The 72,089-nt window shown below is 33.4% G+C and overlaps 5 protein-coding genes across 5 annotated transcripts; 4 read left to right on the forward strand and 1 right to left on the reverse strand.

Moving 5' to 3' along the window:
* Window positions 1-1,116: 1,116 nt before the first annotated feature.
* LOC142605669 (uncharacterized) lies at window positions 1,117-2,536 on the reverse strand. The gene has a single exon (XM_075777100.1). The coding sequence runs from the start codon at window positions 2,398-2,400 to the stop codon at window positions 1,459-1,461; it is 942 nt and encodes a 313-aa protein (XP_075633215.1). The 5' UTR covers window positions 2,401-2,536; the 3' UTR covers window positions 1,117-1,458.
* A 22,375-nt stretch (window positions 2,537-24,911) lies between these two features.
* Window positions 24,912-25,679, forward strand: LOC142608162 (dirigent protein 22-like). The gene has a single exon (XM_075779876.1). The coding sequence runs from the start codon at window positions 24,953-24,955 to the stop codon at window positions 25,535-25,537; it is 585 nt and encodes a 194-aa protein (XP_075635991.1). The 5' UTR covers window positions 24,912-24,952; the 3' UTR covers window positions 25,538-25,679.
* Window positions 25,680-29,570: 3,891 nt separating this feature from the next.
* Window positions 29,571-30,478, forward strand: LOC142607282 (dirigent protein 22-like). Its single transcript, XM_075778726.1, has one exon. It carries the CDS (start codon window positions 29,626-29,628, stop codon window positions 30,202-30,204), a length of 579 nt encoding a protein of 192 aa, XP_075634841.1. The 5' UTR covers window positions 29,571-29,625; the 3' UTR covers window positions 30,205-30,478.
* A 17,944-nt stretch (window positions 30,479-48,422) lies between these two features.
* Window positions 48,423-49,130, forward strand: LOC142606787 (dirigent protein 22-like). The gene has a single exon (XM_075778128.1). It carries the CDS (start codon window positions 48,449-48,451, stop codon window positions 49,004-49,006), a length of 558 nt encoding a protein of 185 aa, XP_075634243.1. The 5' UTR covers window positions 48,423-48,448; the 3' UTR covers window positions 49,007-49,130.
* A 12,844-nt stretch (window positions 49,131-61,974) lies between these two features.
* LOC142607283 (dirigent protein 22-like) lies at window positions 61,975-62,913 on the forward strand. Its single transcript, XM_075778728.1, has 2 exons — window positions 61,975-62,134; window positions 62,398-62,913. Exons 1-2 carry the CDS (start codon window positions 61,975-61,977, stop codon window positions 62,799-62,801), a joined length of 564 nt encoding a protein of 187 aa, XP_075634843.1. The 3' UTR covers window positions 62,802-62,913.
* The last annotated feature ends 9,176 nt before the right edge of the window (window positions 62,914-72,089 follow it).

A 72,089-nucleotide genomic window follows, 5' to 3' on the forward strand; every position in this document is an offset into this window, starting at 1 on the left:
TATTCAAGCTTTTGATAGATTTTATTCAGGAACTTTTATGCCATATATCGTTGAAAATCTAAGGGGAGCTAATAACTAGGATTTGAAGGCAAAACTGTGATGTGACATGCTTTGGAGTGAAACTATGGTCTATAAAAGCTTGATTTCTATGGTCTATGAATTAGTTGTGGCCAAGGTGCTTTTCTTAAATTAAAAAATTAAGGTCATTTTCTTGTTCCTCTAATTTACTTTGAATATGATATATATTAAAAATTAACCTTTTAACGTTATAAATTGTTTTATCTCATCAGTTTCTCTCATCTTTGAAAGCTATCTATGATGAAACAAGTATTCAAACACTTACCATCAAAAGAAGTATTTTAAAATAAATTTCTCACCTCCACAAACAAGAGGAATAGAAAATGTATGACACTATCTCAAACCTAAAAAGGGCACGAAGAAGGGCTCGAGGATTTAACAAAACTAAAGGAATAAATAGTGACATAGGCAAATAATTTTAGAACCTTAGGACAGCACAAAATCCTTTTCTAATTCATCACATCGTGCATATTGCTCTTGGAAATTTCTTATTTTGAAAAGTACTGAGACAGATTTTGGTCATATATAGGGCCTACATCAAATTTATCTTATCCTAATTACGTGGATCAGTGGATGTGGGATCTAGGACTTGCTTGTCAACTGCACATGATAAAGTTCAATGTTCATGGTGCCACTCAAGCATCCATATCATCAAAATCTATATTATTATTATTATTATTACTGGACCTTGGTATATATTTTATAGCCAAAAGTCATTTTCTATGTACATATTGCGTAGTTTTTTCACCTTGGAGTGCAAGCCAAAGGTGGTGTAAAGAAACTTCCACCATTCTTGAGGAAACAGATAAGTGTAGTTTCTGATTGTACAAGAATGTTACCTCAGATATGGAAGAAGCTCTTGCTCCAAAGAAATATATGACTTTTTAAATCCATTTTTTTTTTTCTGGATAACTTTGTTAGCTAGTTAATGTACAAAATTTGGAACTATTTTGTAAAGAAATTAGTTTAGTTAATTTTTTTCTTGTATATAATCAATGAAATCTAAACAACATAATCAATGAAATTATAAAGAGTCCATTAAAGAACAAGCAAGTACATTATAATTTATATCAAACCAAAAATCATCAAGATTTATACAAGTTGGTGGTTTCAAGATATTATAATCAAATAACTTTTTTTTTCTTCCTCTATATACACACAAATACAATGGACTTCCCTTAAGCTTAAGTCCATTAATGTAAACCAAACAAATTTCACACCAATCTTCTCTACCCCCACATGCACTTTGTCTCCCATGTCATTGTTATCTTTAGTACCAACGACATTATTACTGGCCAAATTAATAAAAATAGAAGTGTGATCCCACCAACCTAATATTTTTTGTACACATACCTAATCACATCTACCTCATGCTTTTTACTACCTTTCCATGTCAATGGGTGAAAAGACTTTTCCCATTTGAATAAAGCTCGTTGAATTGCCAATTTTCCTCTTCTTTTGGGACTCAATATCTTCAAAATCTTCTCCTTCTTGTTCCTCTTCTTTTATCAATGAAGCATACTCCACCTTCTCTCCATAAGCTTTAACCAAAAATAAATAGAAGAGCACTGCTAAACTGGTGATTCCAACAACGTACCAGCTAAATTGAAGTACTATCAATGATTTAGCACGATAAAGTGCTTCATCCCCTGAACACCTAGCCACTTTGTGACCCTCTTCTAGGTGCAAAAAGCAACCTTTAGGTAACAATTCTGGTGTCCACAACATGAAGCCCATGACCATAAGCCACACACCTTGAAAAATTATGCTGACTGACCTTACAAAACTGATTATGAAACTCTTTGGGTTACCAATTCCCATAAGAGTGGTGGCTAGAGAAATAACAATAACAATTTGTAGAAGTAAGTGGTATTGGCCTTCAGGGCCCATGTGGTCAGTTGAGTGAAAGTGAAAAAGAAGAAACATTTGTGCAAAGGCTATGGCACCAATCAATTGTGTTAGCCCATGTTGAGCTTTGGTGCCAACTTTGTCAAGAGCTAAAGCAAAAGCAGCATAGACAAAGAAAGTTAGTGAGATGTTGGAGTGTTCAAAGTTGTGGAGATGGTTGGAAGGGATGGTTCCATCAGAGTCAAAGGGTTGGTGTCTATCAGGGCTTATGAAGAGTTCCATGGCTATGGAAGCAACACAGCCTCCCATGATCAAGAAGAGTTCAAAGTACCTGATTTTTGAGGTGGGAAACCATGGTAAAGAGGTATAAGAATTTGGGTACTGAGCATGGAGCTTGATGTGGTTATAGAGGTGCCATAGGCCCACGATGAAAAACCCAAAGCCTGGTGCCACATGTCCCACCAAAGTGCCCATGTTTTTGTGAGACAAAGTTTTCACTTCTTGCTTGGTTGTCTCAGAAAGGAGGTGTGGTTTTGTTGTTGGGAGAAGAGGGGGGAAATCACAAAAGCAAGTGAGAGGGAAAAGAAGGAGAGAGTGTGGTGAAGAAGAATTGGGGGGGAGAGGTGGGGGTTTAAAGGGAATGGATGTGGGGTCGAAATTCCAAGGGGTCTAGAGGCTTCTAAGGGGGGGTTTCAAGTTTGAACTTGTTTTCTGTGACTTGGCGAATAAGGCTTAGGACCATGACCAAAAGAAAAATGTGACCGAGAATAACATTTTTTACAATTGACCGATTGATTCCTTCAGCAATGAGGTGAGCTTAGCCAGCCTGGTTTCTAGAATTATAAAACAACAAATTTATTTTCACTAATATTAGAGTAAGATTTTAGGGTAATTTTGGTAATGAAGATTATTAAGGAGTGATAATTTTTATTACCGAGAATAAAAATTGTTGTAATGGAATAACTAAACCTATTGACTATTCACGCTAATGTTTATCAGATTAATTTCCAAGTCCCAAACTTAAAATAGGCCTAAAATAGATGAGTAATCTAGAGACACTCCAATTTCACACCCAAATGGACACTCTATTTGTTTGTCAATTTCTGATTGAATTTCAGCACTTTCACATTAATTCACCGCATATACTCGAAGAATGCTAAAATCTAACCTAAAGTTTAATTTCTTTTTCTTCTTAAAAAAAAAGTTAAATTTCTTTTTAGCAACAAGGATAGACTATGTAAATATAGCCTGCCCCCATCAAAAGACCTCCAACTATATTATGCAAGGAGATCATAACATTTTGATATTAACTTTTTATCATTATATTATTAGTTGTTAGAACTATCTATAAATTAAATGATTTTTTTTTCCTTTTTTACCATTGGAGTATGGGGATTCAGACTTCACGTTCTCCATCTTAAGAGTTTGTCAATATCATTGAATTATAAAAGACTTTTTAACATCTTTAAATTAAATGTTACTTTTACTTTAATTGAGCTTCTTTAGCTTGACTTGAAACGTATCAATCGGCTAGCTTTTCAGATTATTAGAACCTCTCTTTTATTTTTATTTTTTATTTTTTAATGTAGGAGTTTTTGGGGTTAAATCTATAAGATTAAGATTCTTCTCATTTTTGTTAAAAAATACATCTATCTTAAGTTCGCTAAAACTGGAAACTTGTAGGTTGGTGTAAAGATGCGGAGAGGAAATTTCTATTGTCAATTTGTATTAACTGTTGAAATTGAGTGTTGAGCCCACAAAATAAGAAGTTTCCCTTTGTTATTTTTATAAACACCAAATGTTGGTTTACGTTTTGTGTATTAACAAACACAATGGTACATTAAGTCTTTTACTTCACTCAATCAAACTAAGCTAGTTAGTACTGATATATACTTCCCATACCTTTTGTTTATTTGGAAAGATTAGAGGGAAAGCATGAGTTTATGTAAAATAATTGATATCCGAGTATATTAATTTTAGTCTTGTAAAATAAGAAAGACTAGTTAATTGAACATGCGCATTATGGTCAAAAGAATATTTCTTTCATAATTTTATCATTTTAGTTATGAGGAATTACGGTCAAAACCAAAGTCGTCTACATTTAATGGGCCGTCATTGACAGCAGCCGGAGCTTGACATAAAAACTGAGGCACGAGGGCCCTCCCTATGTATCTCTTTCTTTGTCTCTTTACGACATAATTAGTTAGTAATTACTATTATAATCTTAAAATTACTTTTTTATTCAGCTAAAAAAATAATTTTTAAAGGTTTGTGTTTTATTCCAAATGGTCATGATTTGATTTTTTTAATTTTTTTTTTTTATGAACATTTGATTTCTTATAGTTAGGCTTCAGTGGTTTTCTTAGTCATCATATTAAAATTAGACTTTTATATTGTTGATTGACACGTTTACTTTCTAAATATTTGATACTTGCACGACATCTCCTCCACATCACATGTGGTCCGCTTATACGACTTCTTGTGGTTAAACGACGTTTTACACTGCCAATACTCACGTGCAAGGGAGATAAAACGGTTTTTTTTTTATCAAATTTTATTTCAATCCTCTAACTTTGTGTTTGTTCATTTTAATCCTCTAACTTTTAAGTTTATTCAATTAAGGTTTTTTCATAAATTTTTGTTATATATTGTGGTTAATTTTTCAATTTTATAAATTTTTCTTCAAATTTTTTAAATTATAAAAATTTAATTAATGATTGAAAAATATTTTCCAGATTTTTTTTTTTCAAAAAATTTTAACAAAAGTTAACGGAAATACATTAATTGAATAAATCTGAAACTTAAAGTACTGAAATGAATAAACACAAAGTTAAAGGACTGAAATGAAATCTAAGAAAAATTATAAAGTCAGTTTTGCATTTTAGCCTTAAAATTATAAAAAAAACATATGATTTGAAAATTTTGACCATTGATGGAATATGAAAATTTTTGTTTTGTAATTGTAATTTATTTATATCTTATCCCAATAATATGTAGAAAATTTAATTTTCAAAGTAAAATATTATTTTGGGTCCTGGTACACTTAGGGCAATTTTTAATAGGAAAGTTATTAATGAATGTCCTAAAAACATTGGTTTAAAAATTATTTTTTGAAACATTTTACAAGAAAATGATAAAGTAATTAATTTTTTATTACATCTTTTTATATTTCCAATAAACGTTCCATTTGTTTTGATGGAAAACCTAGTGTAAAAAGATAAATTTTTGTGTTTTCTAGTTGTAGGGACATTGGGCCCAGTAATTTACAAAGGATGGCCCAACAAAATCTCTTGGGCTAAAAACTCAATCCGAAGACATCAAATGATCTAGGAGTACATGAATGTACCTCATAAAGGAAATGTCAGGTAAAGATGTGATAACGTGTGAACAATTATGTCCGAGGAAGAGTTTTATCCTCGGATATTAAAGCCGAGGTCATAGGAAGGGAGGTTTAATATCCCCAGGCTATGTTATAGAAAATCCTATGGCTACGGGAAAACACGGTACACGTGGAGGACAATAGAAAGAGTGGTGAAATATCTAAGGTAAAGCTGCTACCACCGCCCACACATTAAAGACTCTGCAATTGATATACTGACTGCATTAATGGAGAAATGAGACCTGAGCATGGAGTTTGGAACTTGGTCCCTAACCCTAGAGGACTTCGGAGAAATTTGATGGGACAAGTATCTAAAGCCAGCGTTATAACCATGAGGTGGAAGATGATAAAGAGAAGAAGAGGAAGTATAAATAAGAGGAAAGACCTTCGAAAGAAAAGAGGTTTTTTCTTGAAAAAGAAGAAATAATAGCATGTGATAATGTAACGATCTATAATTGTAATCAATTTTGAGAAGCAATACTATAAACTATCTTCGGATTATGTCCGAGGAAGAGCTTTCATTCATATTCTTACAGTTAACTCATTGTTTGTACCATTGGGCCCGAAGCCCGTTCTTTCTTTGTTGTTTGAACCACCCTCAAAATCTAGATTTCAAGCCCACTCTCTACAAATTCATTGTAAAAGGCCTTTCAAGCCCATTCCCTTTTAATTGTGGATTGGAGGTTCGACTTGTGTCCTTACACTAGTATTTGGTAACATCTAAAAAAATGAGTTAAAAGAAAATTATATTTAGTCAACTAAAAAAGTATGACTTATTCTTAAAGATTGTTTTCTACTAAATTTTTTTGAAAAACAACCATATTTCACAACAAGTTAAATAAGGAAAGTTTGAAGATTATTTTTTAATTCATTCAAGGATACTATCAATGCCCTTACAACTCCCGTTAACTTTTCCCTTTTTGATTTTATGCCTTTAGCATGATTGCATATTTTGCATGTCAATTTGTATGAAAAGAATTATACACTGTTAACAGTATATATTCTCAAATCTAGTTTTTTTTTTTTTTAATTACAATTAAAATTATTTTCTTTTAAGTAGATTAGGTATTCGAATCAAACCTTTGTTTAAAAAGTACCTCTCTTTAGCAACGTGCTTAACGGGGTCAATTACTCAATTATTGTTAAACACGTAATTACTAAAAGTGAAAATAAATATTGATTTGGATGCTCCCTGTTGTTGATTGATTCGGATGGTTATGTTACGTGACGTGCTACATGTAATAGAGTTTTTTTTTATAATCATAATAGGGTTATTGTTAAAGGGTCCATCCAACTTGATTAAATGATTGATTGGATTGCTCTTCTACTAATAAATTTTTGTAATAATCCTTTTTTTAGAGATAAATATCGATTTTGATGTCTTCTTTCTTTTTCCTGTTTTTCTTGGTTTAAATCATAGTCCAACAATCATTATTACTAGTTTAAAGTTCATTAAGACAATATAATCATTGAATGCTTAAACAATAGAATTAAGCAACTAATTATACATTTTTGTTGTATGCTTTGAAGGGGACGCGGAAGGGGTGGTGCACAGTATCAGAGAGGAAGATGGCTCCAATGTTTTTTGTGGGGCACCTAGTAAAAAACTTTGAGCCTATAGTTGGTTTGTTTTAAACCTATTCTATCTCTCATGTAAGGTGGCAGGGTAATAGCGTAGCCCATGCTTTAGCTAGAGAGGCTAGAATGTCTTTTCCTTTACGTATTTGGATGGAGGATGTTCCACAAAGTGTTATGATTTTTGTATTCAAAGATTTGCTTGTTGAATAAATTATCCTCGGATTGGGGGAAATCTCAAAAAAAAATTTATACATTTTTGTCAAATTGATAAATAACTTATTATATTTATAAGTTATATCAATTAAATAAAAATATATATAGAATAAATAAGAACAATAACAAACTAAGGAGTAACACTAAGAGTAAACGTGAATTAAGAAAAAATTAGTAATAAGTTTTTGAATGTGATAAGTTTTTTCACATTCTCAAGAAATCATTATGTTTGCTTCAATTTCAAAAGAGTGACCACATGTATGGTTAAATCTTAGGATAAAATACTATTTTGGTCCCTAAACTTTATCAAAATTTTGTTTTTCATCCCTAAACTTTAAGAAGTTTATTTTTCATTCCTAAACTATTGAAAGGTTCATATTTCGTCCCTAAACTATTGAAAATGTTTTATTTATATCCTTAAATTTTATTAAAAGTTTGTTTTTCATCTTTAAACTATTGAAAAAGTTATTTTTTCAACCTTATTTTTTGTGTCTCTACTATTTAAAAAACTCTTTACAAAGTTTAAAGATGAAAAAAGAACTTTTTAAAGTTCAAAGACAAAAAATAATATTTTAGTAAAGTTTAAGAACCAAAATAATATTTTACCCTAAAACTTGTTACTAGAGAATGTGAAAAAGACTTTTTGAAGAGTTGCTACTTGTACATCTAGAGTTCTTGTGCCTCTTGTAGTGCCGTGGATACTCTACAAGTATAAATGCTTGTAAGATGCGGGGAGTAAGAGTCAAGGTTCAAGTCTCTAGGAGGGAGTTTCACACACATATACACCTAGATTAGACTAGAGTAAAAATTTTATCTTGTATTAAAAAAAAAAAATTATGTTGCTGCCTTATCTAGAAGATTAAATTATTGGGACAAAATCTTGAAAGTGGGTAATTGAAGTCATCAACCGGAGGTTAAAGTACAAACTAGAATAAAGTAAACATTATTAATTACTAGCACTAGGTTGTAGCAAACTAGAATAAGCGTATTAAGTTCGTAAAAATTTCAACTTCATTAGTGGTTTTTTCATTTGCATAATTTTTCATTGGTTTTTACCCATTTCACTATATTGTGTGTTAAGTTATTTTCTCCATTGTTTTTTTTAGTAGTATGTAACCCATACAAACGCATGAATACATCTAAAATTAAACACAATTTTTATTATAAAAATATAAATAATTAGTCAATTTTTTTTAAGTCACATGTTAAAATTCTTATCTAAATTTAATACTAATTATAATCATTTTTTTTTCTAATTTTTAATAAGATAGAACATGTGGTGATATTTGTTATGTGATAATTTTTATTGAGTATATGTGATTAGTTTTTTTTAGTTCATTAATATTATATTCTTAGGACATGTTTGACAACTTTTCTTTTCTCTTTATTTTCTGTTTTCACAAACAATTTTCTATTTTTGAGACTAAAAAACTTGTTTGATAATCCAAAATAGACAGAAAACAAAAACTATTCTTAAAATGAGTTAGCATTCAAGTTCAAATCTTAGTAACAACATATTTTAGTATTTCTAATTTTTTCTTCAAAAAACTATCTTTTTAATTTCAACTAACCAAACATGTTTTTTATTTCAAAAATACAAGGACATTGATTTTTCTTTATATTCTCAAAAACAAGTTTTTGAAAAAAAAAAAAAACTGTTACCAAACATAACCTTAGTATTTTGGATACATGACACGAATTTAAGTGGATAATTATGTGGTCCACACATAAATTTTGACATGTGGTGCAAAATTGAATTCTAATTTCAAATTCTGATTGAACTTTCTCAAAACTTTATACATACATACATACATACATACATACATACATACATACATACATACATATATATATATATATATATATATATATAATTTAGAATCTAACTGGATCTAGACTTTTCAGTTTTTGCACTCAATCATTCACTTGCCACAAAAATTAAAAAAATAGATGAGACACATGACACAAAATTGAACTTCAATTAAAATTCAATTTAGAATCTGATTGAACTTAGACTCTTTGATTTTTGCACATAATTTTAATTCACTTGACACACAAATTAAAAAATTAGATGAGACACATAGCACAAAATTAGACATGATTTAGAATCTAATTAGATCTAGACTCTTCGATTTTTTCACCCAATAATTCACTTGTATTGAGTATATGTGATTAGTTATTTTATTTTATTTTATATTTTATAGTTCATTACTATTAGATTCTTAATATTTTGTACTCATTAACTCACTTAGCACAAAAATTAAAAAACTTAAGTCGATAATTATGGTGTGATCCCTACATATTTTTAGACACATAGCACAAAATTGGATTCTAATTTGACTTTCTTTAAGGTTTACACACACACACACACACACATACTAGCTACTAACCCCATGCATATGCATGGATATATTTAAAAGATATACATTAAGATGCATAATATAATTCTTATATATATATATAATTTAAATATTATTGATAGCCAGTCTTATATTTTTTTTACCTCTTTAAAAAGTCTTTAGAATATTGTTAAGTAGAAAATGTAAATTGTCCATTTTTTATTTTTTTTTTATGTTCATTAATTTTAGACTTGTTGGTTTTTGTACTCAATAACTCTCTTGGATGGATATTTATAATTTGGTCCCACATTAGACTCCAAAATTAAGAAATAAAACTCTCTCTCTAAAAATAAATAATTTAAGACACATGACACAAAATTATACTTTAATTGTAGAAATTATTGACTTTTTCCTAAACTTTTCTTATTAATTTATATATATATATATATATATATATATATATATATATATATATATATATATATATATATAGACTACTGTATAATCTTGTGACGCATGATTTAGAATTTAATTGAATCTAGACTTTTTGGTTTTTTCATCCAATAATTCACTTGTCACAAAATTGAAAAAATTAAACGCACACATATCGCATAATTGGACTCCAATTGATATCCAATTTAGAATCTAATTGAATTCAGACTCTTCGGTTTTACACAATAATTCACTTAACACAAAAATTAACAATTAGATAGGACACATGACGCAAAATTGATAATCCAATTGAAATTTAATTAGATTTTCTTTAAGTTTTGGTTATATACACACACACACACACACACACACAAAACATTGGTACTGTTCGCATTAACCAAATCCTATGCATAATTTGATTAATTAATTACTCAACTTAAAATGGGTTAATTTGCTTAAGTCTAAACGAACTAACATATGCCATAAGGTATAGGGGCATTGAACACTAAATTTTGCTTATAATTTTTTTTAATGTATTCAAATTGCAATTATATAACTCTTTTCTTTAGTGTATTATCAATTTCATATATAATATGCCTAATGAAACATAAATGATTGTTCATTACTCACAATTTACCATCTTATAACAAGTTATTAAAAAAAAAATTGCTTGGAACCAAAAACCTACATGTTGTATAACAAATCAGCTATCGCCTTAGTAATAGTCTTACAAGGTGATGATGATACTTGAGACCAAAAACCTAACCCTTATTTAATTTTTTTGTGGATAAGATTATAGACCGTGCAAGAAAGTATGTACATCATGAATACACATTATCTATCCCATTTTTTGTGTTTTACCAATCATAGCATTCTATGTGTTTGAATTTTTTTTTTTTTTTTTTTTTTTCATTTTTAACTTTAGTTACAGTAAATTTAGAGGCTATTAATCAACAATGAACAACACACGGAGCTGACCATTTTATTAGTCATTTTCCATTCTATTCAGTGCTTGTTATTATCATTTACTATCATTTGCTCATCAGTTATCATCCACCAATGTCGCTTTGGATGCCCTATTTTCCATGTAGGGTTCATAATCATCCAATCTATTTGATTATTTGTGCCTTTTTTTTTTTATATGATTTGTGCCTTTGAAAACTAATCATAGCGTACTTCTTAAGCAATATAGATGTAAGTATGTTATTGGATTAACAATAAATATTGGTCTAAATTAATTGATACAAGTTTGTGCCATTTTGTGCTTTCCTTTTAGCTTGGTTAGGTAGATTTTTGAAGGCATATTCGTAATGATTTCAAAGCTTCTCTACGGCTACCAATCGAGTTGTCGTTATCTTCTAGATTGATGCTTCTTAATTCTTATAACCAGTAATCTCAAGGGGACAAGGGCCAATTCATGAAGCAACAGAAAACGAAGTATAAAAATGAAATAAAAAATGCATACAGGTACAGTTTATTAGATTTTATACGTTTAGATTTCTCAATTAAATTCAATGAGGTTGTTTGATAGACCAAACTATAATTTATAGTTTTTGAAAAACAATAATGTGTAAGTTCCAGTTAGCTCAACTGGTAAAATCATAGGTTAAAACTCTCTAAAAAAACAACAATATTGTTTGTCCTACATTATTATATGATTGAATTTAATTGAGAAACTAAAGTAAATAACATGAGAAGATTCTAAAATGAAAAATATTAAAAAAAAAATAAGCCAGAAATTTCCATCCAATGGTGCTTGTTCTCTAGTTTTAGAAAAGTATTTCTATTCATTTTCATGCATATATATCTCTTGTTTAAATAAGATGCAAGTGCAATTGTTAACGAGACAGAATGGCACAACATCAAAAATATTTGTCAACGCGACGGCCATCATTTTAGAATTCTGAAGTTCAAAATTTTCCATTGTCAAAGGAAAGTTTCCGTTGACTGAATTCAGAAAACTGTGAACTAAGCACCTTATATTGGTAGATAACAATTAAATAAGTAATATAGAGACTGGTATAATAATAAAAAAATAAAAAATAACATTGTACTAGCTAGCAATGTAAGATTTACATTGATAGTACAATGTAAACATTAAACCTATAATTACTCATTAAAAAAAATTGAATTAGGGTGGTCCCTTCACAAGTATAAATGCTTGTGGAGTGTGGGGGGCAAAGATCGGGGTTCAAGTCTCCAGGAGGGAGCTTCACACATATATACACTTAGATTAGGCTAGAGTAGAAATTCTATCTTGTATATATATATAAAATAAATAAAAAAATCCTAGGTTGTGTAGCAGTATTTCACCTCAATTAATCTAGCAAGCTAACCAAATTTTTGGAAATGATCACTTCTTATGGATGCTGTTGGACAATACTCTTAAAAACCTTCAATAACTTTGATGTCCTATTTTTAATTTATTTTATTATTACTATTAATATTATTAAGAATTTGAATAATATTGATAAAAACAACAGAAACAATAGAAAATTATCATAGCTGAATTTAAGAATAGGATAATGATATATGAAACATGTAAACAGTTAAAGAGATAGAGAGAAATGGCTAAAGTTTAAGAATTCAAATTTAATTTTGTTTTGACTATTTTTACAGGATAAAGCTCAAGAATTCAACTTTAATTTTGTTTTGAAGAGTTGTCATTGATTTTTTTTCAGTGCTTATATTAAGTGGGAAAGAGGCATTCGAATCCAAATTCTTCTCATTAATAAAAGTGGATAATACCATTGAGATACAAGGCCCTTGGTGTTGGCAACGTTAAGATATTCCATTTGAGTAATTTATACTACTACTATTTAAGGGGCTTTCGTGTTTGGATTGAACTTCTATATGATTCAGAAATATCTCTAAACCTTGCATTTAATAAGAAAAAAACTAGAGGACAACTTGATAAAAATATATTTCCGACTGTACTTAAAATGTTTACGAAATAAGACACTCACCTACTAATCTATGTTTTCAAAACAAACTTATACTACAATTTTTTTTAAAAAGGAAAATTATGATACTAAACCAACAAAAAAAAAACTCATCGCATGCGTAAAACATGAATGATGAGTCTAGTATATTTAGAAAATTATTATTGTTATTATTATAATTAATATTTTTTTTATAGAATTATTATTATTAATGGTTGCCATCAAGGTTGACAAATCAAATGATCCATTTTTTTTAATGGCTAAGCAAACAATCTGACATTCAAAGCTAGAAGAGAGAGAGAGAGAGAGAGAGAGAGAGGATCATGGATCATCTAATTCATCATCATATTATTAGTGTCATACTAAAAAACTATATGTCGGTTAATAATTCATGATGAAAGGATTTAAGTCAGCGGTGACGTCTGCCAACCTTGACAGACACGCATTCAGATAAAAAAGAAAGAAAAAAAAAAAAAACCTATTTTCTTGAATATATTGTCTAATATAGTATGAGTAGTATATATTAAACTCTTGCTTTTGAGCTGAACTTTCACTTTGATTCGCTGTGATTCTAAGCGTCATTGTGTACGTAATATATGACATTAATCAATCGATTAATTCAGAGCTTTGGCCTTTAGCTTTAGGAGAGACCACTGATAAGATTTGTCTGGGAATTTTTTTTTTTTTTAAATAGTGAAAATTTTTAAAGTGTGTAATTACATTATTGTCAATTTTCATATCCTTTTGTCAAATATTCTATCTCAACGTGGACCATTCAAAAGGTCAAAAACGCATATGTTTTATATGCCTTGGAAAGCCCAGGGGTCCAGCGAATGTTCTAAATGAATGGAATCTAATATAAATTTAGGTCACATCGAAGAAGTTTGCAAATTGCACATGACAAGAAAGGAAAATTGAGGAATCAAAAGCAGGAGCTTAACTTGGATTGGCTATTGTTGATTGTAGTTGATTTATGAAAAGAGAATGTTGTAGAAAAAGGTTATGAGTTATGACCCAAAAAGCCCGAAGGCAGTGTTTGATTGAAAGTTACACTGAACAATCCCCTCCTGTGTCCTCTTTTTTTTTTTTTTAGAATGAATGAAAGTTACACCAACTTTTCCAAATAAAGAATTTTCTTTTTGTGGGATGTGGATTGTGTCTCAATAATGACAAAAAATAATATGAGCCTTGGCTTAATTTTGTTATAAAAAGTAGTAAACCCAATATGGTAATAAATAAGGTTGTAAACTCATAAAAACAAGTTTTTTACATTTTTTTTTTAAAATATTCATTAACATGAGCTAAGCTTAAGTCTAAATTTAGATTTGATTATTAGACAAACAGAGATCAAACATAATAATATGCTCATAAACAATTCATTAAAAAAAAAACTTATAAACAAGCTTGCAAATATGAGACTCGATGAAAGAATATTTATTAGTAATATAAATAGTCGATTTCATAGTAATCATGTTGTGGTGGGTCTTTTTTGTGTTTTTGGCTAGATTTCTCCTATTGTACCACGACCCGTGATTTTGAGGTAGGAGAGTTAGGAACGGCCTAACTGAAACACACCTTAGGCCAACTTGCGTGCAAGTTGGGCCATCTCCACATAGACACGCCATGACAGGAGCCATAAATGTATCGCGTGCTTACGGTAGGAACGAGTGCTACAAATATTACAATAGGAAGCACAATATGGCAAGATAACTAAAACATTTCTACTAATCAACAATAATACATAAATAACACGACAAGGTAAAATAGAGCAATGCGATCATGAATAACAAGATTACAGCAAAAAGTTTAGTAGTAGGATAATGAGTTAGTCATTTATCAACCAAAAAAATAGGATTCGTCTGCCAAACGAATTAGCTTAGCTGTTTAGCGAACACAAGCCCAAAAAAGGAGCCGATCTTCGAGGTGGGTAACCTCAGAGGGAATTCTTGCCGTAGAGATTACACACTTTGGAAAAATGACCTAGATGGCTGAAACTTGAATTCTTAACTTATCAGAGAGTGGGTCTATTGAGAGGGAGAGAAATGAGTAGCCTATTGATGCATGTCTCTATTCTTATCACTCACGTTTCTTCCTTTCTTTTGGATTTATGTATCTTTCCTTTTCTTTTTATTCTTTGTTTACTTTGCTTTCTCTGCTTTCTTTTCTTTCTCTCTACCTCTCTTTTCTTTGCCGTTGTTCCTCCCCCCTTTTACTGTTCATGCCTATGGCCCTTTTATACTACTTGCTGTGACAAGATTTACCATTTTTACCCCTTAACTGCTTTTGGCTCATGTTTTCAATACTCTCATCCTGATAAGGATTAAACCTCTCACTCACCTACTTTTATGGCATGCATCTAACGATTCTAGCTCATGCTTACTTCTCTTGGGTGAGATGTCATCCCAACAGTACATTTCTTCCCAAAGGAATTTGAGCGGGAATCCCAAAATAGGCTTCCCCTTCTCTCCACCACCAGACCATACCCTTTTATACCCTTAACTCGTGGCCCACCTTCCATGTATTGGCTGGGTACAGGTAGGTGGTGCTTGGGCTTGCGTGCATGCTCCACTTCTGCTCTGATTCCATTACTTTTCTAGCCTTCACACATTTGCCATTGCCTCCATGTTTGTTTGATTTTGCTATACGTTCTTGCATTTGTTTAGCTTTTGCGGCGTGAAAGATGCATGTGTCTTTGGGCTCTCATTCTCTACATTCAATCTACTCTTTAGATTGGGCATTGCTTGGGTGTGGACCTTCTCCCACCTACCTAGCCCATGTCCCCTTCTTTCCCGTGTCCGTGGGCTGACTAATGATCCTGCCATGCCACTGCACCGCTCCTACTATGATATTACTTTTCTTTTACTTTGTTGTTACCTTTGGGCTTACGGGCTAAGGCTCCTGTCAGTCCACTTTTTACGTTCTTTCTTCTTTTAAGTTTTACTGGCCAACATTCCTGTTAGGCCAACCCATTCCATCCCTTAGGCTTCCTCGACCCATTTCATTCCTTATGCATCATCGGCCCATTTCATTCCTCAGCCTATTTTCTTCTTCCTTACCTCTTTCACTCCCATGGGCTTTCGCTAAATCTTTGGACTTCCTCGGCCTAATTACCACATCTGTACCTCTTATTACCTTTCGTGCTTATTGGCTTTTATGCTAACTCTATGAATTTACTAATTCATTTCTTGGACTTCCCCAGCCCATTTACTTCTTCTTTACCTCTTATTATTTTTATGGGTTTGCTTCCTTCATTCTTTCATGCCACTGCACCGCTCCTACTATGATATTACTTTTCTTTTACTTCATTGTTACCTCTGGGCTTACTAGCTGAGGCTCCTGTCAGTCCACTTTTTACATTCCATCCCTTGGGCTTCCTCGACCCATTTCATTCCTTATGCATCATCAGCCCATTTCATTCATCAGGCTTCCTCGACCAATTTTCTTCTTCCTTACCTCTTTCACTCCCATATGCTTTCACTAAATCATTTGGACTTCCTCGGCCCAATTACCACATCCTTACCTCTTATTACCTTTTGTGCTTATTGACTTTTATGCCAACCCTACGAATTTACTAATTCATTTCTTGGGCTTCCCCAACCCATTTACTTCTTCTTTACCTCTTACTATTTTCATGGGTTTGCTACCTTCATTCCTTGAGCTTTCTCGACCCATTTACTCCTTCTTTGCCACTTATTACTTTTGTGTGGGCCTATTGACCATTATTTCTACATTTCTATCCTGGTGGTCTTTACTTTACTATTTTCTCTCCATCTTCTTCATATTGTTGGGATTCTTCTGCCATTGGGCCATTTTGTCAAAAGTGGGCATCAACACACGTATATAATTTTTAGACTAAATTGTAATTTGCATCCTTAAAGTTTGCGATAATTTTGATTTTAACTTCTAAAGTTTCAAAATTTGAATCCATACCCTTGACGTTACCAACATTTGGGTTTAAATCTTTTTGTCAACGCACTATGACAAGGTGTTTGTCAAATACCAACTAAGCTCTAAACAAAACCGTTCCTTCTACGTCATATTGAACCCTATTAAAGCCATGCCATTTATTTATTTTGGAATAATTCAATAGCTTTAATGGGGGATTTGAACCTTAGATATCTTTGTTGAAAGCACCAAGAGGTATCAGTTGAACTATAATGCTCTTGGCAACTATGTCATATACTATTTTTCTTTTTTACTAATGTGCAATATACACCCTTAAAGTTTCGATAATTTCGATTTTGCCAGTTAAAGTTTCAAGTTTTGGATTCATAAAAACCTATATCATTTTGAGTTGAGGTGGCATTTCACAAATGCCTATGGAAAAACTTCTTTTTTGTTGAGAAAATGATATGGATGGAAGAACTTAAATCTAAATGATATGTAATATTAGGTGGGTGGATCTAATTTTAAACTTTAAGGAGTAAAATCAAAATTACCCAAAATTTTAAAGGTGTAAGTTGTAATTTAATCTAATTTTTTACAATACAAGATTGGTGAATTTAATTTTTTACAAGATGATACCAAAAAAATCATTATATTTATTTAACTTAGAAAATATAACTTTATAATTTAGTAATTGATTATTATAGTATAATAGCTTGTAACCCCATGCATATGCATGGATATATTTAAAAGATACACATTAAGATGCATAGTATAATTCTTACATATATAATTTAAATATTATTGATAGTCATTCTGATATATATATTTTTAACTCTTTAAAAAGTTTTGTAAGAATGTTATTAGGTAGAAAATGTAAAGTGTCCATTTTTTAAAATATTTCTATGTTCATTAATTCTAGACTTTTTGGTTTTTGTACATAATAACTCACTTGAATGGATATTTATGATATGGTCCCACATTTGATTCCAAAATTAAAAAATAAAGCTTTCTAAAAATAAATAATTTAGGACACATGGCATAAAATTGGACTTCAGTAGAATTTAATATATATATATATATATATATTTATATATATATATATATGACTTATAAATTTGAATTGTCTTTAGTTATACAAAAAAGGACTCACAAATATAAAATCATTCAAACTCTCTCTTCTTCTAATTTTATATATAGTGTTAGATACATGATTATGTTTTTTTATGATTTATTTATATTAGACTCTTTGTTTTCTATACTAAATTAATTTATTTGGCACAAAAATTAAAAAATTTCAATTAAATAGGACACATGCTGTAAAATCAAACATTAATTTAAATTCAATTTTTACACTGAATTAACTAACTTGGCACAAAATTTTAAAATTTTAAACTAGATGGGACATGTGGCGCAAAATTAGACTTTAATTAAATTTTAATTGAATTTTTTCTCAGCTTTACCTATTAATATATATATATATATATATATATATATATATATATATATATATGACTTATAAACTTGAATTGTTTTTAGTTTTACAAAAAAAAGGCTCATAAATATAAAATCATTGAAAAATTATGTTTTTATTTTTATTTTTTATGGTTTACTTATATTGAACTTCTCATTTTTTACACTAAATTAACTCATTTGGCACAAAAATTAAATGGCTTAGATTAGATGGAACACATGTAGCAAAATTACACTCTAATTGAAATTTAATTTTTATATTGAATTAACTCAATTGGTACAAAAACTTAAAAACTTATATTAGATGAGACATGTGGCACAAAATTAGACTTGTAAGGTCGTAATTTGCACCTAAGCCCAAAACAGGAAGGGAATAGGCCCAAAGAGCACACTGCAATGAATTTGTAGAGAGTGGGTTGAAATCTAGGTTCTAATGAATTTTTCTATCAACTGTAATGGGCTAAGATGACCAAAAAGTAAAGATGAAATTTTTTTATATAATGAAAATTGTCCTTGGACTCAATCCGAGAAGGCTAATTCTTCTATATATCTCACTTAAAGATAGATTACAAATATTGTTCTTTAGTCTACAGTATTTTTTCTATTTCCTCTCTGATCCCCCCATTCTGGGAGTTTCCTTTGCCTTTTATACCATTCTTCCTCCCCTCTCTAACCTCCACGTACGGATTAACTTGTTCGTTTGAATATTTGTCCCATTAACACCTTCCTGAAGCCTTTGGAAACAGCTGTAAGGCTGAGTCATGCTACTTAGCATCACTTCTTCATTAATGCGGCTAGAGATTTAGCTATAGGGCATTTTATGCAGTAGTAGCAGTTTTCCCTTTAGATATTTCATGGTTTTCTTTTGTCCTATATTCTTGTGGTGCATATTCTTATCAATAGAGTCCCATGGGACGTTACCTCTAGACGGCAGACAATACATTCGGACCTCCGCTTAGCTGAACCGAGGAAATATTCCTCATCGGATGATCATGATTAGACTTTACCTCTCTATATACCAACACAGACCCTTAGTAAGATATTTACCCATCTTCAAACTGTTTAACGTCCTCAGATTGGGCATCCGGCCCACTATGTACATAAATACATAATCCTGGACCTATTTCCCCCACAAGACTCTAATTAAGTTCCAATTTGAAATTTAATTGGATTTTCTCTCAGCTTTACTTATTATTACATATATAGACTAGCATGTAACTCCACGCAAATGCATGGATGTATTTAAAATAAAAAAATTATAAAAATATAAATAATTAGTCAAATTAATTTTTTTAAAGCATGTAACACACACATACATATAGATACATTTAAAATCAAACACAATTTTTATCATAACTATAGATAATTAGTCAAATTTTTTTAAAAGTAAACGTAATTAGTCACATATTAAAATTCTTATATAAATTTAATACTACTTATGATCATTTATTTTTCTAATTTTTAATAAGATAGAACGTGTAGTGATTTTTGTTATGTGGTGATTTTTATTTTATTTATTTTTTGAGAAACATGTGATTTTTATTGAGTAAATGTGATTTTTTTTATAAAAAAAATTTGATAGTTTATCAATATTAGATTTTTAGTATTTTGCACTCATTAACTCACTTGACACAAAAATTAAAAAACTTAAGTAGACACATAGTACATGCTTAAGTGGATAATTATAGTGTAGTTCTCACATAAATTTAGACACATGGCGCAAAACTGAATTATAATCTTAAATTCTAATTCTAATTCAATTTTCTCTAAGCTTTACTTATATATATATATATATATTGTGGGTGCCTGAGGACTGAGGATGAAGTTGAAGAGTTGTAGTATAAGTGTGGGGATGCCACGGCCCACGGGCCTTAGGAGGGAAGTCACCCAAGGATAGGAAGGGATGAATCAAAAGACTCTGAGGCATTCCAGGTGGAAAGAAGGATATGAAGAGAGAGAATCAGTGATCGTAGGAGAAGTTTCTAGTTTTTAGTAGCCTGTTGCCTCCGCATTAAATGGTGCGCAACAGTTTTATCAGCTGCATTGATGAGAAAGTAACATGAATAGTGTAAGTCACAACTAAACAGACTTTTTCCACCACCTTCTTCAGATGTAGAATGAGACAAGTATCATGAGAGGAGGCTTGCTAGGTAAGGATGGATGGTTGAGATATGAGAGAAGGAGAAGTATATAAGAAAATGAGGGTTTACCAAAAAAAAAAAAAAAGATTGAGACATAAGTATCATGATTTAGAGAAGAAACGAGAAGAGCACCGGAAAAAAAGGGAGCGAACAGTAACATTTCTTATGTAAAAGTGGCCTCCTCGGGCTAGCTTGTATTGGGAAAGTGGTTCATCCTTTCAATAATATCTGCCTTTTCTTCCTTATTTTCCTCCAAGGGCATAGCCCCCCTTTAGTTGTTTGTTTCTCTCTCTTATAAATTTATTGTTTTAGGCCACTATTGGACTAATCCAGCCACTATTCTAAGTGGCCATAGGCACGCCAGTTTTTCTGGTCCGTACACAAACACACACACACACACACACACACACACATATATAGATGACTTATAAATTTGAATTTATTTTAGTTATATGATTATGTTTTTTTATGGTTTATTATATTGGACTCATCATTTTCTACATTAAATTAATTAATTTGACACAAAAATTTAAAAATTTAGATTAGATCGGATATGTGACGCAAAATTAAACTCTAATTGAAATTTATTTTTTACACTAAATTAATTCACTTGGCACAAAATTCTAAAACTTAGATTAGATGAGATATGTGATGCAAAATTAGACTCTAATTAAATTCCAATTTGAAACTTAATTGGATTTTTTCTCTACTTTACTTATATATTACCTATATATATATAGATATAGATATGTGAGGGGATAAAAAAAAATTAGTTATAGTGTTTACTACATATGAGGAAAGCATTCATTCAAACAATATAAATTTTTATAGTTTAGCCATTAATTATTATAGCATATATATATATTGAAAAAATATAACATATATTTGTGAAAGTGTAAAATTTGTCAAGGGACTGCCCGCTTGGACATGAAATGCAATCCATAATAATGGATGTTGATAGTTGTGGTTTTGAATGTTACATATTTGTCACAAATTTATAGCCAATTGTTTCATTTATAGGTCCGTGATAATTGTGAAAGAAAAGACTGAGAGACTTTATTAATCAAGTGAATAGTCAATCATACCGTACGAATAAAGGCATTCCTGAGATGGGCTAAACCAAGACAGGCCGAAATTGGAATCAGGCCTTATATGGGCTAAAGTAATAAAGTATGGACACTTCCAACCCAAAAAAAAAAGAAAAAAGCATGGACACCCAAATTAAATACTACTATGGCTCCTCAAAAAAGAAAAAAAAAAAGTACTATGAATACTGCATCAAAATAACTTTTTTTTTTTTTTGAGAAAGAAAATAACTTCCATTTGGTAATGGAAGTTTAAGAGGAGAAAAAAGAGTACCTTCAACTAATGAGCCTCTAATATATATATATATATATATATATATATATATATATATATATATATATATATATATATATATTTTACTAAGGCAACAAATGGTTTTACTATAAGTAGAGATTAAACTTTAAATCTCTTATTTGATGACAAAAATTTTTACTAATTAAATTAACTGGAACTCATACAAAGGATACCTGATTCTATAAGTTGAGGTATGAAAACTTGGCTAGAAAAAAAAGATCATAAAGGGTTAAAAAAATCAATGGTGAATTGCAATAAGACAACCACAGCCCATAGGCCACAAAATGGGCTTTTCTTTTTTCCACATACAAGTATTGTGAATAACCATATGTGAGACGAGAAACTGTAAATGGGCCAAAAATGTGGTACTAGTGCCACTTGTTTTGAGCCAGAAAAATAACAAAAATAGTATTCGGCCATTTAACTCATATTATTGGACCAATGAGGATTTCAGGATTTGAGACTTTTTTCCCCTTTGAGTCTTTTGCAAATGGATGAAGATCGTAGGTTACACAATATGGATGCCCTACCCTAATCTGAATCCTCTCCTTCCATGTGTTGAAGTTAACATCTTCTATTTTTTCAAAAGAGAAGAGAGATGCCATTTGAAAATATATACACATCTATTTCAAAATTTTGTCAAATAAAGTGTAAACGCATGTGATTAAAGCATAGTTATTAAATCTGTACAGAACTGGTGATTGAATAAGAAATACTTTGATTTATAAGCATTTGCTACCATTTGAGCAAAAGTACTACTTTAACCCATGTAGTACCACGGAAAAGAGAGTAAAAAACAGTTGACCTGTAGATGATTAAGTAATTATTTGTCGATTGCTGTAGTCCTTAGAGAATCTGTATCAATTTGTGCAAAAACTTCTGTTTATTTTAGTATAAGGATCTACATTTTTTATTTTACATACTTATTTTTCAAAATTTCATACATCATATTATTTATTTTACATTATATTACACTAAAATATCTCTTTTTTTTTCTTCTTAATTTCTTAAATTATTTCTCTTTCCTCACGCACAACAACTATTATTTACTCTGTTCCTTCATCCTTGGCATACCTAAAATAAGAATAAAAGCCTAAATGTAAAATGAATAGTGTCAATATAAGTTTACATGGTTATTATAGCAACAACCATATATTTTTACATGACTTTAGAGCACTTGCAACGGTGCTTGTATAATAGAAAAATAAACACATTTTAGCCAACTAGGCCCAAAATTCACCCACATTAAAGCATGCAAAGTTGTATATGAAGAAAGAGAAACAATTTTAAAAAATCAAGAAAACCCACTTCCTAGTTTATGCATCATTCAATCTAAATATTTTAATTAAATATAGTATAAAATAAATAATTTAATATGAGAAAATTTGAAAAATAAGTATGTAAAGTAGAAAAAGTAAATTGTTATATTAAAAAATATATAAATTTGCACAATTACCTTATACAGTAAATAATGATTAAAAAGTAAAAAGGCAACTTAAGCTTCCAGTTCTACTATACAATTACGGTCTACCTGCGGCCTGCCTCACTCCATAGTCCATTCTCAATTAAATTATTTTGTCTTCTTTTACTTTTTTTGGCACCATTCATCTACCTGAACCTTCTCCAAAAAAGGGGAAAAAAAAATCTATATGAACTTTCATATACTTTAGGCTTTAAACCATTCATCATCAAAGTCAAGGTAATATTCTTCATTTATTATAAGCTTTTTAAATTTTTTTTTATATTATTTATAAATTATAATCTGATTTTATTTAATTTTGGAATTTATTTCTTTGTGCAATTAGAATTTATTACTTTTTGGGTTACTTCTAAATTGTAATGTAAACTTCAACTTATAATTTATAATAATAGATGACTCAATAGCATTTACTTATATATAATTATTTCATTTTCACATATTATTGAAACAAATTTAACCATATAAATATTTACTAGAAATGCTTTAATTTATTTTGAACTCCTATGAGATATGTTATTTGGATTGTATGATTTTGATTTTGGATAATTTACACATATAATCTGTTTAGTTGTTGATATTTTCTAAATTTATGTCATGTCATATATTTGTATTGTTATAATTTAGTTGAATGACCTATTTTTATTTTATTTTTTCTATTTATAAATATATTAATTAGTTAATTAATAAACTTACGGTTTAACCAATGAATCACTGGTTGAACGAGTGAATCAATAAGCCAGTTTATTAATCGGGTCAATTTCTAGTTCGATTTTGATAACTATGGTTTGAAGTTTGAAGCCACAACATGCACTAAATTGAGAAGTTTTTTTGAATGATGTAATTAAGTAATGCACCCATATCTTACATGGCACTCACATATAGACTCATGACGAGACCTACCTTCCAATGTGAGAATTAGTATTACGCAAGGGTAATGACATGATTTTTATTTCAAGAGCTATTGTTTTCAATTTGTATTCCAGTAGTTGATAATTTTTCATTAAAAAAAAAAAAGGTACTTGATAATATTATCAAGTACTTTTTTTAAAACTCATTCTAAGACACATTTCTAGTTGTCTTCTTCTTCTTCTTATTCTTCCTCCTCCTCGATGTCGCTTACTTGTATATTAAGAAAATAAAAGAAATGACAAATCTGCACTTTTTTGCGTGTAATTGTCGACTGCCTCTCCCAGCTTCAATTACTTCAATAGACGTGATGATGCCACAGGCCCACATGAAGCAAATAAAGTGGCTCACTGTAGCATCTTGCAAACTATGATTTATCCCAGTTTCTATGCTCTGATTTACAGGTTTACAACTGAATGGTTCATAAGCTCACCGGAGCAAAAAAAAAACTTGTTCCCTTTGGTTGATTGTGTGCAGTGTAGGGAGTGACAGTGAGGTCCACCACATAAGACAGCATGCCCAAAAGTTGGTGATAGAGGGGGGCTGTCATTTTAGTTCAAGAGTTAGGTGCAACAAACTACATTGGATTTTGTTTTTGTCATGGTAGCAAAATATTTCTAGAAGATCAATTCAAGCTTTCTAAATTTTATATTGGAAACCAGTCATGTTTACTTGCTAAACACTTAAATCTCAATCTTAATTACTACATAGTGAAATGGTAGGATTGCCTAGTCATTTTACAATGACAACGAAAAGAAACCTAATTGTACAAGATAAGCTATATACGCCATTTATAAGGACATCAAACCTAGGATAATTAACTTTATAACTTGTGCACCACTTTGAGCAGCGATTGACCCCATATTTTAGTACCCACCATGGCTACAATGCTTCCCCTTTCAATCCCAAAACTCTTCATTTTCTCTCTTCTCTCTTCCTTTTCCGCAATTCTTGCCACCGGGGAAGATCATGGTTATGTTAGAACCCTAGACAGGAAGCTCATTGGGCTCAAAAAAGAGAAATATAGCCATATTCACTTCTATTGGCATGACACTGTTAGTGGCCGTAACGCTACTGCAATTCAAGTCGTGCCCCCGGCCTCCAACTTCAACGCAACATTCTTTGGTGCAACATACATGATCGATGATCAAATGACTGCAGGACCTGAATTGAGCTCAAAATTGATAGGAAGGGCTCAAGGGTTTTATACATTGTCTTCACAAGAAGAAGTTAGTCTATTAATGGCTATGAACTTTGCATTCATTGAAGGCAAGTATAATGGTAGCACGATTACTGTGCTAGGGAGGAATTCGGTTTTCACAAAGGTGAGAGAGATGCCTGTGATTGGAGGCAGTGGGCTTTTCAGATTTGCTAGGGGTTATGTTCAAGCCAGGACTTACACGTTCAATTCCACAACAATGGATGCCACAGTTGAGTATAATGTCTATGTGTCGCATTATTAATTTGTGCTCTCTGCCTTTTTTAGTTTTTACTTGCTATTGTGGCAAGAATAATAGCTATCACTCACTCAAATAAAAAAAGGTAAAAAGAAAAAGAAGACATGAATAATATAGAGCTTGGGTTCGCTTATGCTATACAATATAATTTTTTGTGTTTTTTTTTTCTGTGAATATACAATATAAAATAAAATAATTAAGAAAAGTGTTATTGCAAGCTTAGCAAGCCTAGCTTCTAAGTTTTTTCCTCCAAAATTTAAGGGGACAATGTTGCTTAATCTGAGTACAAGTTTGGGCTTTAAAATTTGCATGGCCCCAATTAGCTCTAATATATCCAACATCCCCCTTTGTCTCATAGCTTATTTATTTATTTGAAATGGGTCTTCAAGCTTAATAATGGATCATTTTGTAAAAAATTATACAATAAAATTTATATTATCCCTATAATCACTCTATTTTCAATCCACAATATTTTTTTAGTTGATATGCATATTAATTTAGTGGGTGAAAAGTAGCTTAGTTAACAAATTCATTTGTTATTATAAATGACCTGGAATCTAATCCTAGGGGTGTTCATAAACTCGTTATAGGTTTAGAACATGGGCACAAGTGGGTTTGATTTAAAATTAAACTCTAACCACTAGGTTATGCTTGGGTGCTGATTCTCTTACGTAGAAACGAAATATATCAGAAGTAAACTTAACAGAATTTTATCCTACTAAATTAATAATTTTTCATTATGGCTTTTATTTTATATTATAATAAATATTCATAATATTTTATTATATTATATATTTTAATTAGCCATCTCTAAAAGAGAATATATAAAAAATTATAAAATAAATCCTTCAAAAGATATTCAACTTTTATACTTTAAAGATTAATCATAACTTTTAATTTTTTTTTCATGCTTTGTTATTTTATTTTTATAAAATTTCTTATTTAATTTGTAAAAATATGCTTGAAAATCATTAAATTCCCCTATATATAAATTAACTTTATCAATTTAATATCTATATTTGTGTTTAAACTAATTGCTAAAGTAATTATGACATTATCGCGGTTCAACTTTGGTCAAACTCTAATCTGACCTTAAAAATCTTGAACCTCTCCCCTTTACTAGTTCTTTGAACAATTTGAGTTTGGAAACCATGGTTAGGAAGAGAAGATCATACCTAGCTTGATCTTTTGCTTAATTACCCATAAGGCTTTCTTTGATCTAAGTCAAGAATGGTAAATCTATGTGCATACAATAATACTGTCTTCAACTATTGTACCAGATTTAGACAAGGGAAAAAACAAGCAAATCTATCTAAAAATATGACAAATAGAGGGTTTTGTCAAAGAGCAAGACTTAGATACAATACTTAGGTGTTATTCCTTAGGTTCATATTTTAAGATTCTGCCATATGGATTTTTTCTCATAGATTAAAAATGTATTTTTTAGTTAAGCAGTCACATGGCTGAATTTTAAGAGATGAACATAAGGAACAGTACTTAAGGTACTGTACTTCAGTTTTGTCCTTTACCAAAATACATATTTCCTTGAAAGGGAATTTGAGTTTAGAAAAACATCGGGTTTTGAGACCTTTTGGATGGATTGTCCATTTTAGGATTTTTAAATCTTCGATCCTGCCATTTGTTTCATTTCTTAATAATTTATTTTGCCAAATTTTGTGAGTTACTTCAAATATTTTTGGCACAAAAGTTATATAATGGGATTTGAATCAAAGAACTTTGAATACATGAGGAAATGACGAGCTGTTTTTGCCAGCAGAGATGGTTCAGTTGGAAAGGCTTGGGCATTTCGTCTAACCCACCTAAATTTGAGTCTCGTTGCTAGCAGTCCTTCGTTGATGGGAATCCATAGGGATTGACTTGTGAGTCTTAACTTGAGTGCTTTGCCATGGGGCTAGCGTAACTTATCTAACCCCCATTTTTTTACCCAAAAAAAAAATTGATGAGCTGCTTCTAATTCGGTTCCCAAAAATATGCAAGCATTTTTTTTTTTTTTGGTACTGTAACTAAATTTCCATAATTTGATTACCTATCCAACATTTGATCACCCATCCATAAACAAGGCATCATTCTCTTCACAAGGTTTGTTCAAGTAGTGAGTTGATTCCCAACTTGAATTCAATCGGCCTGTGATTATTTTTATCGAATCATGTCTACATCAAAAGGAAATATGCTTATAAGAAATGAGATTTTTTTTAAAAAAAAATATGAAAGAAAGGAGATCATTAGCTTGGAATATAAGTTCAAGTAAACTTTTTATGGATTAAAATAAACAATTCACCATTTATTGGCTCCAATGGACCTCCAATAAAAATAAAATAATTAATCTATCATGGAGATGGACTATGAAGGGTGCAATGAATTAAAGAGTAGTTTTATGAGTAAAGATGAAGTTTTCCTTCCCCTCAAAAGGATGGAAAGGAAATGCGCCAATGTAATACAAAAATAAATAAACTAACATCACTCACTCCTCGTGATAATAGTATATGCTCTAGATGGTTCCATACATGTGACTAGCTATCGCTATCAATATCATGAAAGACAATTCAGAATCGCAGGCACACGCAGTGGACCCCAAGCTCACAACTCACAACTCATCATGACATCTCATATGGAGCAAAAACCAAAACGGGTGTCTTTTCTTCCTTCCTTCCCAAGCCAAGTCTCAAGCCACCCAATTATTCTCCAGTTTTTTTCACACCCATATATCCTTTTGTATTTGTGTTGGGTGGATCAGTTGATTATTTTCTCAAAATGTTACAAGAGTGACTGAGTGAGATGCGAAAAATTTGGTAATTTTTTATGTATTTATAATAGGAATGGTAGCTCACTAACAAAAGTTTTACAACTATATAAAAAATTATAATTTTTGTTACAACTATCCAAATGGCAAATTGTAAGAGTAATGGGAGAAACTAATAGGCCTATATAAAAGTGACAAATAATCAATTATAGTCTATCACGTAAAATAGTTGAATTACTGACGCACTAATGTCTCCTTCAATGGTAACAAGCTTTTTCAAGGGTTTGAACTTTTAAATATTTTAAATCCTCATTCTTGATCCACATTTATAGCTGTTGTAAGTTGACCTCTCTCTCTCTCTCTCTCTCTCTCTCTCTCTCTATATATATATATATATATATATATTGTTTGACACTTCGCACATGTTAAATTTCTTCATAAAAATTATTCCTAAATCGTTAAATCAAAAGTCCTATGCTCAAATCACATTCTTTGAAAAGTATGTGATTTGAACATACTTTTCAAAAAGAAAATGGAAAATTGATTGCCATATGAAAAATATTAAGTTTTATGAACTAAATATAAGTATAATAAAATCTCATACATAGTAAAATTTAACAAATTAAGCTTTAAAAAAAAAAAAAAAAAGAAGGTACCCCTATGGAATGCATTCTAGGCCCTTTTATACTAAGCTTTACAAAAAAATGATGGCTTCTGGATATACAATGTTGTACTAAAGCTTCCTATATATTAAATAATATTGATACCCGGCCCTCTCTTTCGACCAAAATAAAGGCCTTACCAAAAAAATAGAAATAAACCAGTCTTTAGAGTATTTTAGTACGTTTAAAATTTATATTCTACACCAAACTTTTTAAAACATATCAAACCTTTAAAATTGGCAAACATCATTCACACAACTTAATTAAAGAAGTACAACTTTTTCATCATATTTTTATAATTTATTGCAATAACAAACATTGGTCTAACACGGGTCATTATTTTATTATCTGTCATTGGCAAATTTGCCATCTTGTGAGAAATTCTTGTCCAGAAACTTCTTCCAACAATTAGAGCCAAGTCTTCCGAGGGGGTGGCTGGGTTGGTCATTCCACATAAAGGTTGACGAAAAACACTGACTTGTATAGTCTTAATAACACACCTTTGTTTTTCAACATTTGGATTAACAAAAGTCCTTCGTACAAATTACGTGTCATATTGGGGTTGGCCAATGTAAAGACTAAAGGCCTTTGTTCACTTCATAAATAGAGACATTAGCCAAGTCCAATTTTTGTGCCACCATTGAGAGCATAGTAACCATCATTGTGTTCCAATGGCTAAAATTCTTCCCATCTTGGCTTCCCTATCCACCATCTTCTTCCTCATCCTTTCCCTCTACACAGTTTTGGTCATCGGAGAAGGCCATGGCTTTGGAAGAAGCCTAGACAGGAAGCTCCTTGGGTACAAGAAAGAGAAGCTTAGCCACTTTCAGTTCTATTGGCATGACATCGTTAGCGGTAAAAATCCCTCTTCAGTCCCAGTTATAAGAGCACCCAAAAACACATCAACCTTTGGTTTTTTAACCATGATTGATAACCCTTTAACCTTAGGACCAAAAATGAGCTCCAAACTGGTGGGTAAAGCACAAGGGTTTTATGCCTCTGCTTCACAAGAAGAGGTGAGTCTTTTAATGGTGATGAACTTTGCATTCATTGAAGGTAAATATAATGGTAGCACAATCACTGTGCTAGGCAGGAACCCAGTGTTCCACAGCGTGAGAGAGATGCCAGTTATCGGTGGCAGTGGGCTTTTCAGGTTTTCTAGGGGTTATGCTCAGGCCAAGACTCATACTTTTGATCCCAAGACAGGAGATGCCATTGTTGAGTACAACGTCTATGTATTGCATTATTGATGTGTTCTTGAGCTTTTGTTGTTAACTTTTATTCCTCTTGATTCTCTTTTTGAGGTGCAGATTTCAAGTATGTTGGCCACTTGGATTACTTTAAGCTAAGTGGGTTGGTTAGCGGTTTCTTACTTTCTTTTGTTCAATAATAGGCCAATATAATGTTTATTTTCTGTAATTTTTGTCCTACTTTCACGCCAAATTCAGTCATAAAAGAAATCCGAAAAGTCCATGTAATGATTAAGTTACTATTTAATAGTCATTTTGTTATTATTTTTCTTAATTTTTTGGTTATGTATATTTTTATACATAATTACAATTTGTTAATATCTCTATGATTCAAACTTTTTTCCCTTAAACTCTCAAATATTTCAATAATACCACGAATTTAACTGAAGTGAACTCATCATTTTTCATTATCATTTACTCTGGAAGTGGAACACACAATATATATATAGGCAATATTCAAGTACAGTTATTAAGTATTGTTTATTAAATTTTTTCTATTTTTTAGAATTTTTTTTTTAAATTTCGTAATTTATTTTTTTTAATAAAATAAAAGTGTATATTTTAGTTATATAATTATACAGGTGTATCTTAAAAAAATGTTGTCCACCTATATATCAAACCCGATAATAGAAGTGTCGGTGTGGTAACTATTTGCTTTAAAATAACCATCCTATCATTGGCTTATTTGCCAATAACCCGCCGTACGTAAAGACACCATCTTAGAATTTAGTTTTACTTATTTAATTTTTATTGTAGTTTAATTGATTCATTTTTTGTTTCTTTATACTTTATAGAGTTTGAATAGTAGTATTGTTGAATTGTCATTTTTTTTTGTTGAGTGTGCGTAATTTGAATTGATATAGTCGATTCTATATTACCCATTCTCCGTATTATATGAGTACTTAGAGCATTCATATTCATTTTTTCTAATTCTATCCTATTTTACTATCTAAAAAACTACTCTATTAATTATACCATATCATTTTATAATACCCAATATCAAAACTTTTATTTTTTTTATTCGACTCATTAAAATAATATATCTTCACAATAAAATATATATATTTTTTCCCAATTTTATCCTCATTGAATCCATTACTTTACTTTTTACCTTCTTCTCTTCTAGACTCCTCCTCCATCTCCACACAACTCTAGATCGACGAAACTTAAAAAAAAAAAAAAAAAAAAACCATCATGCCGATCAATGGCATAGCCACCACAACGCCGATCTTCCAGACTCCTCCTCCATCATCCATATTAACCCAGATCGGCAAAACTGGAAAAAAAAAAAAAAAAAAAACCATCACGCGGATCAACACCACAACCACCACAACGCCGATCTTCCAAACTCCTCCTCCATCATCTATATCAACCCAACTCCTCCACATAACTCCTCTATCATCCATATCAACCCAAATCGGCAAAACTGGAAAAAAAAAAAAAAAAAAAAAAAAAAAAACCCACCACCTCCAAAGAAACCCACGCTGATCACACACGCAGACTCCTCCTCCATCATCCATATCAACCCACACGCTGATCGCAACCCACATCTTCAAAGAAACCCACAACAAAAAATCCATACCACGCTGATCGCAACTCACAACAAAAGATCCATACCAAAAAACCATCGGAGTCGTCACGCCGACCCTATGAGGGTGAATTCGCAGCGATAGCGAGAGAGAGGGGATGAGAGAGAAGAGAGAGGCTTGATGTGAAAGAGCTGCGGAGATGGGTGAGGTGAATTGGCATGGCAAGAGAGATAGAGATCAAGTGTAGCGATGGAGAGACAGAGATAAGAGACCGTGGAGAGAGAGAAATGACTGATATTTACAATAAAATATTAATATAAAGTTTACCATTAAGCTATAGTGCGATTCTATGTTTAGAATCGCACTGTAGTTCCATGATATTTTTTTTTTGCAATTGTTCCAAAACCCAACATTCAATATAGCTCTCTTTTGGACCTCAATGGTATACTACTTTGGATTGGCATAGAGAAGAGGTTTAGCCCATTCAATGCTGATGCTCTTAAAGGGTTTATGATATTTAAAATTTTGATTAAGAATTCTTACATTTTTAAAATTTCCCTGCTACCGGAATTTTCAATTCCCAAAACACATACAATTATGAGAAAAAAAAAAAAAAAAAACTATTCGACCTTTTTTTTGCAATTGGATTTATGCGTACCCCTTAAGTATTGGATCAAATTAAATTTTGATGCTGTCATTAGAGATGAAAATTTTTCAATAGTAGTGGTGAAAAGGAATGAGAATGCCCGGGATGGGAATATCATTATGGCATCGAAAGAACAAACGGATCCAAGTAGCCCCTTGCTAGAATAAGCAGAAGCTGCTCTATGTGTAGCCAGGAGAGCAGTAGCTGAAGGCTTTAAAAACATAACTGTGGAAGGTAATGCTTGGAAATTGGAATGTAGTTGAACTTTTAGGCAATCCAGATCTCAGACCCCACTAGAGTATATCTGCTATTTTTTATGATGCTTTTTGGTTCTTGTAAAATCTGGTAATTCTGATTTTGTCTCATTTTCTATTCTAGTTAGAAAAGGTAATTCCCCTGCTCACTTCCTAGCCAAATGGGCAGCTTTGTACAATTTTGCTGGGTTAGTTCTCATCTCTTCCTTGCCCCTCCTTGTTACTCGGGCTTTGGAAAGAGATGGATCTAGCCCTCTCCTGTTTTGTAATCTTTTGTGTTGAGTTTAATGCAGTATTTATTCAGCTAAAAAAAATACTCGTAGATGGTATTTTTTGTCCTTTTAAAATAAGATATTTGGATTTAAACTCGAGTCACCCAAGGGAAGTAACGAAATTCATAACATTTTTAAATTAGTTTATCACCTCATATGAGTCAATAAAAAAATTAATTAGAGAGTAATGGGCCCATGTGAGAGGAGGTAGGCTAATTTAAGAATGTTGAAATTTCTTTTTTTGTGAATTTTTGTTGTCACTAGTTTTATTGTTTAACATTTGATGGAGGATGGTGTTGATTAAACAATGCATAATGACAATTTGGTATATGTAATCATAGTAGATGACATTCAATTGGAAAATGCTAGAACTACAACTTTTTTCACAATTTTTGTCACAATTTGATCATATGGCAAGTCGTGAAAGGTGGAGTAAAAGTGGTAGATTCACAACTCCATCACTCACAACTTGCCACGTGAGCAAGCTATAATAAAAATTGTGAGAAAGGTTGTGGTCCTAAATTACTTTATTCAATTTAATAGCCTTCACGCCCACTGAATTATTCACCATTTTTTTTTTCACACCTTTCCTTGTGTTTTTGTGTTGGGTGAATCAATGACTATTTTCTCAAATGCTACGAGAGTGAGATGAGAAAATTTTTAACGATTTTTTAATTTATTTATGAATTTGTAAAACGGCTGGGAGAACAATAATGTCTACTTTAATAGTAACAATCTGTTAACTCCAAGGGCTCTGAACTTTTAATTATTTTAATCCTCATTCTTAAATCCTCGTATCAAATCTTTAAAACTGGCAAGCATCATTCATAACACTCAACTAATATTTTTTATGAGCTAACAATACTCAACTTAATTAAAGAGTTTCTTAAAAAAAAAACTTAATTAAAGGGGTTCCATTTCTTCATCATATTTTTTATAATTTATAGCAATAACAAACTGTTAAATTTTTTTCCATTTGTATAGTACAACCACTATTTCATTATCTGTCACCCGCAAATTTACCATCTTGTGAAAAATTATTGTCCAAAAACTCGTTTTTCTTTTGGTAAAAAGGAACTTATATAAAAGATACTAAAGAGCAGAGGCCGAAGCCACTAATTTACAACATCTATTACAATACAAACCCAAATAATCAAAATGCAGAAGGGGAAAAACAACAGGGGGAGAAACAAACGAGAATAAGAATCCAAAGAGACTCCCAATTTAGCTATGGCTTCAGCACAAAAGTTCACTCCTATGTAGCAGTGAAGCAATCTAGTTTGAGGGATTTGCACCAAAAGGTCCCTACAATCATCAACAAGGGCAGAAACTTCCCCAAATAAATCAAAATTACTTAAAACTAGGAATATAAGAGCAGTTGCATCAAGATCTACTTCAACTGCTACGAGCTGAAGCTCAATGCTAATGATAACCCCTCTCTTAAGGCCCATAATTCAGCTGCAATAGTAGAGGCCAGCTTAACTGTACTATTTCAGCTAATTTTTACTTTGATTTACAATACTTTTAGCAAAAAATTTCCAGTTTCAGAAAAATAGGCAGATCTCAATCGGACCCTAAATCAACTACATGAATTGGACCAAATTTCTATCAATCTTTAAAGAGTCTGTACACACATTTTTTCTAAGCACCAAAACAACTGACTTTCATCACTTTCCCAGCAACCAAAAAACTTACAAACCACAAAGATCTCTCAAATCTATAATAGAAGCTTTAACTAAAACAAAGTTCAAACCAAGTCACTAGTCCTAACAGCGCTCAAACTAACCCATTGAGTCAGGCTCGACGAGAACCCAAAAAAAAAAAAAAAAAAAAACCCTTAGATCTCAAGCTTTCAATTTGGCTTTAACTAGATTTGTAAGTTCTTTTCCTATAGTAAATTGCCTTATTGGGTTAGGAGTGTCTCTATAATGGTTTTTTCTTTGGAGTCATTTTTCATTAATTTTTCACTTCATCATTGTGTCGTTGTATTCATTGCATTATGCTTATTGCCTTTTGATTTGGTAACTTACTAGTTAGTGGTTGGTGCATTAATTGTGAAAACTATGATCACATAATTGGTTAATTGGTACTTAATTAATAAATTTACTTCATAATTAAGAAAACCTTTTCATCTTTTATTTCTTGGCACAGTTTTGACTTTTGCCATTGAAGAAAATCTTGACATTGTGAACCCTAAACTTAAATGGCTGAGAAATTAAGAAAAGCTTAGCCATTTAGATTTTATATTATTGGCATGAAATTTTTATAATGATGCCATGTTGTTAGAGTCTCATATGATGGCTCTAAGTAAATGGAGTTTTTTTTTTTTTAAAGTAAGTATATGGAGTTTTAACTTTTAAGATCCTATACATACTCTAAAAAGAGGTGTCTTCCTTAATTTCCATCCAGCTCAACAATCCATATTCCCACCCTACTAGCCAGTAGCCACCCACCAACTCATTACATATTTATTTGCTCCATTATTTTTACTTTAGTAGAAAACAAAATCTTTTAAATATATCACCATTTGTTTTATACATATAAGAGACAGAATCTCTGTTCCTCATTCGACCCATCGCTATCTTCCTGATCAATTTCTCTCAATGTGTTTTATCATTGATGTGTGGGGGAGGAAGATGACATTGATGATTTGATCCCTGGGGTTGAATTTTATTCTCAAATAAAGTTATTCTTCACTCTTTTTTTGATAATAAAGTTATTCTTCACTCAAGCGAGAGAGAGAGAGTCTTTGAATTGTAATGCACCAATTACATATGCCACGTATTAATTGCATGATGTAACATTTTGGTCATTCCAAGAGGAAGGGTAACTAACCGACGTGATATTCTCCTATTTTTCAACACATTGACCAATGACCATAGAGGTACCAAAAATATGAGGTTGCAAACTTGCAATTGCATTGTGGGGTTGGACTGTTGGTACTTCTTTTTTGCTAAATAGTGGGGTTGGTACTTTATATTGGTAAGTACAGTATTCATGGAAAATTGGAAATAGACTTCCAAATTCTATTGAACTTAAAAGGGGATTGAAGAAGAGAATGGGCTTTATAAAAAGCCGAAGTTACTTGGCTTCAACAACAAAAGGCTTCAGCTCCTGATGCTTCTATTGGCATGAGTGTAAATCATGAGTAGCCCGTGATCTTACTCTGTCCAAATCAAGGAAGTCAATACCGTACCGGAGGTTGTACCGGTTTGGCCATGGGTACGATATATTTCGGATACCGGTCAATACAGGTGTACCGTTTCGGGTTTACCGCTATTTTATATATACACACACACACACCAAAATCTCTAGAACCATGTTTATAAACATATAATATTTCACTTATATTATAGTAAATATAAAAGTTTATTATAAAACATCACCTCAATTCATAACAAATTATTCATAGTTTTAGACTTTAGTATCAAATAAAAAAAAAAAAAAACACAATGTAAAAAATAGAAAACTTAGTTGTTCATTGCATACTAAGAAAACAAATAATACTAAAAAGTTAATGTAAATAAGTTACCATTATGTCTTTATAAAAATTCAAAAATTACAAAACTAAAAAAAAAAAAAAAAAGCTTTTTTTCTGTACTTGCCGGTATGCTCGGTATCGGCCGGTATTGCTCGAAATTGGCCGGTATGGCCGGTATTTTTTTCGGTACAATATAGAAGTGTATCGGTACCGGTGCACTGGCCGGTACGGTATGTACCGGCCGGTACGGTATCGGCCACACTGGTCCAAATTGTGCCATCCTCCAATACATCATCAACGACAGCCTTTGATTGATAACCCATCAACCTTTAGGAAGATCACTATTTGCATTATGCATCCGAATCGCAACAAGAAATTGGTCTAACCCTTAATTGATTACCAATCCTTGCATTTTTTGAAGGATATTATATAATGTTAGCAAAATTAAGTTTTCATCAATGTGAGGGAGACCTCGATTATCTAAGGCAATGAACCATTCAAAGTTTTTTTTTTTTTTTTTTAGAATACTAAGTATTTTAACACACACACAAGGGAAGAGAGGAGAGTGTTTTAAAGAAACTAACAGTGATGTATATCCAAAAGAGCCTAACTTGAATGAACCTTGAGAATATAGGTTACATTGAGAATTAGGTTTAAATAATATTGAGAAAGTATATTTTACCATTAAGATTATACATATTATATTAATATGGGCCATGCTAATAGCAATGATTAATAATTCATTTTAGGCAAGTTTTGACACCACTTTTATGGAAAATGAAAAAGTATTGTCAAAACATTAATTGCCTTTTCTTTTCTTTTCTTTTCTTATAAAAACTCTCTTTAAATAGATGGTTAACTATTACCCTAAGGGCATCCGTTAGTATTTTCCTATTAAAATATATGACATTTTTCATTTAAATAACGTAGTACAAATAACTTAGTAAAACTTTTTTTTTCTTCTATTTTTGGTAAAAAGGAACTTATATAAAAGAAACTAAAGAGCAAAGGCCGAAGCCACTAAATTACAACGTCTATCGCGATACAAATCCAAATAATCAAAATGCAACAGGAGAATAACAATTGAGAGGACAAACAAAACGAGAATAAGAATAGAAAGAGACTCCCAATTTAGCCAACGCATCAGCACAAGAGTTTGCTCCTTCGTAGCAGTGAAACAATCTAGTATGAGGGATTTGCACCAAAAGGTCCTTACAATCATCAACAAGGGCAGCAAGATCCCCAAATAAAACTAGGAAAATAATAGCAGTCACATCAAGCTCCACTTCAACTGCCATAAGCTGAAGCTCAATGCTAATATAACCCCTCTTAGAGCATTCCCATTAAGGGAGTCAAAATTTTTAGCATTTACCATCTCAAAACACTATTTTTTAACTTTTAACACCTTACTTTATAATACATCATACATTAAAGATTTTTTTTTTTTACCACTTCATTTAAATATTATTATTTTTATTCTCTTTATATTTCTTTCTCTCTCTTCTTATCTGTGTCTCTCCCTTTCTTTGAAACCCACCACTTTCTTTGTAAACCCACACCCATGGCTAGCCGCTACCAGCCATTACCATCAAAAACAAGAAACAAAAATAAAACTACTTGCCGGCGCCGCCACAACCACAACAACTGCCACTGTCTCCACCACCTACAACCATGACCACCAACCACCAAAATCATAACTAAATGACAAACCCAAACCCACAACCTCATCACCATTCACCACTAACAACCGAAAAAAGAAAAAGAAAAACAACCCTCCAAAATCACAACCAAATCACAAACCCACAATCTAGACCCATGTCGATCACAATTCCAAATCACAAACCCACAACTCAAACCCAAACCCACGCCGATCACAATCCCAAATCACAAACCTACAACCCAGACCCACGCCGATCACAATCACAACCAAAACACAATTCCAACAACTACCATGCTGATTAGAGACCCACGCCGAACTCTTAGCCGATGACCCACATCGATCTCCCCTCAACGTCAATGCCTACGATGTGAAATAGAGAGAAACATAAGCTACAGGAAAGAGAGAAGTGGAAAGTGAGAGAGTAGATGGAAGAAAGAAGAGAAAAATAAAAAAGGAGAAAAAGTTACCCTTGAGAATAAAAAAAAATAATATTTAGTATAACATTTATGCTACAGTGAGCTGTTATTGATAATAGCTCACTATAGCTGTCTGTCACAATTTTTGGCATTTGAAATTTTTGATGTAATGAGTATTTTTGTAGATTGGTGCTAAAATTTAGCTTCTAGCATTTTTAGTATCATTAATGGAAATGCTCTATACACCCATAATTCAACTGCCCTTCCCAGTATGTAATAAGTCCTCACATCCAACTAATTTGGTGCTGCCTATAACTAAAAGGACAGGCGGATACGGATCCTCTCCATTTCCCTTTGAAATGGAGAGGCTCCAGTACACGGTGAGGATTTCTCCCAAAATCATCCATGCTAAAAAACTGGACACATCATTTAAAATGTTAACACCACACACTTAACTGGAGTTCAACTCAACCAGACAAAATAAACTCAAGTTAAACTCTCACCAGCCGTTCAAACTCTCTCTCTCAAATCTCAAATTTCCAAGTTCAAACTCTCTCAACCTCTCAAACCCATCAGCAAAAACAAAGAAAAAACCTTAGCTCACCAGAGATCCCGACACCCATACACGCATCCTTTTTAGACCCAGATTAGAGAGAGAGTAAGGGTTGGGGTTTGGAGAGAATCGGGTGTAGAGAGAAGGTTAGGGTTTGGGTTTGGAGAAAATCGAGAAAGAGAGAAGGTGATGATCTTTCAGGTTTGATCTATGGAGGGAAATGAGATTGAGAGACAGAGAAAGAGATTTTGGTCAAAGGAGAGAAGAAGCCACCATCGGAGGTGGTGGTTGCGGTGAGCTACCCTTGCCGATTTGGTTTAGACCCAAATCAGCGAAGGTTAGGGTTTGGGTTTGGGGAAAATCGGGAAAGAGAGAAGGTCAGGTTGCGTTTATGCTCAATCTCCATGACTATCGCTAGCAGCCACCGTGTTCCACTCCACCAACTCCGGCCGTGGTTTCGATAAAGTTCCTCTGTCTCCCTCTTTGATTTTCCTTCTCTTAATTTACTCAACAAAAAATAATATTTTTTAATTTTTAGTATTGTATTAGGATTTCGTTTTCTGTTGATAAAGAAATTGAATTCCCTGTTGTACTTGGGAAAAAAATAATGTGGAATTTGTGTTATTGGATACAGATTGTGTTCAAGTGAAAAGATAACAAAAATAACAGAATCTGTATGTATAAATGGTGGTTTACCTACTTGTTTTCCTTTTAAATAAATAAGTATTTATCTTTTGTCATTTTTCACCATGAGAGGACTAAATCCCAAACTTTTGCGAAGTTTCGCTTTGCTGATTTAAAGTTGTTATATATTCATCATAATCTTTAAATTGATGAATGCGTTTTACCATTGTCAAACTAATTCATGAATTTTTCTAATTCATGTTCCATGTTTTTCTTGATTAGCTATAAACCAAAAATTACTTCAAATAATGATTTTTTTAATTGCTTAATAGTGAGTGAGTATTTGCTCTAGCAGACCTTTGAAATGAATTCCTCAAAAGTTAGGAATTTTTTTTTGTCCAAATTGGAGTATTTCTTGATCTGTTTTTTTTTTTTTTTTTTTTTTTTCATGTGTATGACAGTATGATGAGCTACTATTTGTCATGCTTTGACTTGAAATAATGTTTGCATGCTTTGACTTGAAATGCTATTATTTGCTAATCTTGGTCCCATATTCTGTTTAGGGTAAAAATTATGGACAATATGGACAAAGTGATGGGTGCATTGTTCTTTTTTCTTGCATATGATTAATGATGCCATATACAAACAATATTGAAAAACAAGTAACAGTAATTTTGTGTATCATGGTGCAGGGCTTCGAGTAACAATTGATTGCAAGTCAGAAAATGGACACTTAAAGACAAGAGGGGTAGGGAAACTCGATGAAGAAGGAAAGTTCAAAGTGTCTATTCATCGTAAGATTGTAAAAGATGTCAACTGAATGAAGAATGCTATGCACAGCTTCACAGTGCATCAGCTGCACCATGCCCTGCACATAATGGCCTAGAGTCTTCAAAAGTAGTATTCAAGTTCAAAGTGTACATTTTAATAAAATTTGTTCATTTTTTTTTATTAAATTCTCTTATTGTCTACTCTTGGATTGAATTTTGATTGTAAGGATTGTGACAGTTGTTATTGTAAGGATTGTAAGGATTGAATTTTGATTGTGAGGATTGTAAGGATTGAATTTTGATTGTAAGGATTGTGACAGTTGTTATTGTAAGGATTGAATTTTGATTGTAAGGTTTGTGACAGGTGGAATGTGGATATTTACAGATTTTGTAAATAATGATTGTGACAGTTGTGGGCTATTGATATTTGTAGATATTTATAAGTAGGTGTAAGGGTGTGCTGCACAGGTGGTGCGGGTAAAGCTACTAGGGTGTGTGTAGGTGTGACAACTGTGTGTGTAAGGGTGTGCACAGGTGGTGCGGGTAAAGCCGTTGTGTGTGTAAGGGTGTGTAGGGGACTCTGCGTGTGGGTGTGCACAGATGGTGCGGGTATAGCTACTGGGGTGTGCGTGTGTGCCTGCATGTGGGTGCATGGGAGTGTACAGTCTACATAAATTGTTGGTTGGGCCAAGGTGTGTAGTTAGTTGGTTACATGGAATGCTTATAAGGAGAGGAAAAGGATTGTAAAACTCATGCAGATAAGGATTGTAAAACTCATGCAAAAGAAAAATTGACACACCAATTAACATGCATAGAGCTCAAAACTTGGCTTATTTATATAATTTTTTTCCCCAAACAGCAACACTTATATATATAAAAACAACTCTTGCCTAGCATAACAATTATGCAGAATGTGCAATACCAGACCTATGCAGTAACAGTAGCATTAATTATGCAGTAACAGTAGCATTAATTATGCTGTAACATTAACAGTAATTATGGAGTAACAGTAACAGTAATTATGCAGTAACAGTAACAGTAATTATGCAGAAACAGTAACAATTTCTGCAGCAACAAATAATTATGCAGAAATTAACACCTTGCAAAGATACATCAGACATGCAGATTAAGTATTCTTTCCAAATAATAAAAAATCTAAACATTTGAATGTGACTAAGTTTTGGACCATCAAAACTCCAGTCCTAAACTAGGAAAATTACAAAACAAGAGCACTTAATCTCAACGTGTATCATAGATTATGAACCATCGGATTCCATCCATTTGTAATACTTTCTTGAGTCAAGGGACCTCCACTTGCAACACTTCCTTGAGTCAAGATACCTCCTACACCATTAATTTTGTCGTTGGAGCCTACAACACTTGATGTATTCTCTAAATGTGATGCTAATGCAATACTTGCTGATGAGCCTCCCTGATGTGCTGCAGAACTTGTAGAAGCCGACTACAAAAAATCCAATTACACATTACACATATCACAAGCTTAGCATTAAAATTATCAAAGCATGCATCTAAACTATTATTAATATCAAAATAAAATATATAATTGTAAATATATTTACCATTAAAAGTTGTGTAAAACTAGTAATATTTCCAGAAGATATATCCTCAGTTTTTTTTTTGTGCCATGACGTCATGTGCATATATTTCCTGTAAAAATTGTACTAGTTTAGCAACTATAATAGCATACTATATTAATGTGTAAAAATAAAATAGAATGGTGAAAATAAGGATAATTGAAGATTACCTCCTGCACTTTTTTTTTCTTTGTTTGCTTCTTTGATGTGCCTTCCTTTGGTTTCCTCATCTTTTTTATCCATGATTTCGTCCTACGCTTTTTATTACGATAAACCTCTCTTTTCTTTATCCCTTTTGGTACAATCATAATCGAAGCACATAATTGATCTTCTTTGTCTGCAAAATCAGTGGAAGGCCTAATGATGTCTTCTTCCAAATTAGCTTTGCAATTCCTAAGGTCACAGAGTTTTTTTTTCAAATCTGCAATTGCTAAGCTTAGAATATTATGGCCTTCTTTAGTTTCACATGCCTCATTCACCAATTGAATATATTTTGGACATAAATCTCGATACCGATCTACATATTCCAGTCGAGTATCCGACTTAATGTTATGTGTTGTGCAATTTTTTCCGCTTCCATCTTTTGCTTCTCTTCTCCACCTCTTCATGATATATCTATTAGGAATCAACTTGATATCCAATACATCAAGAACTTTGAAACCATGCCTACATAAAATACCAAATGACTCAAACTTTCTGCAACTACAAGATAGAGTCTCATCTAATGGATTCCACATGACCTCATATTTTCCATTTTGATTGAAAACTCTAACCACATAACTATGTGTTTGACTCACATTGCGTTCTAGGATGGAAAGTGCCATTACCTCTTCAACTTCTGTTTGAAATAAATCAAACAACTTTGGCGTGTACACTGTTGCTACTTGGTTAAGTATAGGAGAGCTTTTGAGCTTTAATCTTGGAAATTTCTGTCTAGAGTTGTATTCTGCTTCTAACTCCTTATCTCGCTTTTGATTGACAATTGTTTCAAAATGAGTGAAAAACTCTACTATATTGAGATCAGTACGCAAGCAATCCTTCAAGTCAGCATTGAAACTCTCACTAAGTTGGGTTGTCTTCATTCCTGCAGTAAAAATTCTCTTAACATATGCTTGGGCTCATTTTTCCTTCAATTTAAATAGATCAATTAGCCATTTATTTTCACGAATATCGTACTTATCTAGCATTTCATTCCAAGCTGTAAGAAACTTATCTTCACCGTCATACTCATAGATACACGCTAAGAAATCAGCGTTAAATTGAGACTCAGTTTTTAGTAAATGACCCAAGTGTTTCTCAGCATTCTGCCACATATGCCAACTACACAATGCATGATATGTCTTAGGCATGACTACTTTTATTGCAGCTGACATTGCTGCATCTTGATCTGTGAAAATAGTAACTGGCTTCTTTTCAGACATTACTTCTAAGAAGGTCTCAAATAACCATACAAAAGATTCAATCGTTTCATCATATAAAAGTGCACCTCCAAATACAACAGTTTCCCTAAGGTGATTGAGACCCAAAAATACTCCAAGTGGTCTTGCATCTCTATTTGTGCTATACATTGTATCAAACGTTATTACATCACCGAAGTGGCTACATTCAATGATCATTCTTGCATCGGCCCAAAAGATATTAGTAATCAACTCTTCACAGTCCAATTGAGTAGCGAAATAATATGAAGGATTTTCCTTAAGTTGACAACTGAAATATCTTCCCAAGCTAGTAGCTGCCCCATCCTCCATGTTTCTCTGTCGCTTAGTGCGTAAGTAGTTTTTATGATCTTGCTTGGTAAAACCAAGATTATCATATCCACCAACTTGCTTACTAAGAAGCTCATAAGATTGCTTTAATCTTAATCCCGATTCATGTGCCAAATCAATTTCAATAGCATGAGTTGCAGCCACTTTCCGTTATGATGGCATCATGTGCACAGTTGATGGAAGGTGGAGATAGTGGTTATGCTCAGCAATAAATTCACTCACCACATATTTTTTACTATCTCGATTAAGTACAATAACCAAACGTGCTTCACAACCACATCTTGTTTCTGCTCATGGATTCTTTACATTCTGATCTCTCTTGTCTTTGCCTCGACTCCCTCCTTCGCGCACACAAATCTCCTTGAAGTAACCACTCTAGTCTTTTTACATTTATTTACATACTCTTTTCTAATACTAAAACCAGCCTTTCTGCCATATTCATTATAAAAACCATATGCAATCTCATCCGCTTCAAACTCCATCCCTTTAAATGGGGTAGATTCCATGGGCACATTAGAAGGAACATGTATTCCCATAATTATCCCTACAAAAAATTGAACATAAATTTATTATCTTCTTTCACCTATCATTTGTTTTCAAAATAGAGATGATGTAAAAAAAAATGAGGATGTAATGAATGATCAACATACTAATGAGGATGTACCTCATTGAGAGAAATGTTATATATCTTTGTTACTAAACATAAAAATTCAAGATGACCAAGCATGATTTTAACTCAACTCACTCAAAGGCCAGTCAATTTAAACATGACAGTAATAAACATGTTCTTTAAAATCTTGCATCCATAATATGCCATCAAGAATCATTATAAAGGAATCTTCTTATTATGATTAAAGAACTTATTTATTATGAGATTTTTTTTTTCAAAAGAGAAATTTATTAATTGAAATATCTAAACCTTGTGATCAACACCACAACAGTATCCTTTTGATCACCTCTCTATATATGTCCATAATCCACATTAAGTGTACAAGTAATCATTTTTTAATTTCACATAAACTCATCATTGATACTGTTTTCTTATGAACCGATTATAATAGACTATATTAACAGCTATGGAAATATATATATATATATATATATATATTAATTGTGCCACTAAACTTATCGATTACACTATGAATTAGGATCATGTGTGTAAGGATTATAGTGTCGATCCATTCCATAACATTTTATGGTAATAAATTCAAATTTATTGATGTAATTTTATCCGTTTGAAAATCTAGTTAGTTTATACTTTCCTAATCTACTTTCCAAAGTGGTTTCTCCATTAAAGATATTCTTCTTTGATTTTCCACTTTGTCACCAAATGTTATGTCATGCTTAATTGTGCTTTTTATATTACTTATTGATTTGTTAATTGCTTAACTATAGTGAAAAATTAATCGTCTGAGTGGAATCTTAAAATAACAATTTCTACTCAAAATAACATTCTTATATATGTATATTTAAATAATAATTTTGTAAATTTTATAATGTTTAGGTACCATGGTTAATTTTGTTTCATTTAAAATGAAAATAGTAGGATATTACAACGTTAGATCATATCTGTTAAGTCCTTCTATTGACTCTACTACAAGTCTACTACCTTGTGGATAAAAATACATAGAACTTGGAGTGAGGGATACTCCTTGCAGAAGTTACGTACCATGCTTATGGTTATGGGATTGTCCCAAGTCCAAAGCCTAAAGAGCTTAGTTGTCCTTTTATATATATATATATATATATATATATATATATATATATATATATATATATATATATATATTTTAACTTGGCTGTTGTATACGTATACACTTCTTTTTTCCTATTGTTAAATCAAATACTACCTCTTTTCTTGCTGACTTAGGCAAAAGACTTTCCAAGTAAACCCCATTAAAGATGCTTCTCCATCAATTTCAATTTCAATTTAAATCATTCAGCAGCAAGCCAGCAACCCACACTTCACCAATATAATTTGATAATTTTGCTCATTAATTCACATTGGGGTCTAAACAGAAATTTCAATGTTCAATCTTATTGGTGGCCATCAAAACAACAATATGTTCAAGAAATTTTCAATGTTCATTTTCTTATGATAGGCCCACGTAAGCTTGTTTCTCTGTGTGTACTAATAAAGATTCAATCTTTATCTCAAAAAAAAAAAAAAAAAAGATTCAATCTTTATCTCAAAAAATTAAAAATACCCCTAGAATCATCCGGCCATTATAAAGATTCAATCATTAACCACCAAAACAACCATATAAACTCACCAAGACAACAATATAAATGCAGAAAAATTATCAAACATCAAATAAGATAAGCATAAACAAGTTTTACTAATATACCTCTGTTTGGCAAGATAGAAACAGAGATGTCTTCTCTACACCTTCTGTGAAGCTTTTTTTTTTTTGTTAAAATCTGTGAAGCTTTGAATGTGGGCTACCTCTATTTCACTTTTTCCTCTAAAAGTTTTTTTTTTTTTTTTATTTTTTTTTTTTTTTTTTTTTTTTTTTTTTTTCCAGTGCACGGATATGCTTATGTGAGGATCCGGTGAAGCTTTTTTTTTTGGTTAAAATTTGTGAAGCTTTGAACGTGGGCTAACTCTATTTCACTTTTCCCTCTAAAAGTTTTTTTTTTTTTTTCCAGTGCACTAATGTATCTACCTCTGTTTCTCCATTTCCAGTGCACATATGTACTTCTATGAGGATCCGGTGAAGCTCTTTTTTTTTTGGTTAAAATCTGTGAAGCTATGGGCTAACTCTGTTTCACTTTTCCCTCTAAAATGTTTTTTTTGTTTTCCACTGCACTGATGTACATCACCTTTGTTTCTCCATTTCCCTCCAAAAAGGTTGTTTTTGCCCGGTTGAGTTAAATCCCAGTTAAGTGCGTTGAACTCTAGTTAAGTGTGTGGTGTTAACATTTGAAATGACGTGTCCAGTTTTTGAGCGTGGATGATTTTGGAAGAAATCCTCACCGTGTACTGGATCCTTTCCATTTCCTTTGAAATGGAGAGGATCCGTATCCAGGGAGAGGCTCCCCTCCCATTTAGAACTCTCCTGTTTTCTCCCGTTTTAATTTACATAACTGACACGTAGCCCACATAAAATCCAAGGGTTAAAAAACGTTCACCTCATATTAAGCTTTTTCTCTCACCTTTTTTTCTCTTCGTTGCCTCTTTCTCTGACCAAGATCGTCATCCTCAAGTCACATCTCTTGCTCGCTCTCTCATTTTCCAAACCTCTTATTGTCAGAAAGAGAGTTTTCAAAGATCATCATCCTCAACATTTGGTGGATTTCTGGACGGTGGCAATTTGGACTGAAGCGGGATTGACTTCCTTTCCTCAAAAAATAGAACATGAATTTTATATTTTATCTCATCAATTTTCGATGTCTTGAGTTCCCATTCTTATGACTTCTCAATTTTCCCAGAAAATAAAAAGATCAATTAGCCTATGATAGTGTTTGCAATTAAGTAAAAAATTGTTAACAGGCAAATCCAAATATGCCTCTTTCTTCGACCAACATCATTACTGACACCTGCGTCTAGATCAGAGCAAATCACTTACAATCTCAACACAGTTTCTCTCTTAGTATCACCACGCCACAATAATAGCAAATTAGCAATGACCTAACCCCAGCTCATACCAAATTCGCTACCCTCCAAAAATCCATATCACCTCTGATCTAATTTTCTGCAACCACTGGTTGAAGACAAAAAGAAAAAGAAAAAAAAAAGTCACTTGTAAGCTATTAATCACACACAGAGCCCAACCCATATTCATTCAATCAATATCTGCAAATGCCAAAGAAACCAACTCATACACATCTACCCAGCTGGAGGACCTGCCTATTTAGTTTCGCACTGCCACCAAACCGGGTCTTGATGCTCTCAGCCATTAATCTCACCACCGCTTCAATCCAAACTGCCGCTGTCCACCAAAGGATGAGGGTGATGTTGTTGATCGGCGAAAGAGGCAGATAAGAGAGAGTAAAAAAAAAAAAAACAAAGAGAGAGAGAGAGAGAGAAAACTTAGGGTCCGTTTGGATAGAGCTTATTGCTGAAAACTGAAAACTGAAAATACTGTAGCAAAATAATTTTTAAATATGTGAATAGTACCGTGGGACCTATTTTTAATAAAAAAATTCTGTAAAGTGAAGTTTGTGGGTCCTATGAACAGTACACGGGACCCACAAATGTGCTGAAAGTCAGTAAAATGCGGTTACTGTTCATGCACAGTAACATGAACAGTAGCCTTGTCCCCCCTAACCCGTGCTGCTGTGCAGCAGAAGAAGAAGAAAAAAAAAAAAAAAAACTCAGACGCAGAAAATGCTGTATCCAAACCAAGCCTTAATATGTCATGAATGTTTTTTAACCCTTGAATTTTATGTGTGCTACGTGTCAGTCATCTAAATTAAATCGGGCGGGTGAGCCTGTCCCATAACTAAAAGTCAAGTTTTCCAAGGGGAGTGGACTAAAAAACAAACTCTTCCAAGGGGAGGGTGGGTCATGCCACATATGGATGACACTTTTTTTTCAACATGTGGATGACAAAATTCCTCCATACAAATTACGTGTCATATTGGGGTTGGTCAGTGTAAAAACCAAGGCCTTTGTTCACTTAATAAATAGAGACATTAACCAATTCCAATGTTTGTGTACCAACGTTGAGATCCAATGGCTTCCCAATTCACCATCTTCTTCCTCATCCTTTTACTCTCCACAGTTTTGGTCATCGGAGAAGATCATGGCTTTGGAAGAAGCCTAGACAGGAAGCTCCTTGGGTTAAAGAAAGAAAAGCTAAGCCACTTTCAGTTCTATTGGCATGACATAGTTAGTGGTAAGAACCCCACTTCAGTCCCAGTTGTAAGACCACCCCAAAACACATCAGCCTTTGGTTTTGTAAGTATGATTGATAACCCTTTAACCTTAGGACCAAAAGTGAGCTCCAAATTGGTGGGAAGGGCACAAGGGTTCTATGCCTCTGCTTCACAACAAGAATTGAGTCTATTAATGGTGATGAACTTTGCATTCATTGAAGGCAAATATAATGGTAGCACAATTACTGTGCTAGGCAGGAACTCAGTGTTCAACAGCATGAGAGAGATGCCAGTTATTGGAGGCAGTGGGCTTTTCAGGTTTTCGAGGGGTTATGCTCAGGCCAGGACTCATACTCTTGATCCCAAGACTGGAGATGCCATTGTTGAGTACAATGTCTATGTATTGCATTATTGATGTTCTTGGCCTTATGTTGTGAACTTTATCCTCTTGTAGATTTCATGTATATTGGCCACTTTGGGTTGGTTAGGGGTTTCTCTTGTTCAATAACAATAATAGAGAAATATTTTGTTTAGTTTCAGTAATTTTTGCCATACTTTCATACCAGTTTATTGCTTTAGTCAAAAAAGAAATCCCAAAAAACTTAAAAGAGTAAAGTCATTTTGTTATTATATTTCTAAATTTTTGGTTAAACTTTCCAATAATGTTATGAAGAATTTTCCAAGAACCCATCATTTTGTTTTTTGTCATTTACCGACGGTCATTCATCAGTTCTGACAAAAACATTACTGCAAATATTTCAGGCCCTCATCTCCATCAATTGAGATGGACTTGCCCGGACTGACAGCCTAGCCTAGCAAACTTGCACTACTTAAAAAGTCTAAACTTTAAAGCGTCGGTCGATGGCAATTATTTGCTAAAAAAAATAAAAGTCTATCATTTGTTTATTGTTTAACATTTGATGGAGGACGGTGTTGATTAAACAATGCATAATGACAGTTTGGTGTGTAAACATTGGAGGTGGCATTCAATTGGAAAATGTTAGAATCACAAGTTTTTTTACAATTTTTGTCACAGTTTGGTTAAGTGGCAAGTCGTGAAAGGTGAAGTAAAAGTGGTGGGTTCAAAACTTCATCACTCATAACTTGCTACATAAGCAAGCTATAATAAAATTGTGAGAAAAATTGTGATCCTAACCTTACACTTCTTTTAATTTAATAGCCTCTACGGCCAACCTTATTATTCACCATTTTTTTTTCACACCTTTCCTTGTGTTTTTGTGTTGGGTGAATCGGTGAGTATTTTCTCAAATGCTATGAGAGTGAGACGAGAAAATTTTTAATAATTTTTAAATTTATTTATGAATTTGTAACACAGCTGGGAGCACAATAATGTTTACTTTAATAATAACAATCTGATCATTCCAAGGGCTCTGATCTGAACTTTTAATTATTTTAAATCCCCATTCTTAAATCCTCGTATCAAATCTTTAAAACTGGCAAACATCATTCATAACACTCAACTAATATTTTTTATGAGCTAACAATACTCAACTTAATTAAAGGGTTTCTAAAAAAAAAAACTTAATTAAAGGGGTACCATTTCTTCATCATATTTTTTATAATTTATAGCAATACCAAACTGACAAATTTTTTTCCATTTGTATAGTACAACCACTATTTTATTATCTGTCACCCGCAAATTTACCATCTTGTGAAAAATTATTGTCCAAAAACTTGTTTTTCTTTTGGTAAAAAGGAACTTATATAAAAGATACTAAAGAGCAGAGGCCGAAGCCACTAATTTACAACATCTATTACAATACAAACCCAAATAATCAAAATGCAGAAGGGCAAAAACAACAGGGGGAGAAACAAACGAGAATAAGAATCCAAAGAGACTCCCAATTTAGCTACGACATCAACACAAAAGTTCACTCCTATGTAGCAGTGAAGCAATCTAGTTTGAGGGATTTGCACCAAAAGGTCCCTACAACTACAATCATCAATAAGGGCAGAAACATCCCCAAATAAATCAAAATTACTTAAAACTAGGAATATAAGAGCAGTTGCATCAAGATCTACTTCAACTGCTACTAGCTGAAGCTCAATGCTAATGATAGCCCCTTTCTTAAGGCCCATAATTCAGCTGCAATACTAGAGACCAGCCTAACTGTATTATTTTAACTAACTTTTACTTTTATTTACAATATTTTTAGCAAAAAATTTGCAGTTTTAGAAAAATAAGCAGATCTCAATTGGACCCTAAATCAACTACATGAATTGGACCAAATTTCTATCAATCTTTAAAGAGTCTGTACACAAATTTTTTCTAAGCACCAAAACAACTTACTTTCATTACTTTCCCAACAACCAAAAAACTTACAAACCACAAAAATCTCTCAAATCTATAATCGAAGCTTTAAATAAAACAAAGTTCAAACCAAGTCACTAGTCCTAACAGCGCTCAAACTAACTCATTGAGTCAAGCGTGATGAGAACCAAAAAAAAAAAAAAACCCTTAGATCTCAAGCTTTCAATTTCGCTCAAACTAGATTTGTAAGTTCTTTTCGTATAGTAAATTGCCTTATTGGGTTAGGAGTGTCTCCATAATGGTTTTTTCTTTGGAGTCATTTTTCATTAATTTTTCACTTCATCATTGTATCGTTGTATTCATTGCATTATGCTTATTGCCTTTTGATTTGGTAACTTACTAGTTAGTGGTGCATTAATTGTGAAAACTATGATCACATAATTGGTTAATTGGTACTTAATTAATAAATCCACTTCATAATTAAGTAAGAGATAAACCTTTTCATCTTTTATTTCTTGGCATAGTTTTGACTTTTGCCATTGAAGAAAATCTTGACATTGTGAACCCTAAACTTAAATGGCCGAGAAATTAAGAAAGCTTAGCCATTTAGCTTATATATTATTGGCATGACATTTTCATAATGATGCCATGTTGTTAGAGTCTCATATGACGGCTATAAGTAAATGGAGTTTTTATTTTTATTTTTTTAAAAGTAAGTATATGGAGTTTTAACTTTTAAGATCCTATACATACTCTAAAAAGAGGTGTCTTCCTTAATTTCCATCCAGCTCAACAATCCCATATTCCCACCCTACTATCCACCCACCAACTCATTACTCATAATCATATCATGATTCATGAGATGTCAAGAATGTGGTTTGGCAAAGATATGCTAATGGTCTACTTTAATTGCAAAAACTTTAATTTTTTATTTTTAACAAAAGGTTTAGGATCATCGTTTATAAGTTTCACTTATTTATTTGCTCCCATATTTTTACTTGAGTAGAAAACACTTTTTTTTTTTTTAAATATACCACCATTTGTTTTAGGATTATGCTAACGAGTACCTCTAGGGTATTGATTAATAATCCATTTTAGGAAAGTTTTAACATCACTTTTATAAAAAATGAAAAAAACTGTCAAATCATTAATTGCTTTTTTTTTTCTTTTCCAATAAAAACTTTCTTTAAATAAAATATTAACCAATATCTTAAGAGCATTCATTAACATTTCTCTAAAGACACAGAATTTTTGTTCCTCATTCGAGTGCGACCCGTCGCTATCTTCCTGATCAATTCCTCTCAATGTGTTTCATTATTGATGTGCGGGGGAGGAAGATGATTTGATGATTTGATCCCTGAGGTTGAATTTTATTCTCAAATAAAGTTATTCTTCACGAGAGAGAGAGAGAGTCTTTGAATAGTCATGCACCAATTACATATGCCATGTATTAATTACATGATGGAACATATTGGTCATTCCAAGAAGAAGAGTAACCATATAGGGTGCTCTCGCGTAGCCTAAGGTGCTCTCGAGTGCCGTGTGTTGGGTGTGGAAGCAGTTAGAGTCCTGCAAGCTGTATCCTTGCAGGGGTGGAGTGGTCTTCGTACTATAAGACCAACAGAGGGGGGGTGGGATGGAGGACGAACTAGAGGAGCTGTGGAAGAAGTTTTCTTTTACAGAGGAAGAAGATGAGAGCATATCATTAGGAAGTAGTACCACGGAGGCGGCGAAGTTGGTTGGAAAAAACTGTATTGTAATGAAGGTTCTGTCACATAGATGTATGAACATTGAGGCCCTTCGAAAACACATGAGAATTCTTTGGAAACCGAATAAAGGAATGTAGATAAATGAGATTGGGGATGAGGTGTTCTTGGTGGAGTTTGGTGACGGAAGAGATAAGAAAAGGATTATGGATATGAGTCTGTGGACTTACGAGAAGCAATTGATTCTTTTGAAGGAGTTTGAGGGTGAACAAGTACCAAAAGACATTCAGCTGTGGAAATTACCCTTTTGGGTGCAAATACACAATCTACCTCTGAAGAGTAGGACTAGAGAGACAGGGTGGGCAATCGGGTCAAAGTTGGGAAAGGTTGTGGACGTGGATGTCGTGGAATCGGGTGTCCACTGGGGAAAATGTCTTAGAGTAGGGATCGCAATGGGGCGGGGCAGGGCCGAAGGATGGGATCTTCATCCCTGCCCCGCATGATTTTGTCTTGCCCCATCTCCACCCCGCCCCGTATGACCGGAAAAACTTTCTCACCCTATCCCCGCCGCTTGGGGCCCCACGAAGCCCCGCCCCACCCTGTAAAACTCTACTTTTTGTTAATTCGCCCTACAATTAGTACAATTTTTTTAATAAAACCTATTTCATTAATAAAAATATACTTGAAATTACAACTAAATTTATCGCATCAAATCAAATCAATTTTTAGAAAAAAAAATTGAATAATATATATCCAAGCGTTTAACAAGACAATCACAAAAATAAATAAATAAACTCATAGTATAACACATAACAAAATAAAGACAGAGAACCACCATGGGTAGAATAAAATAAACTAATATGATATGTTATTTAAATAGTAGGGTTTTAGGGAATGAAAAATTTACAATTATAACCCTAGCAACTTGGGCTTGGGCTTGGGCTTGGGCGGGGGTGGGGTGGGTTTAAAAAGTCTAAACCCATCCCCGCCCTGTAGTGCGGGGATAAAATCTTGCCCCATTCCGACCCCATCACCTTTGCGGGGTAAGGGAAAACCCGCGCGGGGCGAAGCGAGGGAGGGGCGGGTTAAGCAAGGCGGGGCAAAATTGCCATCCCTATCTCAGAGTAAGGGTGCAGCTTGATGTTACGAAGAAGCTGATACGAGGGAAAAAGATAGCAATTGAGGGAGGGGAAGAAAGATGGATAGCGTTCAAATATGAGCGTCTTCCAAACTTTTGTTACAGGTGCGGTCTGCTCAGCCATGGGATGAGGGACTGCCCAGAGGGAGGGCGAAAGTTCTGTTTGGAGCAACCAGTACTACAGTATGGGGCGTGGCTGAGGGGTGAGGTGTTAAGGAGAAGTGGTGGTGATTTGGTAAAGCTCGGAACAAAGGATGGGTGGTACGCGAAGGGATGTCCAACGAGGGACGCGGTGGGAGGTCAAAGAAAGTCTATACACGTGCCCAGAACGAGTCTAGAGCGTTAAAAAGGCGCGAAATCTCCGCTACCTTTCTTGGGAACTAGTGACAGAGGGGAAGAGCACACCGAAGGGGGTTAGGAAAGAAGAAATTAGAGGGGGGATCATGAAAAGGGAAAGGAGACCAGCCTAGGTGAGCACCCTTATGGACTCATTGCCAATTTGGAAGAAGAAAACAGGGAGAGGCTCAGGACTCAAATACAAAAGGAGGAAGTGATGCAGTGGGAGAAAGGGACTGAACCTGGGGCTGAGAAACCTTTTGAGTTTTGTATGGCGCCAAAGACAGAAGGGAGTGGTGATGACGCGGGCCCAGGGAGTGTGGATAAGGAATTGGGCACAATGGCGATGTGTTTCGATGAGAATTTGGGTGGGTTACGGAGACACTTGGGCCAAAAAGTGGCCATTGGAAATGCATGGCCAGAGAGGTCCACGGAGCATGTAAAACAAAAGAAACTAAGGAAGAGATAAGGTTGGGCAAAAGACACGGCCCGGGTCCATTACAAGAGTTAGATCCTAATTGTACAACTCAAAAACAAAGAAAACACGAGGAGGAAAGTAAGGCAAACAAATACAATGAAGTGAGGGATGGCGGAGAGGCGGTGGCTGCGGTTCAGCATCGCCGAGCTTCATGAGTGTGCTCTCGTGGAATTGCCGGGGTTTAGGGTTACCCCTAGCCGTCCGAATCTCACCGAAGAGGTGAAATCCAAAAACCCAGTTTTGGTCTTCCTCGTGGAGACCAAGGTGAGTCAGAGCAGAATCAAAGGCTTGCAGAGGAAAAAGGAGTACACTCAAGGGATTACGATGCCATGTGATGGCCGGAGCAGAGGTTTGGCGATGCTGTGGCACGAAGGGGTGGACGTGAGGTTCAAAAGCTGCTCTCACTCCCACATCGATGTGGTGGTCCATGGAGACGACGAAGCGAAACCATGGAGGGCATTGGGCTTTTTTGGGCATTCGAATGCTAGTAAGAGGGATGTTTCTTAGGAGCTGTTGAAATCCTTTAAAAATTAGTGTGATATGCCTTGGATGGTTTTTGGGGATTTCAACGAAATCACCCATCTAGACGAGAAGTTGGGCTGGTTGAAGCGTGATGCAAATCAGATGGGGTGTTTTAGGAAGTGCTTGAATGTATATGAGCTAATTGATTTGGGTTTTGTGGGGCAAAGATTTACTTGGTGCAATGGGAGATTAGGGGAGCAGAGAACTCTCATTAAACTAAATGAGAAATGGGTGGAGCAATTTCCGGAAGCTCAGGTTCACCATATCTCTATGTCAGCATCTAATCATTGCATGCTAGCCCTGTTCCTGAAGAAGATGAAGCGCCCAAAGCCACCGAAGAGGAGATTTGTTTTTTAGGCGATGTGGGCTAGAGATGACAAATGCAGGGAAGTGATTGAAAGGGCATGGGACCCCATTCAGACTAGCTGTGATTTAGGCATCGTAGAAATAATTCGAGGTTGCCAAGATCTTCTTCAAGATTGGAACCGTGGTGTGTTTGGGAATGTACATAAAAGACTGAAAACCTTAAAGGGGTGGCTCCACCTGCTTGAAGCTCAGAATAAGCTACATGAGACAGCTTTAGAAATTAAGGAAGTAAGAAAGGAAATTAATGAGATGCTGACTAAGGAAGAGGTGATGTGGAAGCAAAGATCAAGGGCACTTTGGCTCTAGTGTGGAGACAGGACTACAAAATTTTTTCATGCGACAACCTCTCAGAGATGGGGAACGAACAAAATTGAAGGGCTTAAGGATGAGGGCATATGGGTGGACAACCAAGAGGACATTGAGAGGGTGATACTAGATTACTTCAAAAATATTTATAGATCAGACCATCCAGTTTCCTTTGAAGCAAGTTTAAGAGCAGTGAGATAGAAGGTGACTCCTGAGATGAATGAAGCATTGCAGCGTGAATTCAGAGCGGAGGAAGTCAGGATTGTCTTGAACCAGATGCACCCAACCAAAACCCCCAGCCTGGATGGTATGTCTCTTATCTTCTTCCAAAAATATTGGGATGTGGTTGGCACGAGTGTAGTAAATAGTGTGCTTCAAATTCTTAGAACTAGGGAGATGCCAAATGGCTTGAATGAAACTTTCATTTGCCTTATCCCTAATGTGAATTGCCCCCAGAATATTTCCGCCCGATTAGTCTATGCAACGTAGTATACAAACTTGTGTCAAAAGTACTAGCAAATAGGTTGAAGAAAATTCTGCCTGAAGTGATCTATGAGTCCTAGAGTGCTTTTGTCCCTGGGAGGCAAATTACAGATAATGTCTTAGTGGCATTCAAGACAATGCATTGCATAGATCAAAGGAGGAAGGGAAAGAAGGGTTTGATGGCAATAAAACTCCACACGAGTAAAGCATACGATAGAGTAGAATGGGCTTTCATGGAGGTGACGATGAGAAAATTGGGCTTCGAGGAGAGATGGATTAGGCTGATGTTGATGTGTGTAAAGACAGTATCCTATTTGGTTCTTATAAATGGGGAACCTAAGGGAAAGATCACTCCAACGAGGGGGCTTCGCCAAGGCGATCCTATATCGCCTTACCTTTTTATGTTATATGCAGAGGGGTTGATAGCCATGCTTAGAAAGGAGGAGGGTGAGGGGCTAATCAGTGGGGTTTCGGTCTGCCGAGGGGTGCCAAGGATCTCTCATCTCTTGTTTGCCAATAACTGCATCATTTTTGGGAAGGAGTGTGTCGATAAGGGCAATAAAGTGCTAAAGGTGCTGGCTGACAATGAAAGGGTATCGGGTCAAAAACTGAATAAGGAGAAGACATCTCTTTTTTTCAGCAAAAATACTAGCAAGGAAATATAAGAGGAAATCAGAGAAATCTTTGGGGCTCAGATTATCCACAAACATGAGAGGTACTTGGGGTTGCCCACCCTAGCGAGGAAAGGGAAAATAACGGCTTTTAGTCACATTAAAGACCAAGTGGAGAGGAAAGTGGCTGGTTGGAAAGGTAAGCTATTGTCGAATGCGGGTCGAGGAATTCTGATTAAAGCAGTGGCACAAGCGACCACAACCTATACTATGAGTTGTTTCAAGCTCCCGGATTCCCTTTACTGTGACCTTAATTCAATGGTGAGCCAATTTTGGTGGGGGCAGAAAGATAAAGAGCGAAAGATGGCGTGGACTTCGTGGGACAATCTGTAAACCTAAAGTGGAGAGGGGAATGGGGTTTAAAGACTTAAGAGCGTTCAACTTGGCCCTCCTAGCAAAGCAAGGGTGGCGGCTGAGTCAAAACCCTTCTTCTCTTACCCACAGAGTGTTTAAGGCAAAGTACTTTGCAGGCTGCTCGTTTTAGAAGCCCAAGTGGGGAAAAAGCCTTCCTATGTGTGGCGAAGCATTATGGCAACAAGGGAGACGGTTGAAAGGGGTTCAAGGTGGTGTATTGGTAATGGCAGAATAGTGGAGATCTGGAGAGATAGGTGGATTCCCACCCCAAACAATTTTAAGGTAATTAGTCCAAAAGGTTCAGATGGGGAGTTCGTAAAGGTTGCTCAATTCATTGATAGGGAGACGGGGATGTGGAAGGTGGACCTTATTAAGAAGACTTTCCTTACCCATGAAGCTGATCTTATCCTGGGAATACCACTGAGTCCTAGACTGCCCGAGGATTCTCGGATTTGGGCTTGGTCAAAGAACGGCAAATTCACAATGAAAAGCTCGTATAAGGTGGCTCTCGGCTAAAGTAGGTGGAGCTTGCTCAGAAAAGGAGAAAAGCGCGGGACTGTGGAAGTTGGTGTGGAAGCTCAACTGTCCAAATAAGATCAAACACTTCCTTTAGAGGGCATGCAAGAATATTTTACCAACAAATTTCTGTCTTGCGTTAAGGAGAGTGACCTCAGATAGTAGGTGTGGCCTCTATGGGGCTATGAATTGTCTGGCCATGCACTGTGGGATTGCGATATAGCTGCTGGGGTGTGGAAGGAAGTTGGCCTCAATCTCCCTAACCTGAAGCAGCTCATCAAGGACTTCATTGATGTGGTTTGGATACTAAAAGCAAAGGATGGTGTCTCGAATTGGGAGCTGTTTTCCATCATAGCGTGGATGGTGTGGAACAATAGGAACGTTTTCAAGCATGAAGGGAGGTGCAAAGACCCAAAGAAAATTGCAATGGAAGCTAGGGAGTATGCAAAGGAGGTAGTAGATGAGTCTCTACCTCCTAGCCCTTGTCCAGCCCCTGTTAGATCAAAATGGCGGCCACCTCGACATGGGAGGTACAAAATTAATGTTGATGGGGCTGTGTTCACAGGTATGAAAAGCTGTGGAATCGGGTGGTCATCAGGAATGAAGAGGGTCAAATTATGGGAGCGATGAGCAAAAATTTGCCCCTTCTATTAGGAGCGTTGGAGGTGGAAGCCTTAGCTATGGAAGAGGGGCTTGCTCTGGCTTGGGAGTTGTCTCTGTGGGAAGTGGAGTTGGAAAGTGATTCTCAGGTGGTTGTTAAGGGAGTCACAAGGGCAGAACCAGGGCCAAGTTCAATCATGAAGGTGGTGGAAGGGATAAGAATGGGGCTGGGTTCCTTCAGGTTCTAGTCGATTAGCCATGTTCTCAGATAGTGTAACAACGCTGCACATATCATGGCGAGGGAAGTTAGTAATAGTCTTTTTTGTCATATTTGGGTGGAAGACACCCCCTATAATAGCAAACCAAGGTCATCCGGATGTAATTGATGAGGACTTTGGTCCTGAGTAATGAGAATGGTGTGAGTTATCACTATCAAAAAAAAAAAAAAAAGAAGGGTAACTGACGTGATATTCTCTTATTTTTCAACACATTGAACAAGGTACCAAAATTATGAGGTTGCAAACTTGCAATTGCATTGTGGGGTTGGACGGTTGGTACTTCTTTTTTGCTGAATAGTGGGGTTGGTACTTGGTATTGGTAAGTAAAGTATTCATGGAAATGGACTTCCAAATCTATTGAACTTAAGGGGATTGGAGAAGAGCATGCGCTTTATAAAAAGCTTGGCTTCAACAACAAAAAGCTTCAGCTCCTGATGCTTCTATTAGCATGAGTGGCCCGTGATCTTACTCTGTCCAATTGTGCCATCCTCCAATACATCATCAACAACAGCCTTTGATTAATAACCCATCAACCTTTAGGCAGAGCACAATTTGCATTATGCATCCGAATCACAACAAGAAATTGGTCTAACCCTTAATTGATTACCAACCCTTGCATTTTTTGAAGGATATTATATAATGTTAGCAAAATTAAGTTTTCATCAACGTGAGGGAGACCTCGGTTATCTAAGGCAATGAACCATTCAAGTTTTTTTTTTTTTTAGTATACTAAATATTTTAACAAGCATACACAAGGGGAGAGAGAATAAGATTTTAAAGAAATTAATAGTGGTGTATATCCAAAATGGCCTAATTTGAATGATCCTTGAGAATATAGGTTACATTGAGAATTAGGTTTAAATAATATTGAGAAAGCATATTTTACCATTAAGATTTTACTCCCTCCGTCTCATTTAATTTGTCCTCTATTTCATTTTGGGATGTCCCAAAATATTGTCCAGTTTCTAATAATAGAGGGCATTAATTTACTAATGTTCCTATTATGCCCCTATTTAATTTTCAAAACTACTCCATTTGAAAAGAAATTCAATTTTTTGATAAATTTATTTAAGGGTAGTTTTGGAAACTAATACATTTTTAAAAGTTAGACAATATAATAAATGATGTTCCCTTAAAAAGTTGATTTTTCAAACAGGACAAACTAAATGGGACAGAGGGAGTATTTATTATATTAATACGGGTCATGCTAACGACAATGATTTTAGGAAAGTTTTGACACCACTTTTATGGGAAATGAAAAAATATTGTCAAAACATTAATTGCTTTTTTTCCCTATAAAAATTTTCTTTAAATGGATGGTTAACCATTATCATAAGGGCATCTGTTAGCATTTTTCTATTAAAATATATTCCCTCCATCCCACTTAGTTTGTCCTGTTTGAAAAGTCAAATTTTTTAAGGGAACATTATTTATTGTCTTGTCTAACTTTTAAAAATGTATTAGTTTCCAAAACTACCCTTAAATAAATTTATCAAAAAATTGAATTTCTTTTCAAATGGAGTAGTTTTGAAAATTAAATTGGGGTATAATAGGAATGTTAATAAATTAATGACTTTTATTATTAGAAACAGGACAATATTTTGGGAGATCTCAAAATGATATAGAGGAAAAACTAAATGGGACGGAGGCTGTATGTCATTTTTCATTTAAATAACACAGTAAAAACAACTTAGTAAAACTTTTTTTTTTTCCTATTTTTGGTAAAAATGAACTTATATAAAAGAAACTAAAGAACAAAGACCGAAGCCACTAAATTACAATGTCTATTACGATACAATCCAAATAATCAAAATGCAACAGGAGAATAACAATTGGGAGGAAAAACAAAACGAGAATAAGAATTGAAAGAAACTCCCAATTTAGCTAAGGCATCAACACAAGAGTTTACTCCTCTATAGCAATGAAACAATCTAGTATGAGGGATTTGCATCAAAAGGTCCCTACAATTATCAACAAGGGTAGAAAGATCCCTGAATAAATCAAAATTACTAAAAAATAGGAAAATAACAACAGTCGCATCAAGCTCCACTTCAACTGCCACAAGCTAAAGCTCAATGCTAATAATAACCCCTCTTAAAGCATTCCCATTAAAGGAGTCAAAATTTTTAGCATTTACCATTTCAAAATACTACTTTTTAGCTTTTAACACCTCACTTTATAATACATCATACATCAAAAATTCTTTTTTTTTTTACTACTTCATTTAAATATATATATATATATATATATATTTTTTTTTTTTATTCTCTGTATGTTTCTTTCTCTCTCTTCTTATCTATGTCTCTCCCTTTCTCTGAAAACCCACCACTTTCTTTGTAAACCCACACCCACGGCTAGTCGCTGCCAGCCACCACCATCGAAAACAAAAATTAAAAATAAAAATAAAACTACCCGCTGGTACCGCCACAGCTACAACAATTGCCACTGTCACCACCACCCACAACCATGACCACCAACCACCAAAATCATAACCAAATCACAAACCCAAACCCACAACCTCATCACCATTCACCACCAACAACCGGAAAAAGAAAAAGAAAAACAACCCTCCAAAATCACAACCAAACACAAACCCACAACCTAAACACAAACCCAAAGCCACACCGATCACAATCCCAAATCACAATCCCACAACCCAGACTCACGCCGATCACAATTTCAAATCACAAACCCACAACCTAGACCCACATCGATCACAATCACAACCAAACCACAATTCCAATAATCACCACGTCGATCAACTTGATGACCCACGCTGAACTCTTACTCGATGACCCACACCAACCTCCCCTCAACGCCAATGCCCATGCCCTGAAATAGAGAGAAACAGAAGCTACGAGAAAGAGAGAAGAGGAAAGTGAGAGAGCAGATAGAAGAAAGAAGAGAAAAACAAAAAAGAAAGAGAAAAAGTTACTGGGAATAAAAAAAATAATATTTAGTTTAGCATTTAGCTGTGTGTCATAATTTTTGGCACTTTAAATCTTTGATGTAATGGGTATTTTTATGTATTGGTGTTAAAATTTAACTTTTAGCATTTTTAACATCATTAATGAGGATGCTATTTTGGCCCATAATTCAACTGCCCTTCCCAATATCTAATAAGTCCTCAGATCCAGGTAACTTGGTGCTGCCTATAACTAAGAGCCAAGTCTTCCAAGGGGAGGGTGGGTCATACCACATATGGATGACATTTGTTTTTCAACATGTGGATGACAAAAGTCCTCCACAAATTACGTGTCATATTAGGGTTGGTCAGTGTAAAGACTAAGGCCTTTGTTCACTTTATAAATAGAGACATTAACCACAAATTACGTGTCATATTACGTTGAGTTCCCGATGGCTTCCCAATCCACCATCTTCTTCCTCATCCTTTCGCTCTCCACAGTTTTGGTCATTGGAGAAGATCATGGCTTTGGAAGAAGCCTAGACAGGAAGCTCCTTGGGTTAAAGAAAGAAAAGCTAAGCCACTTTCAGTTCTATTGGCACGACATAGTTAGTGTCCGTTTGGATAAATGGGTGAAAACTGAAAACTGAAAACTGAAAATACTGTAGCAAAATAATTTTTAAATGTGTAAATAATACTACGGGACCTATTGTTAATAAAAAATTGCTAAAAAAGTATATAAATAGTGTGTGCACAGTACGTGTACTGCACGCTTGTCCCTGCAGCAGAAAAAAAAAAAAAAAAAAAAAAAAAAAAAAAAAAAAAAAAAAAAAAAAAAAAAACGTGAACGCAGCAATAAGCTGGATCCAAACCAGCACTTAGTGGTCGCAATCCCACTTCAGTCCGAGTTGTAAGACCACCCCAAAACACATCAACCTTTGGTTTTGTAAGTATGATTGATAACCCTTTAACCTTAGGACCAAAAGTGAGCTCCGAATTGGTGGGAAGGGCACAAGGGTTCTATGCCTCTGCTTCACAACAAGAATTGAGTCTATTAATGGTGATGAACTTTGCATTCATTGAAGGCAAATATAATAGTAGCACAATTACTGTGCTAGGCAGGAACTCAGTGTTCAACAGCATGAGAGAGATGCCAGTTATTGGAGGCAGTGGGCTTTTCAGGTTTTCTAGGGGTTATGCTCAGGCCAGGACTCATACTTCTGATCCCAAGACTCGAGATGCCATTGTTGAGTACAATGTCTATGTATTGCATTATTGATGTTCTTGGCCTTATGTTGTGAACTTTATCCTCTTGTAGATTTCATGTATGTTGGCCAATTTGGGTTGGTTAGGGGTTTCTCTTGTTCAATAACAATAATAGAGAAATATTTTGTTTAGTTTCAGTAATTTTTGCCATACTTTCGTACCAGTTTATTGCTTTAGTCAAAAAGGAAATCCCAAAAACTTAAAGAGTTAATAGTCATCTTGTTATTATATTTCTAAATTTTTGGTTAAATTTTCCAATAATGTTATGAACAATTTTCCAAGAACCCATCTTTTTTTTTTTAATCATTTACCGACGATCATTCATCAGTTATGACAAAAACATTACTGTAAATATTTCAGGGCTGTTTGGTAGGTTACTTTAAATAATGTTGTTTAAATATTTTTTATATATGTAAGCGAAAAAGTGTGTTGAAATTTGTGTAAAATTGTTTAGAATGTGTTATAGTTGACCCGCCAAACAATCTCTTAAACTTTAAGTCGGTCGATGGAAATTATTTGCTAAAAGAAAAATAAAAGTCTATCATACGCTTACTATCAAATTTATTGTCATTTTGTGTGCGTATGTGTGTGTGCATAATTTTGAATTGATAGATTCAATTCTATATTACTGATTATCTATATTATATATGATTACTTAAAAGTTTTATGATATTCAAAATTTTGATTAAGAATTCTTACATTTTAAAACTTTTTTTTTCCCATCAACCGAAAATTTTTCAATCCCCAAAACAGTAACTTGGGCAGATCTCCTATAACAAAAAATTCTAAGAAAAAAGAAAAAGAAAAACACACATGGCCTTTCTTTTACAATTGGATTTACATATTCTCAACTATATCAAGATAGTTGTCAATGCTTTTGTAATCTGATGGAATTTTTTGTTCTTTTAAAAGAAGATATTTGGATTTAACCTTGAGTCTTAGGGACATAACAAAATTCATAATATTTTTAAATTAGTCTATCTCCTCAGACATAATTTTTAAAAAAAATTAATTAGAGATTGGGGGGTCCAATGTAAGAGGAGATAGCTAATTTAAGAATGTTGAAATTTTTTATTGTAAATATTTATTATGTCATTACTCATTACTTATTAGCTTTATTGTTTAACATTTGATGGAGGATGATGTTGATAAAACAATACATAATGACAATTTGATATATATAATTAGAGGTTGTGGCATTCAATTTAAGACCGAAGCAAGATAGTGCTATGCTTCTAGGAAAGGCACATCAATTACCAAAATACACTTACCTCTACTCTTGGGTGTCCACAGTTCCCGCACCAACTGCACCTAAAATGATTGCTTACTGCTGAGAGCTAAATTATAGTATTATATATGTAAAATGTTACTTAATAGAAGTAATTTAACTCTTTTTTTTCTTTTTTGAACAATGAAGTAATTAGTTTTTTTAGAAGAGAGTAAGTAGTTTCAACTTACTTTTGTTTATTTATGAAGTAATTTAGCTTTATTAAAGTATATTATGTATGCTCTTTTCTTTGAGGTATAACTTTCAAGTATGTTGGCCTATTTTGATTACTTTGAGCTATTTAGGAGGGTTTAGTTTTATTCAATAATACAGAGTACAGCAATACTTTGTTTATTTTCAGTAATACTTGCCATACTTATACCAAATTCAGTCATAAAAGAAATCCCAAAAAGTCCATGCAATGGTAAACTTAGTTAATTGTCATTTTTTCTCCCAAAAAAAAAAAAAAAAGAAGAAGAAGAGTTAATTGTCATTTTATTATTAATTTTTCTTGATTTTTTTCTTAAATATTCAGACTGCATCTTGATTTTATGTTCCCAATTCCCACTCGGAGAGACTTGCCCAAAAAACATAGCCTAGCAAACGTGCACGACTTATTAAAACTTAAGGTGCCAGTCATTGGATATTATTTGCTACACAAGAAACTAAAAGCCATCGTATACTAGTGGAGCAATTTCAGAAATATTACAAATTTTACCAAGCATGTTTTACAAAATGATAAATCATTAATTTTTTGAAACAAATTATCATTAATTTTGTATAATTATATTCATTATCACATCACTTTTTAAACTTTAGGATAGTAAATACTTCAGCATTGTACATACTAACATATAGGGTAAAACTTTGTTGCGGGTCAAGAGTTAATTAAAAATAGGGTATATTATCATATTGGTCTTTAACGTTTACTTTAAATGTTAATGGTTCTTAACATTTTAAATATGTCACTTTAATTCTTAACTTTTTGGTATTGTAAAAAAATCATCTATGTCATTAAATGGTGAATAAAAAATGTTGACATAGCTAACTGTACTAATTAAAATATTATTTTTATGTCACCTAAACTGCCATGTGTACAGCCACTTGGCCCAAAAAAAAATCTACTACTAAATTAAACTAACCACAATACTATTCAAAATTTTCCATAAAATAAACTAGATAAATCAGACCAATTTCTATTAATCTCTAAAGAGTCTGTACACAAATTTAATTCAACCAAATACACAACCAAAAAATGCATCACTTTCTTTTTTGATGAATGAAAAAATGGGTAGAGGAGGGGCGACTTGATTTGGTGTCTTCCACTTGAGCGTGACCATAGTGACACTCTACCCATTCAACCCGGGCCTACAGGAATGGGGATTTGGATGAGCTATCACTGTGCACCTAGCCCCATCAAAGACTCTAGTGAGTATGAGCATAGAGCATGGAGTAATTTTAGAAGCGCTTCTCATTGCGAGATTCGAACTTGCAACCTCCACCTCTCAAACCACTAGGTCAACCACCCACGGTGGTAAAATGCATCACTTTCTTTTTTGATGAATGAAAAAATGGGTAGAGGAGGGGCGACTTGATTTGGTGTCTTCCACTTGAGCGTGACCATAGTAACACTCTACCCATTCAACCCGGTTCTACAGGAATGGGGATTTGGACGAGCTATCACTGTGCACCTAGCCCCATCAAAGACTCTAGTGAGTATGAGCATAGAGCATGGAGTAATTTCAGAAGCGCTTCTCATTGTGAGATTCGAAATTGCAACCTCCACCTCTCAAACCACTAGATCAACCACCCATGGTGGTAAAATGCATCACTTTCTAAGCACCTAAACAACTTACTTTCATCACTTTCCCAACAAACAAAAAACTTAAAAACCACAAAGAATGTTCTCAAATCTATGATAGAAGCATTAAATAAAACAAAATTCAAACCAAGTCGCTAGTCCTAACCACGCTCAAACCAACTCATTGAGTTAGGCTTGACGAGAACCACAAGAAATTAGGAAGAAAAAAAAACCCTTAGATCTCGAGCTTTCAATTGGTTTAGTTCTTTCAAATGTGCCTTTTCAATATGTTTATTTGCAATTACACATATTCTGAACCGGTGCTAGTGTGCTTATAAATACACATCCCTCATTCCATTTTAAAAAGTTAGTTTTTTCATTCATTCATAAGAGTCTTTAGAGAGAGAGAGATACACACACACAATTCTATTCGTTGTGCACGAAGATTGTAGTGCTTCTACATATTGTTCATCATTTTATCTTGGTCAGTTTTAAATCAACCATTCTGTATTCATTTGGTCTATAAGTTTTACTTTATTTCTCGTATACATTCACAGAAATTTATATATATATATATATATATATATATATATATATATTGTTTATTGATCTTCTTCACAATATCACAAATGTAAATTATTTGTGTAATTAAGGTCAAAGTAATTATTTGTGTACATATAGTAATTTTTCTTATTGTAATAGGAGTGCCCTGTAATGGTTTTTCCTTTGGATTTATTCTCCATCAATTTTTCACTTCGTCATTGAATCATTGTATTCATTGCATTATGCTTATTGCTTTTTGATTTGGTAACTTACTAGTTACTGGTGCATTAAAATTGTGAAAACTATTATCACATAACTAGTTAATCACTAGTTAGTGGTGCATTAATTGTAAAAACTATGATCACATAATTGGTTAATTGGTACTTAATTAATAAATCCACTTCATAATTCTTTCTCCAAAAAAAAATCCACTTCATAATAGAGTAAGAGATAAACCTTTTCATTTTTTATTCCTTGGCATAGTTTTTGCCATCGAAGAACATCTTGACTTTGTGAACCTATTAAGCAAGAGATAAACCTCTTCATCTGTTATTCCTTGGCATAGTTTTGCCATTAAAGAAAATCTTGACGTTGTGAACCCTGAGCTTAAGGTTAGAGAATCCACAACAGTGGAGCTAAAATTTTAGCAATTTAGCTCTACAAAAAATTACTTTATCTATTTTACCTACTCACTTTACAAAACATAATGCAGCAATGGATCTATTTTTAGCTTTTTACACAATAAAATAATATAAACATCACAATAAAATAATATATCTACTACAATAAAATAATATATCCAACTACCCAAAAAAAAATATTCACAGCACCAACCACAACCACCTCTACCATCAGCCATAGCCACAACCACAGCCACAACCACCAGTCCACAACAAGAAAAAAAAAAAAAACCACCAACCAAAATCTCCAATCTTTTTTCTCAACCCAGACCAAACAAAATCACCAATCACAAACAAAATAAAAAATCACCAATCACAGAGCTGGGCTTCGATGAGGAGGACAGTGTCAGCGTGGGTCTGATTAGCGAAAAACCAAAACAATGGTCTGATTGGCGTTGGGTGAGTGTTGAGATAGAGGACTGGGCGGAGGTGTAGGTCTGATCGGCGGAAAACCAAAGCAATGGATCGGCGACTTGGGGCTTGGGTCGGCTTGGGCCGGTGATGTTGAGGCTGGCGGAGGCGTGGGTTGGAGACTTTGGGACAAAGAGGTGAGAGAGACTGAGAGAGAGAGAGAGGCACAGAGTGACTGAGAGAGAGAGGCACCGTATGAACAGTGACTGTGAGAGAGAGCTTCAGATGGAGAAGAGATGAGAGAGAGAGAGGCATGAATAAAAGAAAGAAAAGAAATATCAACCTATATTATTTTAATCGGAAAGCTGAATAATTTTTTTTTTTTTTATAGCTCTCAGCTACAGTGCTCATGTAATCTATACATGAGCACTGTAGGAATTAAGCTAAAAATTTTAGCTATACCTCCACTGCTGTCAGAGGGTTTTTTGTATTTTGGTGGAGCTAAAATTGCTATATAGCTATTTAGCTCCACTGCTGCAAGTGCTCTTAGCCATTTAGCTTATATATTATTGGCACATTTTTATAATGATATCATGTTGTCAGAGTCTCATATGTTGGCTCTAAATAAATGAAGCTTTAACTTTTAACTTTTATGATCCAATACATGCTCTAAAAAGAGGTGTTTCTCTTAATTTCCTTCCATCATGCGATGTCAAGAATGTGATTTGGCAAAAATATGCTAATGGTCTACTTTAATTGCAATTTTTTATTTGGTTAACAAGAGGTAAAATGCAAATTATACCCCTAAAATTTTGGATGTGTTTGAATTTTACATTAAAATTTTAGAATTTGAATTTTATCCTCTAAATTTTAGGGATGTTTAGATTTTACTCCCTAAAATTTAAGAGAATTTACACCCTAAAGTTTCAAATTTTGAAAATGTTAAATCAAAATATTTCCAAACTTTAGAGAATAAAATCCAAATTCTGAAACATCAGGTGTAAAATCCAAACATCCCTAAATTTTAAGAGATAAATTTCAAATTCTAAAACTTTAGGAGGTAAAATCTAAACCTATCAAATTTTAAAGATATATTTTACAATTTACTTTTTTTTTTTTTAGTTGAAAACAAAATCTTTTAAATATATCACCATTTTTTTAAAAGCATACAAATAAAAAGGCACTAGAACAAACAACATTTCTTTAATGAGAAAAAATAAAAATTCAGACAGCATCTTTGTTCCTCTTGCGAGTGCGACCCTTCGCTATCTTCCTGATCAGCTCCTCTCAATGTGTCTCATCGTTATTGACGTGTAAGGGAGGAAGATGACTTTGACCATTTGATCCCTGGGGTTGAATTTTATTCTCAAATTAATTTGTTCTTCACGAGAGAAAGAGAGTCTCTGAATTGTCTTTTTCTGCTGAATAATAACATGATGTAACATTATGGTCATTCCAAGAAGAAGGGTAAACGACGTGATCTTTCTCCTATTTTGGACACATTGACCAATGACCATAGAGGTACCAAAAATATGAGGTTGCAATTGCATAGAGGGGTTGGTACTTTTTTTATTTTTCTTTTTTTCCCTGAACAATGGGGTTGGTACTTGGTAATGGTAAGTAAAGAATTCATGGAAATAGACTCCCAAAATTCTAGCAAAAAAATTTCGTTTAATTTACTATAAGAATTTACATTTTCTATTTTACATATTCACTTTTTCAAACATCACATTAAATTATTTATTTTACGCAACATTATATTAAAATATTAATTTTTCTTAATTTTTTTAATTGTTTGTCTTTCTTTAGACATTATAATCATTATTCATTCTCTTCTTTCAGGCTCAGGATACATAAATAAAGAATAAAAAACTCTAGGGTAAATTGTAAATTACACCCCTAAAATTTGGGGATGTTTAGATTTTACACTGACATTTTAGAAGTTGAAATTTACCCCCTAAAAAAAGAATAAAAAACTATACGGTAAATTAAAAATTACACTCCTGAAGTTTAGAGGTATTTGAATTTTACACCCTAAAATTTTAGAATTTGAAATTTACCTTTAAAGTTTGGGGTGTTTGGATTTTACAATGACGTTTCAGAAGTTGAAATTTACCCCCTAAAGTTTGGGGGTATTTAGATTTTATATTCCCAAATTCTGAAACTTAAAAGTATAAAATTCAAACAGTTCCAAATTTTGGAAAGTAAATTTTAAACACCCCAAACCTCAAGCAGTAAAATCTAAATTTTGAAATTTCAAGGTATAAAATCCAAACACCCCCAATCTTTAGGGATATAATTTGTAATTTAGCCAAAATTATATGTAAAGTGAATAGTATCAATGTAAATTTACACAATTACTATAATAATTTTGCAAATTTACACATTTTTAATTTGACTCATGTGAGTAATTTTAGGGTTAGATGTATAAAATTAGAGAAATAATATATCCACAATATTTTCACAATATTTTTACAACAAATCTTAAGTGGTAGTTTGTTACTAATTGTTATTGTTGGGGTAAAAAAGTAATCTTAGTATTGGATTCAAATTTGAACTAATAATAACTAACTACCAGTAACTTGTTAAAAAATATTGTAAAAATATTGTAAACATAGCATCTCTCATAAAATTAATACCTTCTATATTTTGTATTGATTGATGCAAATTGCTCTTAAAACTTAAAAGGTGATTAGAGATGAGCACGGGCTTTGTAAGACAAAAGCCTATCGGAAGCTATTCCGCCTCAACAACGAAAAGCTACAGCTACTCATGCTTCTCTTGGCATGAGGGTAAGTCATGAGTGGCCCGTGATCTCACTCTGTCCAAGTTGTGCCATCCTCCAATACATCATCAGCAACGCCTTAGATTGATAACCCATCAACCTTTTTTTTTTTTTTTTTGCTGAATGATAACCCATCAACCTTTAGGAAGAGCACAATTTGCATTATGCATCCGAATTCACAACAAGAAATTGGTCTAACCCTTAATTAATTGATTACCAACCCTTGCATTCTTTGGAGTATATTATAATAGTAGCAAAATTAAGTTTTCATCAACGTGATCCAAGGCAATGAAGCATTCAAGGTTGTTATTGGTTACATTGAGAATTAGGTTTAAATAAATTGAGAAAGTATATTTTACCATTAAGATGTTATTTATCATATTTAACAATAAACATGTCCTTTTTTATTTGAATAACGTAGTACAAACAACTAAGTAAAACTTCAGATTTATAATAATCTAAGGGACAATCCTAGGACAAGTGATGCTACAGTTGAGTACATAACAATGTCTATCTATATATGTTTTGTTTTTATTGATCATCACTCGTGACCCTTTTTGGGTTCTCCTTTGTTTTGAGAATTGAGGTCATGGCTTGAAATCATGTCGGCCACATTTGATTACTTTTAAAGTTTGGAGGGTTTAGTTCTGTTGTTCTACGCTATAAAAGGAATATGTGCAATTTTTACTGTACTTATTTTTTTGGTTTGAGAGGTAGCAAAACACTTTACTAGTTGAAGCTAATTAGAACTCACAAATGGTACTGTGCAAATAATATTTACGAAATTCAGATAAATTAAGACAAGTTTATAATTCTCCCTTAAAAAATATAAATAAATAAAGGAAGACAAGAGTACAATTGAACAATTCTATGCATGCAACAGTATTCTAGTTAACAGGGTTATGCAACAGTATTCTAGTTAACAGGGTTGGTTCAGTTGGTAAAGTTCAAATGCTGCCTTTAAAAGGTTTAGGTTCAAGTCTTACTGCCAGCAATTCTTGTTGATGGACAATCTATAAACGTAAGTTCTCTCTAAAATCTACTGCTTACCCTGGTCTGGTATGGACCCTCGCCTAAACTTTTATCTACCAAAATAATGATAATAATAAATAGTATTCCAATCCAACTCTGCACATGACATGAACTGGGAAGGTGGTTCAGGTTCTAATTTTTTAAATGCCTGGGCCCCTGACTTGACTCTGACCATGACTTAGTTGAGTTCCCACTGAAAGAGACTTGGCCCACAGACCCTACACTAGCGAATTTGGTACGACTTATTAATGACGGTAATCGGATACCATAAGCCCTTTCTGAGCAATTCCAGCTTGGCCCATGCGGCCCATGTTCATATCATTGTAGGTACTCAATACAATAATGATAAAATTTTAGTACACAACCTTTTAGGTTTTGAAGGAAAAAGTGATCAATTGATGTAAAGGTGACAAATAACCATACACAGTTTGCAACATAGGATGATTGCGAGAAATAGTGTGGGAGAGATTGTGGGCAATAATAATAAAGGCCCAAGGCACAAATAAAAAACTAATGATATGGAAATAATAATTTTATGATTTATTTATAGCTGTTGACATAATTTATTGTAATTAAAGTAACATTTTGGTTTCAAATATTTAAATTTTTATAAAAAAAATTATAACTCTTTATACAAAGTTTTCATTTTTTATGAAGTTGGAGAAAGGTGATTGACAGATAATATGATTCACAAATTCAAACAAGTGACAAATCACACACCATTCCCACTTTTGTGACATTTGAGAGAGGTTGTTGGTAGATAATTTTATTCCCCAAATATTGGGGAGAGCGATTTATAAGCTCCAACTTGCAATGCATCACATGAGGTTTCACACTTTTGC

This window comes from Castanea sativa, chromosome 8, assembly GCF_040712315.1.
Source record: "Castanea sativa cultivar Marrone di Chiusa Pesio chromosome 8, ASM4071231v1".
Classification (NCBI taxonomy): domain Eukaryota; kingdom Viridiplantae; phylum Streptophyta; class Magnoliopsida; order Fagales; family Fagaceae; genus Castanea; species Castanea sativa.

Excerpts from the sequence above, each read along its gene's own strand:
- LOC142605669 (XM_075777100.1), bottom strand. The coding sequence starts at position 2,400 with ATGGGCACTTTGGTGGGACATGTGGCACCAGGCTTTGGGTTTTTCATC.
- LOC142608162 (XM_075779876.1), top strand. The coding sequence starts at position 24,953 with ATGGCTACAATGCTTCCCCTTTCAATCCCAAAACTCTTCATTTTCTCT.
- LOC142607282 (XM_075778726.1), top strand. The coding sequence starts at position 29,626 with ATGGCTAAAATTCTTCCCATCTTGGCTTCCCTATCCACCATCTTCTTC.
- LOC142606787 (XM_075778128.1), top strand. The coding sequence starts at position 48,449 with ATGGCTTCCCAATTCACCATCTTCTTCCTCATCCTTTTACTCTCCACA.
- LOC142607283 (XM_075778728.1), top strand. The coding sequence starts at position 61,975 with ATGGCTTCCCAATCCACCATCTTCTTCCTCATCCTTTCGCTCTCCACA. Across the intron at positions 62,135-62,397 it reads CTATTGGCACGACATAGTTA|CACTTAGTGGTCGCAATCCC; the intron begins GTGTCCGTTTGG and ends GATCCAAACCAG.